Source organism: Henckelia pumila, chromosome 4 (genome assembly GCF_033568475.1).
Source record: "Henckelia pumila isolate YLH828 chromosome 4, ASM3356847v2, whole genome shotgun sequence".
NCBI classification, from domain to species: domain Eukaryota; kingdom Viridiplantae; phylum Streptophyta; class Magnoliopsida; order Lamiales; family Gesneriaceae; genus Henckelia; species Henckelia pumila.
This window is the reverse complement of record NC_133123.1, coordinates 80,538,638-80,599,585: the sequence shown is the minus strand read 5'-3', so window position 1 is coordinate 80,599,585 and position 60,948 is coordinate 80,538,638. Positions and strand designations below refer to the sequence as shown.

The 60,948-nt window shown below is 36.9% G+C and overlaps 2 protein-coding genes across 5 annotated transcripts; both read left to right on the top strand.

Moving 5' to 3' along the window:
- The first annotated feature begins 355 nt into the window (after positions 1 to 355).
- Positions 356 to 35,039, top strand: LOC140859797 (CHD3-type chromatin-remodeling factor PICKLE). 4 transcript variants are annotated; one of them, XM_073262358.1, is made up of 31 exons: positions 356 to 576; positions 735 to 890; positions 2,292 to 2,429; positions 2,515 to 2,669; positions 3,001 to 3,162; positions 4,105 to 4,352; positions 4,445 to 4,540; positions 4,636 to 4,772; positions 4,842 to 5,054; positions 5,138 to 5,245; positions 15,406 to 15,456; positions 15,561 to 15,660; positions 16,299 to 16,441; positions 16,523 to 16,620; positions 16,776 to 16,914; positions 16,999 to 17,168; positions 18,013 to 18,079; positions 18,187 to 18,309; positions 18,814 to 18,923; positions 19,005 to 19,086; positions 19,572 to 19,769; positions 22,879 to 23,029; positions 23,124 to 23,226; positions 23,377 to 23,451; positions 25,154 to 25,215; positions 25,315 to 25,391; positions 32,224 to 32,351; positions 32,740 to 33,229; positions 33,559 to 33,682; positions 34,182 to 34,255; positions 34,373 to 34,542. In XM_073262358.1, exons 2-31 carry the CDS (start codon positions 738 to 740, stop codon positions 34,388 to 34,390), a joined length of 3,993 nt encoding a protein of 1,330 aa, XP_073118459.1. In that variant the 5' UTR covers positions 356 to 576; positions 735 to 737; the 3' UTR covers positions 34,391 to 34,542. The 4 variants fall into 4 exon arrangements, with proteins under 4 accessions (XP_073118459.1, XP_073118457.1, XP_073118456.1 ...); XM_073262356.1 differs by having other exon boundaries at positions 357 to 567; positions 34,365 to 35,039; XM_073262355.1 differs by having other exon boundaries at positions 357 to 576; positions 34,365 to 35,039.
- Positions 35,040 to 38,011: 2,972 nt separating this feature from the next.
- On the top strand, positions 38,012 to 45,488 carry LOC140863198 (3-oxoacyl-[acyl-carrier-protein] reductase 4-like). Its single transcript, XM_073266444.1, has 11 exons — positions 38,012 to 38,274; positions 39,284 to 39,426; positions 39,590 to 39,643; positions 40,009 to 40,089; positions 40,176 to 40,221; positions 40,304 to 40,398; positions 40,481 to 40,513; positions 40,801 to 40,935; positions 41,042 to 41,135; positions 44,995 to 45,077; positions 45,176 to 45,488. Exons 1-11 carry the CDS (start codon positions 38,118 to 38,120, stop codon positions 45,206 to 45,208), a joined length of 954 nt encoding a protein of 317 aa, XP_073122545.1. The 5' UTR covers positions 38,012 to 38,117; the 3' UTR covers positions 45,209 to 45,488.
- The last annotated feature ends 15,460 nt before the right edge of the window (positions 45,489 to 60,948 follow it).

The window sequence follows — 60,948 nt, the reverse complement described above, 5'->3', positions numbered from 1 at the left end:
TATAATAACTAATTTTGATAGATTATGCCATACCAATTTTTATCTCCAAAATACCCTTATCCCATGACTATCATAATTATTTTTAAATTTTGAAATACAATAAAAAACATAACATTAAATATAAATTACTCAAATTTTATTATATTTCATATAAAAGTTTGTTATACACAAATATAAAACTATATTTTAGATAAAAATTTTAACGTATGTGCATCATGTGGATATGTTTAATAATACGTAAAATGTGTGCGATAGTGACTTAGTTGTCATTGTATATTGGGCTTGTGTTTGAAATTTGACTGTGGGCTTGCCTTTAAACTTCACGTTACATCTTCATTTATTTCTCCATCATGTCTACTTTGTAATGCCCTAACTTTCGAATCGAAGAAATCCAACACCAACGGACGAGGAATGGGGCATTGTCCCTTAATCTAAATTGGGCATTGTCCCGAGTCCCTACCATTTCGCCCAACGAGAATTAGCAAGTCCGTCTTTCAGAGAAACACTCCATCCCATTTTCTTTTTCTCATTGTCTGTACGCCAGCTGCAGCCGCACAGGGAATTCAGGCACATACAGTTAAATTCTGCTTTTCAGGGCATGCATAGCCATTTTTAGTTGTGATTGAAAACGCTTTTCGCCTCACTTTCATCTAACTTAGCCAGCCATTTACCCAACTTATATTCGATTGGTGAATTTCATGATGTCCGTGTTTTCCTGCTTGATGTTTGTGTAGAAAATGGCAAGTTTGGTGGAGAGGCTTCGGCTTCGATCGGAACGCCGGCCCGTTTACAACATAGATGATTCCGACGAAGAAAATGATTTCGTTAAGGGAAATTCTGGGTCGGGCTCTTCTCATGACAAAATAGAAAAAATTGAACGTCCTGATGCGGTAGATTTTGCTTTCCTACCTCTCCCATTAGTTTGTTCGCTTGATTTGTGTGACTTAGTACGTAATCTGTTCACTGTCCAGTTATCGTTGTGCGTGTTATATCTGTGTGCTGATCCACGATCTAAATAGTTGAAACGTACCTATGTTATCTTCTGTGCATGTTTTTGGGCACACATGAATTTGTGCACATATAGTTTTGCTTCTTATTGATTCTGACTCTGTGACGAGTCATTTTCTTAAATGTCATACTTACTACAATGCCACTTAATGAAGGGGACCAATGAAGCACCCGATTATGATGCCTGTATTCGGCAATAGGTTTAGCAGTAAGATGATATGTGCCATAAATCTGATTTGGAGAGTCTTACGATTGGGGATATAAACAATTAATGCTCATCGTACTCTGTGAACTTGCATTGTTGTGGCTTTGCCTGTGCCTGCTTTTAACTTCCACCCGCACCGCCCCTCCCCCATTTGCCCAAGCCGAATATTTTAGGTGTCGGAACTGATGGTTGTGGAAATTAACTTGTTTTCCTGTGTGGCTATTTTCCTTATTTGAATTGATTTTCTACACGTGCATCTAAGAAAATTGTCCTTTGGCTTTATCTCCTATTGATACTTGGTTCCAATTGATTAGGTTCGGTTGCCACATTCTTTATCGAACAATTTTCATCTCAAGAAATCTCGATGCATAAATGTGGGGGATTCAAATTAACACCACAGGACTTACATCTTTTAAAACTGTTGTTAGGGTAGGGGATGCCCCTGGAAAACCTTCATGGCTTCAGGATTGGATTGATTTCAGTAATTAAATTCAATTTTTAACAATTGAGCATTTAATTAGGTATCACGGTTTCAGCTCCTCTCTCTAGGGCCTTAGGCGGAAATCTATAACAGCAACATGCGTCAATAATGCTCATTCCCCATGCCCAGCCAGCCTCTTCTTTTTACGATGCTAGCTTCATTCTCTAGATTTTAGTAAACAACTTTTATTCTTTTCCTACTCATTAATTAGAAAGGATGGAATCTTAACTCAATTGTTCGTTAGCATCCTTGGACTTATGTTATTATATTTCAATTAAATATTAAAGCATTGACAGTTTTTATGACTGGGAAATACCAAATACCATTTTAGACAGTCACACATAAAAATGAGATCAAGGAGCCTTTAAATGAATGCATGAATGTGAGAGATACTCATTTATGACTTACAAGTTTCCTCTAATTTTATCTGGGTTATACGTTAAATTTGTACGTTTTTGCAAAAAATATGGATGTATTGCAATAAATTATGCGGGTTTCTATGCCTTTCAATTTGTGCAGATGCAAATGCATGTTTTGCTGCCTTTTTAGAGTTGCAAGTTTCTAGAATAACTTGTTTCACTGTGTATCTATTAATAGAAAGAAGGCCTGTGTCAAGCTTGTGGCAAAGATGACAATCTTTTGAGCTGTGAAACATGTACCTATGTCTACCATCCAAAGTGTTTACTACCACCACTGAAAGCTCATATTCCTAGTTACTGGAAGTGCCCTGAATGCGTATGCATCCTTTATGCTTCTGGTATAAATCTTGTCAGGGATGAGTGCAACTTTAGTTTGCTTATGTAACCATGTTTTTCAACAGATTGGCCCTCTCATTGAAATTGAGAGAATACTTGACTGTGAGGTGTGTCCCACTGCTATTGATGATAGTGATGCATCTAAGCTTGGATCGGATCAAGCTCTTACGAACCAGTATCTAGTCAAGTGGAAAGGCTTATCCTACCTCCACTGCACATGGTAGAATTTTCATATGATCTCTATTTGCCATGTAGTTATTTCAGTTATTTTTTAAGGCATGTTCCTAGGGAAAGTATATCCTCTGTTATTTGCTCAGCTTCAAATTAACAAATCGTGACCAAGCTATTACAGATTCACTCTCATATGGCACGAATTATTATACTCACCAGTTGAATATTCTTCAAGAACAGTATTACCATCTAATTGAAATTTACTTAAATACTGTTCCAAAAGAAGGTGCAGATTGAATTCCGCAGTGATATTCTCATTTTATCAAGCATGTTTTGTCTTCTTCTTAACCGTATCGTGCGTCATCTGTATGTTGTTCCAGGGTCCCCGAGATAGAATTTGTTAAGGCGCAAAGGTCAAATCCTCGTTTAAAAACCAAAATAAATAACTTCCATAAACAGGCGTCATCACCAACTAACCCTGAGGATGAATTCGGTCCTATCAAACCAGATTGGACTACCGTTGATCGGATTATTGCCTGCAGGTTTCGCTTACATCTTTTGCTGCATTGAATGAATACCTGTGATATTTTGACAAGGCATTGTGCCAAAATTTTAGTCTTGAACCTTTCATTTGTTTCTGTTCGAAAGAATTATTGGACTTTCAGATGAAGAATATATTGTCAATTGCTTTGATTGACTAGACATGTCAGTCAATTTGTCAAAACTCTTTGATTGACATGTCTAGTCACTTAAAAAGGAAAAAAAATCTCTTACTCTTGGACTATTTGTTTAATTATTTGGTTAGCTCGGAGCAATTATTTGTTTCAGGCTTTGCATTCTGAATTTAAAAGTAAATATTTTGAATCAAACTGGCATCTGTTTGTTTAATAATGTTTGATTATCCTCTGCTTTGGTGTACAAATGCGCTCAATGTGTTTGCCCCTATAAAAGTTTGAGTTTTGAATGAATGCTTACCTTCATTCAGTGCTATCCATGCTTTGAGGGAATATTTTAGCTGCCTCTACAAGGATTTAAGTTATTGAAAAGGCTGATTTAAATCAAGGTTTACGACTTCATGCAGTGTCATGCTTTGTCTGTGTATGGTTAGATCTTGAAAAAATGTTCAAAATCGTGGATGAAAACAGTTGTTGCTGGGAAGTCAAAATCATTCTGGCTTTCACCTGTGTGTTGCTTGCTCATCTTTTTAATTTTGCCATTCACATATGACAGCTACTATCATTTATCAGACTATTTGAGTTGGTTGAAGGCTTTACTTCTAACAGCAGAAGTCTTATTATGCTAAGAAAATTTTCTTGTCTTATATAGAAATAAAATGAATTGCTGAACATATGAGCCACGCCACAAAATATGATTGATTTTTGTGCTTGAGTTTAATGCCGGTGGTTTTCCATGGTATAAATGATATATTGGTATTTAATCTATCACATTAATTCCAAGTGTTGTCAAATTATGGTAAAAAACAGGACTGTAGGTGAAGAGAAAGAATACTATGTGAAATGGAAGGAGCTTCCATATGATGACTGCAGTTGGGAGTTGGAATCGGACATTGCATCTTTTCAAAAAGAAATTGAACGATTTAATAGCTTGCAGTCTCGATCTGACAAGATATCTGTTTCAAAACAGAAGAGCAGCCTTCTTGATGCCATGGAATCAAAGAAAAAACAAAAAGAGTTTCAACACTTTGAGAGTAGTCCTGGTTTTCTCTCTGGAGGTATGCCATGCTCTGCATTTTAGCATATATTTTTCATTTTGAGCATATATAATCTTCTATTTGACTCTGTTTTCATCAATTAAAAAATTAAGGTTCATTGCATCCGTATCAGCTTGAAGGGTTGAATTTCTTACGTTTTGCTTGGTCCAAACAAACACATGTGATACTCGCAGATGAGATGGGGCTTGGTATGCTGTTTTGCTTTAAATTGTCCTTTTCCTCGTTCTTTCTCTTACTTTCTCTTTGTGACAAAATTCTGTGCACTAAATTTTTGTGAGCTCAGGCAAAACAATACAGAGTATTGCATTTTTAGCATCTCTTTTTGGGGAGATTCATTACCCACATCTGGTGATTGCTCCTCTTTCGACATTGAGAAACTGGGAGCGTGAATTTGCCACCTGGGCTCCTCATATGAATGTTGTAAGTATACATAAAGTCTGAAATTATAATAAACCAGTGTTTATATTCATAGATAATCAATTGCTGCAGGTGATGTATGTCGGAGGTGCTCATGCTCGCTCTGTGATAAGAGAATATGAATTCTATTATCCCAAAAATCAGAAGAAGAACAAAAAGAAGAAATCTGGTCAAACAGTCAGTGAAAGCAAACAAGATAGAATAAAGTTTGACGTGCTTTTGACGTCATTTGAAATGATCAACATGGATATATCGTCTTTGAAACCCATAAAATGGGAGTGCATGGTGAACAGACATTTCCTAGTAGTGCAATGTTTTTTGTATCCATTTGATGCTTGCTTTTAATGTCCACTGGCATCTATTTGTAGATAGTTGATGAAGGTCATCGTCTTAAAAATAAGGATTCGAAGCTGTTTTCTTCTTTGAAACAGTTCTCTAGCAGACATCGTATTCTCCTGACCGGAACTCCACTTCAGGTTTATTTTTACTCATTTACATTATGATACATTACTGTTTATTTTAGCACTCTGCCATTATTGTGTTGTTGATGCTTATCACGATTTTTAATATTGAGCAGCTACTACTGCTTGTGCAAAGGCATATCAAGTTTTCTTTGTGTTGTTACCTTAGTGCGTACTTTTTTGGATATTGTTATTAACAACTCGCAACTAGAACCGATAATGCCACTGTGCTGGATTATTTTGCAAAATTATTGGATAATCTTGGATGAGCGGACTGAATGTGGTCTTTTCAAATTAGTAATGGATTAATGTATATAAATGTCAATTATGGAGACTTGTGTGGAGTGAGGTTATTTTCAAGTGAGTCAACAATCCTTGATGAAACCAAGTTCAGATTGATTGATGGATCATTGAAATCACTTTATGCTCTGACTTTACAAAAAATGAACTTGAAAGGTAGTCACTAGCCACAAACTTTAGAGAGAAATTTTTAAAAATGCTCAGCCCAATGTTTTCATAACCGAACCGGTGATCGAACTGTTTTACCTTAAAAAAATGGTCCAACCGGTCAGACCGTTTTAACCGGACGGTCGGACCGGAAAACCGTTTATATAATATAATATAATTAATAATATATTTTAAATTTTTAAAACCTAAAATATGTATATAAATAGAAAAATATATAGATTTATCATAGTTTGAAAACTAAATAACCATATAAATATATTCAAAATATTAATTTTAGTTATATATTTTTAAAAAATTAATTAATTAATTAAAAAAACTCTAATATTACTAAAATAATATTTTTAATGATACAAATTCCAAATAATCTTGTATATATATTAAAATATTAAATTAAGGTTTTAATTAAGGTTTTCGACCGGTTCGAAGCCGGTTCGACCGGTTCTTGACCGGTTTTGACTGTAAAAACGGTTTTTAAGAGCAATCCGGACCGGACTAGTGACCGGTTCCCGGTCGAACAGGTCGAACCGGCCGGTCCGGTCCGGTTTTGAAAACATGGGCTCAGCCTGCTCCTTGGTACCCACCGTCGCTTCTTCCCGACCTTCCCCCACTTCATCGGTCTGCGCCGACCACCGGTGCACACCGGCGACCTCTCTCCTAATTGTTTGCTGGATTTTCAACCCTTGCCTTGCCGTCACCTTTTTTTCTTGAGCTTTTCTCGTTTTGTGGCCCAGCCCTTCTTTTTTAGCTTCACTTCAAGATTGGGCAGTCGGGGGAACACAGTTTGATTTAATGAAAGAACTAGGAATGCGAGTTATTTATTGGAGATGGATTTTCGAGGAGTTAGTTGGGTGTGCTCGAAGATTTTGGAATTTATCAAAGAATCTAATTCAGGTCCAATCTTAGGTCGTTTCAGGGGCAACAACTTTGTAATTACAGTGCACAAATTTAGGAACAAGAATGGAAGCTTTCCGGAGTTAAACGAGCCACAACAAAAATGGAAGATTACGAACTTGTGTAGGGAAGGGTCTTCGGTTTCAGATCGTTGTCTTACTCGTTTGGAGGTTAAAAAAGGTACCATTGGTTATTTCATTAGGGAATAGGTCAGTGATTAACAAAAATAGGGAGTTAAATTGGTCGGTGTTTGGATTCAATTATGAGGTGCGACCCACAGGGGCTGTGGTGATGTTAGATGAAGATTATTTCTTGCAATATCAGGGTTGGGGGGTTGACTGTTGAGTAGGCGTAGAGGGGTGATTAGAACAGTCTTGAGGAAAGAAAGTCTGGACATTGTAGTGTTGCAGGAGGTGAAAAGACAGCGAATAGACAGGGTATTAATTGCAAGCTTGTGGGAAGTTCAGGGTCGTGGATTGGTTACTTTTACCAGCTATCTGCCGATTAGGGGGAATTTTGGTAATGTGGGATTCTAGGTCACAATTAAGGACATCCTTTTAGGACTGTTTTCAGTATCCGTTGAACTTGAGAAGGATTGTGAGACAAAATGGTGGTTTTTAGCAATGTAGGGTCGTGTAAACCAAGAGAAAGACAGGATTTTTTGGACGAATTGGTTGGATTGTATGTCATTTGTGGGGAGAGATGGTGTGTTGGGAGGATTTTAATGTGGTTAGATCTCCGAGTGAGAAACAAAACAGTAATTCAGTGACTAGTAGCATGATTTGTTTTGATATCCTAATCAGGGAACTTGAGTTGTGTGATCCACCTCTTTTGAATGTAAAATTTACTTGGTCCAATATGAGAGCGTCATCCATTTGTTGCAGGCTCGACAAATTCTTGTTACTAAGGGGTGGATGGATTCTTTCTTTTTTTCCGTCAAAGTGTATTGCCTAGAATTACATCGGATCATTTTCTGTTGCTTCTAGACACTTCGAAGGGAGGTTTAGGGACCAACTCCTTTTAGGTTTGAAAAGGTTTGGTTAGAACACAATAATTTAGAAATATATTTTCTCGTTGGTGGTGTACAACTGATACTCAAGGATGGGAAGGGTTCAAGTTCATGACGAAGATTAAGGTCTTAAAATCTAATCTAATCTTAAAAAGTGGAATGAAGAGGTTTTTGGGGATTTGGGCAATTGATGTAAGGATTTGGAAGAGAAAATCAAGAAATTGGATGTGGAAAATAGGGCCAGGGGTCAGGTTTTTGGCAACCGAGAAAAGGAGACGAGGTGTGCTCTAGAAGATTAAATGTGAAAAAAAAAATGTTAGGTCAAAAGGTAAGGTTAAGTGGATTAAAGAAGGGGATTGTAACTCAAAATTCATTCAGTTGTTACTCTCAGCGAAGGAGCAAGTCAACCATTGATAAGTTGGAACTGGATGATGGATGGGTTACTTCAGATGGAGAACAAATTGTTTCTCAGTTAGTAGTTTTTTTTCCAAAATTTGTACAGGAAATCTAATTGGGGTGGGGGGTGGGGAATAAGAGGGGAATGAAGTCTATTGATATGGAGGCTGGATTGGAATTTGGAGCTTGAAAGGAATTTTTCAGAGAAGGAGATCAAGAAGAGCAGTCGTTGAAAGTGATGGCACAAAAGCACCGGGGCCGGATGGGTTTTCGATTGTAGTTTTTCAGGAATGCTGTGACATACTCAAAAGGGGACTTGTTGAAGGTTTTCAATGAATTTTTTGAGGGGGTGTTATCAGTTGTATTACCAATGATCTTTTCAGTTAAATCCTTCTTCGAGTCTTTCTTTCCGAGTAGTGTGTTTCCAGCTTTTCCACTTTTCAACGTCATCTGGAAGATTCCGGTTCCAACAAAGGTTCAAATTTTTTCGTGGACCGCAGTGTTGGGCAAAGTGCCAACATCGGAGACGATGCAAAAGAGGTGGCCTACATGTGCTCTATGCCCCAATTGGTGTGTGCTGTGTAGGAAAGAGATGGAGACGCAAGACCACATGTTCATTCATTGTACCTTTACAAGGGGGCTTTGGGATAGAGCCTTGGCAGAGATGAGGCTGGTTTGGGCGGCTCCAAGATCAACTCAAGATTTATTCGCTATCGATCTCGGTCATCCGTTGGGCGAGAAAGGCAGAATCTTTTGGAGGGTGGTAGTCCGTGGAATATGTTGGTCCGTATGGTTGAAGAGGAATAGAAGCATATTTGAAGATGTTGAAAAATCCATTGACGAGTGCTGGGAAAGGATTAAAATCCGAGTTTCGACTTGGATTGGGTATCATGTAATCTTTGAAAAAATATCAATCTCCGATTTATTACGAGATTGGGCTTTTGCCTTTTGTTGATAGATGTAGGATCATGACAACCTTGTTGTCGAGGGCGGATCACTTGTCCGCATTTTGTACTACATAACTTTATCATAATTAATACAATATTGTTTCTTATAAAAAAAAAGTTGTATTACCAATGAGACACAAGCTTTTTTCTACAAAGAAACAAGAGTTGGTTAAAATGAAGGACTTTCAGTCGATTAGCTTGGTAACGAGTCTTTACAAGATTATTGCTTAAGTGTTGTCTTTGAGATTGAAGAAGGTTATGCCTATTAGAATAGCAGACTCCCATAATGCTTTTATTGAAAGAAGACAAATTCTAGCTGATTAATTGCAAATGAGTTACTGGATGAAGTCAGGTTCAAGAAGAGAAGCGGTTGGGTTTTTCAGGTAGATTTTGAGAAGGCCTACGACCATGTCGATTGGAGGTTCTTGGATATTGTGCTTTTTAAGAAAGGTTTTGGAGATCGGTGGAGAAGGTGGATCAAGTGTTGTTTGTCGAGTGTCTCTTGTTCGATACTTATTAATTGTAAGCCCATGTGTAAATTTAGAGGAGAGAGAGGTCTGAGGCAAGGAGATCCGCCATCACCTTTTCTTTTTAACCTGGTGGTAGACGTGTTGGGTAGATTGGTAGACAATGTAAAAACGATGGATATTTAGAGGTCTGACATTGGGTACAAATAGGGTCAAAGTTTGACATATTCAGTTTGCGGATGATACCTTGTTCTTCTCAAGGGATGAGAACCATCTAAGGTTTTTGGAGGAGATTGTGCAGTCCTTTAGTGACATGTCTGGGCTGAAGATCAATTTGGTGAAGAGCACCTTGCAAGAGATTAATTGTGATGAAAAGAATGGGAAGATTAGCCAGTGAGATTGGGTGTGGGGGGAATCTTGGCCCATTAAATATTTTGGAGTTCCTTAGGGTGTTTGGGGGGGGGGGGGGGGGGAGAATTCTTTAAAAGTCTCATTTGGGGAACCTTCAAGTTGACCAAGAAATTAGCAAGTTGGAAGAAATCTTTTCTATCCGGAGGAGAGAGATTGACTAGTTTTGAATGCTTTACCGTGCTACATGTCATTGTTCAAGGTCCCAAGGGGGAGGACTTTTCAGCTGCCAAACAATATTTCCCCACCTCGTCCCTGACGTTTTAGTTGTTTTTTTATTTTTCTCATAACTAAAACACGGTACCGGGTTTTAGTGATCAGGGACGAGTTGGGCATCATTGGTTGGGCAGCTGAAAATTTCTACCCAAGGGGATAGCAGACGCAATGGAGAAGATTATGAGAGATTTCTTGTGGTATGAACCCGATGGGGATCACCTGTAGCACCCTTATCCGAGCCGTTACTAAACCTACTAATAAGCATGCATGATTAAAACTTAATAAGAACATTTAAACATCGGAAACAATAACTTAAAGTATTTTTACAATTCAAACGCAAACATAACAATAATCCCAATCTTAAACGTTAATACAAACGATTTCGAAATCATAATCCTACACGAGAATATGAGAAACCAAATAAAACCTCTGCTGGAACACCACTGAAAACCCAACTGCTCTACCCTCTGCCGTAGTCCGAACCGTCCAATCTAAGACCTGCCCCGTGGAATGGGATGTCCAAGATGACACAAGGACGCGAACGACAATGTACGAGTATTCAAACCATGCTTTTTTGATCAGAAAGTATTCAAACCATATGATGCATGCAAAATGCAATATGCTCGGATATAAACTATCAAAGATCAAGTCTAGAATCTCATGCTCAGTCTAGAGGCGCCTGAGTGCGTAGTTTCTGATTTGCCATAAGCATGTTTTGGCTCCCACACTCATCATCAAGACGTGGACCTACAATATCCAAGGTCATCAGAGCCCGCGGGTCCCATCGGACACTGCAGCTCTCGATACCCAACCGTCCACAAAATAGAATAGGGTTGACCGGGCCCAACAAACGAGGTATATCTCTAAGACATCAGGCCCAACGTGGGGGGGGGGGGGGGAGAATTCTTTAAAAGTCTCATTTGGGGAACCTTCAAGTTGACCAAGAAATTAGCAAGTTGGAAGAAATCTTTTCTATCCGGAGGAGAGAGATTGACTAGTTTTGAATGCTTTACCGTGCTACATGTCATTGTTCAAGGTCCCAAGGGGGAGGACTTTTCAGCTGCCAAACAATATTTCCCCACCTCGTCCCTGACGTTTTAGTTGTTTTTTTATTTTTCTCATAACTAAAACACGGTACCGGGTTTTAGTGATCAGGGACGAGTTGGGCATCATTGGTTGGGCAGCTGAAAATTTCTACCCAAGGGGATAGCAGACGCAATGGAGAAGATTATGAGAGATTTCTTGTGGTATGAACCCGATGGGGATCACCTGTAGCACCCTTATCCGAGCCGTTACTAAACCTACTAATAAGCATGCATGATTAAAACTTAATAAGAACATTTAAACATCGGAAACAATAACTTAAAGTATTTTTACAATTCAAACGCAAACATAACAATAATCCCAATCTTAAACGTTAATACAAACGATTTCGAAATCATAATCCTACACGAGAATATGAGAAACCAAATAAAACCTCTGCTGGAACACCACTGAAAACCCAACTGCTCTACCCTCTGCCGTAGTCCGAACCGTCCAATCTAAGACCTGCCCCGTGGAATGGGATGTCCAAGATGACACAAGGACGCGAACGACAATGTACGAGTATTCAAACCATGCTTTTTTGATCAGAAAGTATTCAAACCATATGATGCATGCAAAATGCAATATGCTCGGATATAAACTATCAAAGATCAAGTCTAGAATCTCATGCTCAGTCTAGAGGCGCCTGAGTGCGTAGTTTCTGATTTGCCATAAGCATGTTTTGGCTCCCACACTCATCATCAAGACGTGGACCTACAATATCCAAGGTCATCAGAGCCCGCGGGTCCCATCGGACACTGCAGCTCTCGATACCCAACCGTCCACAAAATAGAATAGGGTTGACCGGGCCCAACAAACGAGGTATATCTCTAAGACATCAGGCCCAACGTGTGGGGGGGGGGGGGGGGGAATTCTTTAAAAGTCTCATTTGGGGAACCTTCAAGTTGACCAAGAAATTAGCAAGTTGGAAGAAATCTTTTCTATCCGGAGGAGAGAGATTGACTAGTTTTGAATGCTTTACCGTGCTACATGTCATTGTTCAAGGTCCCAAGGGGGAGGACTTTTCAGCTGCCAAACAATATTTCCCCACCTCGTCCCTGACGTTTTAGTTGTTTTTTTATTTTTCTCATAACTAAAACACGGTACCGGGTTTTAGTGATCAGGGACGAGTTGGGCATCATTGGTTGGGCAGCTGAAAATTTCTACCCAAGGGGATAGCAGACGCAATGGAGAAGATTATGAGAGATTTCTTGTGGTATGAACCCGATGGGGATCACCTGTAGCACCCTTATCCGAGCCGTTACTAAACCTACTAATAAGCATGCATGATTAAAACTTAATAAGAACATTTAAACATCGGAAACAATAACTTAAAGTATTTTTACAATTCAAACCCAAACATAACAATAATCCCAATCTTAAACGTTAATACAAACGATTTCGAAATCATAATCCTACACGAGAATATGAGAAACCAAATAAAACCTCTGCTGGAACACCACTGAAAACCCAACTGCTCTACCCTCTGCCGTAGTCCGAACCGTCCAATCTAAGACCTGCCCCGTGGAATGGGATGTCCAAGATGACACAAGGACGCGAACGACAATGTACGAGTATTCAAACCATGCTTTTTTGATCAGAAAGTATTCAAACCATATGATGCATGCAAAATGCAATATGCTCGGATATAAACTATCAAAGATCAAGTCTAGAATCTCATGCTCAGTCTAGAGGCGCCTGAGTGCGTAGTTTCTGATTTGCCATAAGCATGTTTTGGCTCCCACACTCATCATCAAGACGTGGACCTACAATATCCAAGGTCATCAGAGCCCGCGGGTCCCATCGGACACTGCAGCTCTCGATACCCAACCGTCCACAAAATAGAATAGGGTTGACCGGGCCCAACAAACGAGGTATATCTCTAAGACATCAGGCCCAACGTGATATGTCATGCATAATATGTCAAAACAGTAAAACATGTATCATGCAACAAATAATTATGCAACACTGGTCCACAATTTGTACTTTAATTATCTTAATTATTAATAATATTTATGTTTCTGATCAAAAAAAAAATTATGCAACACAAGCGTGTATACTACGTTTGGATATCTCAATCAATATATCACGTACCTCACTAAACCAATCTGGCAGAAAGTCTACTCGCCTGAATCTAGACAAACCAACATACTGAAATCACTATCATGCCAGATCCAGAATTACTGAACATGCTTCAAAGTTCTTCCTACTAATCCTTAATTCACTATTTAAGGCCTTAGAATTATACCCGCATCCGACTTCAGCTCGTTGATGATGTCTCGATCTGCGTGTCCTGGGTCACCGGCCCTTCCTCGACACTAAACTACCCTAGAAACTAGCTAGAAAACCTATGTTGTACCGTATATGGCTAGAGCTCGAGAGAGAGAAGCTGAGGGAAGCGGTGTAGGGAACAAATGAAATCAGCTTTTATTTATAGGTTGCATCTAGACTAGGTCAGAAGATCCGAACTCAATCTTATCTGCTACGCGTCATAATCTCATTCGTCTAGTTGGATTTCTTGGGATAATGTAAGCTGAAGTAGATTGGGTGGTACGATTTTTTAAAATCGGTGGGTCCAAACATGTCGATCCTCAATTATTCAATTCCTTAATAATGCTTAATTAACTCTCTTTAATCATGTCTTAATTAGTACTTTATTTAAATAAGGATTTGGGTCATCACATCAACATAATCATCTTATTGCTTGGGAGCACAAGTTTGCAGAACTCAAGATAGAAGCGGTATAGGTATTGGTAATATTTGTATGAGGAACAGGACACTGTTATGTAAGTGGTGGCAGAGATTTTCCAATGAGGGGGATTCAGTTTTAAAAAAGATAATTGTAAATAAAAACGGTTCACAGGGAGACGGATCTGCAGGGTCGGCATTGAACCTAACTTTTAGGGGCAATTGGAAATTTGTTTCTAGGATCTACCCGACTTTTATCTAGTCAGTGAAGGTGATGGTCAGGAGGGGTGATAAAATCAGATTCTGGGAGGACAGGTGGCAGGGGTAAGGTTTTTTTCAAAATCCTTTTCTGTCTTTATTTCAGCTTTCTTTGGTCCATAATCAGCCAATTTCTCATTTCGTGACCTTTGGATCTGTGCCCAATATTTCTACTCTCTCTTGGAATCTCCACTTTCGGAGGGATCTCAAGGAAGAGAAGGTGAGTGATTTGAGCTTATTGCCATTGAGAGGGTTAGGTTATGCGAGGGAGTTGCAGATGGGTGGAAATGGGTTTGGGAGTCATCTGGTGAGTTTATCGTTAAATCATTCTTCGAGTCATTATTTGATAATAGCAATCAACCATCATTTCCATTGTGTCGAACCATATGGCAAGCTTCCACTCCTTCCAAGGTTCAGGTATTCTCGTGGACAATTGCGTTTGGAAAATTACCGACGTGTGATTTGATGCAAAAGAAAAACCCTTTGCGGACAACATGTGCTGACTCAGCCACTCAGGATCACTTATTCATTGCCCATTTACATATGATATTTGGTCTAAAGCATTGGAGGAGATGGGTTTGGTTTGGGTTCTTCTGAGATCAACTTGGATTTATTTGCAATGGATTTTGGGTGTGGTCTGGGGAGGAGGGAAAGTATTTTTTGGGTTATGGTTGTTCACTGATACGTTGGTCGGTTTGGTTGGAAAGGAATAGGAGGATTTTTGACGATCTAGATACTCAATTGAAGAATGTTGGGATAAGATCAAGTTTAGAGTGGCATGTTGGAATTTGAATAATGCAGAGTTCAAATCATTTTCGATGTCAGATCAGTATATGAGTTGGAGTTTTGGATTTTGTTAGCAGCTTATGAGCCTAAGTTAGGCGTGGACCTCTAGTCCACTTTTTGTAATTAAACTATTCTATTAATATACTACTGTTTCCTATAAAAAAAAATCACTTTTTACTGTAAATGCTTTGGGTCCTTCTACCCCTCTTCCATTCAGGTTGCATGTAGTGATTGCATAAACACCTGTAGTTATGAATGAAATGCAAAAAAATGATGGGGATGCCATGTTCTTGCTTCTTTTTATGTTGTGTTAGGCATGTAAATTGGTGAGACACTTCACCTTCCATCACCATCCCTGTGTATTGAGATCCTATGCCCACTATTTTGTGATGTTTTTCTTGTGAAGTCAGTGAGTCTCTGGGGATGAACTCTTCCCATCATTCTATATTTGAACAGTGGTAGCATGGGTTCTTATGAAGTTTACAGTTGGAAAAAATACTTATTTCTGCCTTTTAATTTGTAACATGATTATATGACCATTGTCTTCATGAATTACAGAACAATTTAGATGAGCTTTTCATGCTTATGCATTTCCTTGATGCAGGGAAGGTCAGTGTATTCTAACTTGATATTGTTTTATCATTGTGAGTAAATCAACTAATATTATATGAAAATTTTCTATTATTCTTTTGTTTTGTCAAATGTATTTTCAGTTTGGAAGTTTAGAGGAGTTCCAGGAGGAGTTCAAGGATATAAATCAAGAGGAGCAAATCTCTAGGCTTCATAAGATGTTGGCACCACATCTACTGAGAAGTAATAACTGAAACTTATCTTGTAAATTGGAGCTTGTGGTTCTTTTCTCGCCTTTATGATCAGGAAACATCTTTCAATGTTAAAGCAAATTATATACAATTCTCAGGCATGGTACTAATAGCCACTACAGGACTAAAGCCAAATCTTCACTGGCTTAAAAAATTGATTGATTATTTACCATGTTGCATGCATGGAGGACAAGAACCATTTGCTCGAACCTTTATGGAAACAAGTATGCATGGGCTGACATGTCATACTCCAGCATTTGACTCACAAACTGCTCGCACCCTCAATTTTGTTCCTTGTTTTGAATCAAATTTAAAACCGCGAACTCTCTCTTCTAATCTCTTTGCCCAGAGCATCTATGATTCTCCTTTACTATTCAGCCTGCACAATCAATCTGCTTGCTTCATTGTATTTTTCTTATGGCCAGTTCATCAATAATGCTTGTTTTACTCCCATTGACTTAATTGCATATGGTTGCCGGCCTTTTTGATATATCAAGATATTTTTTTTTTTGTCTTTCCTTTTCTTGCTAAGAAATTGGACCAATGTCCATGAGGAGTTTGCAATGCAGAAGGATCTGCAATTTTGTACTTCTACAAACAAACGTCCTTGACAATAACTTTGATTTGTAGGATTGAAGAAAGATGTCATGAAAGAGCTGCCTCCTAAAAGAGAACTCATTCTTCGTGTTGAATTGAGTAGCATGCAGAAAGAATATTACAAAGCAATTTTGACTCGTAATTATAAAATATTAACTCGCAAGGGTGGTGCACAGGTGGGTTGATAAATTATTGTTTGTCTTGTTATCTTACTGGAAGGACTTTGGATCAAGCTTAATCTTGTTGTTGATTGCTAGATTTCCCTCATAAATGTGGTGATGGAACTGCGCAAACTCTGTTGTCATCCCTTTATGCTGGAAGGCGTCGAACCAGAAGATGCTAATGAGTTTAACAAGTACTACGTGCACCTACCCCCCCACCCCACACACGCAAGTGCACACACAATGATTTTCACATTTTTTTTCTTGATGGAATTAAGATGCATTTGATGCCTGCTAGGACATAATTATGATTTTTCTGCTCACAAGATTCCACGATGTTTATAAACAGGCAATTTCTGGAATCCTCGGGAAAGTTACAGCTGTTAGACAAGATGATGGTCAAGCTTAAAGAGCAAGGCCACAGAGTTCTGATATATACTCAGTTTCAGCATATGCTGGACCTGTTAGAAGATTATTGTAATTTTAGGGTATTCATATTTAGTTAAACTTGTTAATTGATATTCCAAAAATATATTTCAAAACATGAACTGACGGTCCAATGTACTCATTAGAAATGGCATTTTGAGAGGATTGATGGAAGAGTTGGCGGAGCAGAAAGACAAATCCGAATAGATAGGTTTAATGCGAAGAATTCATCCAGATTTTGCTTTCTGCTATCAACTAGAGCTGGAGGTTTGGGAATCAATCTTGCTACCGCTGATACTGTAATTATATATGACAGGTAATAAATATTCTTGGGTTCAGTAGCAGTTATTTGCTTATTTGTATCCTAGTTTTGTATTTGGGTGATGTATCGGTTCTTTATGTCTATGTTCATTTTGCTTATTTGAACTATATTACTTTCTGTGGTGAAGCAAAAATGGAAGTATTGGGGTGATGCAATAATGAGTTTATTGTTTTATGTGGCTCCTGAATTCTCTACATTATTGCTAGATCATATCATTAATTAATTTATAACGCACATTATTTCAATTGGCATGCAATTTTATCTTCCCCCTATCGCCCATTTCATAACTTGAAGTTTAAATTTTAGCTATGTGCCAGATTTGATATTTGCTACCTTTGAAACGTGGGGAGCTATATTTATCATAGAAATCACAATACTTAGAATTGGGGCACCAATCATTGTTAGACCTCTCTGCTTCTGTTCTTTAGTATTCCTTGCTTGCCATGACTTTCTGATGGTCTTGATAATTTAATATTGTAAGACGATCAAATCACAGAGAAAAAGCAAACTTTTGAAAGATTTAGTTCAAGTTGATTTACAATGCATTTGTGTATGTCATGTCATGAGGTCACAAAAGCTCTTGACCTTTTAAGTTATGATTGTGATTATGATCTTTTATTGGTAGTATTAGTTGCATTGATTCTTTGGGATCGAGATAACTAGTTAATTGTGATTGATATCATGGATTTACTTTATTTTTTATTTGTATGTCATGAATCTGCTTTAATGTTTTGAACAACTTTCGTGCCCATTATGACTGGGGAAATAATGACCTTTATTATGTCATACACAGTCTTAAAATATAATTCTACTAATTTTGAGTGCCTGAAATTTGCAGTGATTGGAATCCTCATGCTGATCTGCAGGCAATGGCAAGAGCTCATCGACTTGGTCAAACAAATAAGGTTGTACACCTTGTAGATCTTGTCGTGGCAGCCTCTTGAATCTTCAATTTGTCACTAGGCTTATCAGTGGTGTGATTTTTTATTTTCTTTTTTAATTTTTTGTGCAGGTGATGATTTACAGACTCATAACTAGGGGAACCATCGAGGAAAGAATGATGCAAATGACCAAAAAGAAAATGGTTTTGGAGCATCTTGTTGTCGGAAAGCTCAAGACACAGAATATAAATCAGGTAAAGATGTAATGTGATAGGAAGCATATTTTTTTTCCTTTTCACCATGACATTGTAAAGTGTGACTTTGCTTTTAAGAGGCACTTTTATGGAGAAGTGATAAACAAGAATCATAGAGGAGGAGATAAAAAAGGATAGAGATGGGGAAGAAGGGTGAGGAGGAAATGATGGGTATGGTGGGAAGTAGTGCCGTGCAGTGCAGAACAAAGAGATGAAGAGGAAAGGTGATTTGGTGTTGTATGGAGTGAAGGAATTGGGTAGGACAGAGATTATGATTAATTGTGGCAAAAATAATTAAATTATTTTCTGGGTATTCGTCAAATTACATAAAAAGTATTAACTACCTTTTATGAATCTACTCAGACAAACTCAGCAAAGCATATGCTTTATTGCTTTTAATATACAAAGTTCAGAGATTTTAATTGTTTGTTGTACATGAAGTAATCAGATTGTACCACATTTTAATTTATATTCTTGTGCTGATACGCTTTGATTCTGCTGCAGGAGGAACTGGATGATATCATAAGGTATGGCTCAAAAGAATTATTTGCCGATGACAACGACGAATTGGTAAAATCTCGCCAAATTCATTATGATGACACTGCAATTGATAGGTAAATCACCTTCCATTCTCATTGAATCATTGAATCCACTTTATGTTTTTCATAATAAATCTGAACCCTAATTGAATGTAGATTACTGAATCGCGAACAAATCGAAGATGAGGACTCCTCATTGTATGATGAAGAGGAGGATGGGTTTTTGAAAGCCTTTAAGGTTTGTAGCTTTCTTAAATAAATTTAGTATATTTGTTGTCACAATCTTAACAATATCATTGAATCTCTGAATGCAATATCTATTGGGGTTTTCTGCTCATTTTTGTGGTTCCGAAGGTTCATGTGCGTCTTGCCGTCAGGATTCTAATGTGTATGGATGGATATATGCTTGTCCATGTCCTTGAGTTAATTATAACAACAATTTGGAAACTCTATATCATACCCCAGCTTATGATGCAATTATGGAGCATCTTCAATTTGAAAATTTTGATGCTTATAGGTGGTTGATGTTTTATGATTTCTTTGTTTGCAAATGGAAAGCTACCTTTGATATTTCAGAGAAGCCAATGCTATCCTTTATTGTCAGCAATATGGGTTTTCCTGAATCAGAACCATTTCATTTATGGAATTTGGGAGCTTTGTTTGATAATGTAAGGATTTGCATGTCTGTTTGAATCTTTTGTAATCATTAAGTGCATGCCTCAGGTTGCAAATTTCGAGTACATTGATGAAGCAGAAATGGCGGCAGAAGAGGAAGCACCTGCAATACCAGCAGAATATAAAGCACCTTTAAACAATCCTGAACGAGCAAGCTACTGGGAAGACCTTTTGCAAGACAAATACGAAGTGCAAAAAATTGAAGAGTTTAATGCCATGGGAAAGGGCAAGAGGAGCCGCAAGCAGGTATTATATTTGAAATCTCAATTCACTTTAGTTGCTTGCTGAGTAGAGCCATCTAAACGGGTTAGGCCTGTGGGGCCTGCCCATCCCTACGAAAAATAGGCGGGTTGGGTTGCGATTTTAGTTGCTTGTTTGAAGGGGGGGTTAAAAATGGGTGGCTCGTTTGGGTTGCGGGTTGGGCCCCGCCCCACCACCTTTTTTCTTAAATTTTCTCTATTACGTTATTCTAATGGTTTATATGTGGCTGATCGGATTCATGCATGGTTGATGAGTTTTGAAAGATTTATATGATTTGTAATAGTGTTATTTCATTAAATTTGAAAGATTCATAGTGATTGATGAATTTTAGAAATTTTATATTACTTATAATGGTTTATGTATGGCTATTGGTTGATGATTTTTGAAAAATTTATATCGTTTATAAATTATTATTATTATTATATATTTTTGGCCAATTTTTTTTTTTAATTTGACGGTTGACCTGCCTAACCCGCAGCCGTGGCCAGTTGGGTTGGGTTGTGGTTTTTCCAATCCGCCTGGTTGGGCTGCCAGCCCGCCCCGTTTGATGGTGGACCAAGGCTGGGGGAAGGGTGGGGCGTGGTGTCCCATTTGACAGCTCTATTGCTTACAAATGCTAACAATATGAGAGAATTTGGACTAGTTAATTGGAAGAAAGTAAGTTCCAGCTCAGAATTAATGTGGTTTGAGTAATGGATGAAAACCTTTTCATTTGCGATTACGTAGTCATGAAAACCTTTTTCAGTTACTATCAGGTTGTCATATACTTTTGACGTAGTTTTGTGCTCTGTGCATGATATCTCAATGCTTACAGTATTCAGTTATTTAAGAGAGAGATGAACTTGATGTGCCTCTCGTAAATTCAATGTTATTTTTTGTCAAATTGTCACAAACTCAATATCTTTGTAGTATTTTACTTTTAGTCCTTGTTTACTACTGAATCATGTATCTTATGAAGGGAAATAGTCAGAAGATACCCTGAGATTTAATGAGTGAATAATCCGAGAAGGATGTAGATTTTAATGACCTAACAAGCCTGTAGTGCTCAAGTAGTATTTTGTATAAAATTAAGGATATCAAGGTCTTGTAATTGTTTTCTTACAATCCAGTCTCACTTAGTGTCCATTTAATAGCAAGAGAGATGTGGGAGAGGGAGAGGGAGAGGGAGAGGGAGAGGGAGAGGGACAAGGAAAGGGAAGGGGTTCCATCCTTTCCTTGGGAGAGGGGTTTGCTTTCATACCTGATACCACTTTTCGAAACGATGGACGGGAAGGGGAAGAAAAGAGGTTAGTCAAATCTTTCATATAAAGTTCTATATGTCCAAGCATGTCTCATTTCTTTCTTTCTTCTCCTTGTTTTTTTCCCCATATCTGTCATCCATTAGGACCATTACGCATGCAATCCACATTGCAAATAACGGATTTGTCCTTTTCGGAAGTGTCGAATTAACCCTGCCACGATTCAGTTTATACTGTGAACCGAACTCGGGACATACAGATTACAGAACTGTAGGTGGTGTTTATTTTGACTCGAAAATAAGATAGAAACCTAAAACTTACTGTTCGATATTGGTTCTTAGAAATTTAAAAGTTGAAATGAAATCAGAACCAAAAACTGAAGTCCTCAGTTCTTATGTCATTAAGGTTCTGAGGATAAGTAGATAGCTTAGCCCATTTGATTTTAGCTACTTGATTAATTCAAATAAATAGGACCTTGTTTTTTTTTTTTTCACAATTAGTGAACGATGATCCATTGTAGAAGTCGACGAGTTGAGTGTTCTCTTGGGAGCTTTAGAGAGGATCAGATTGAGTGAAGGAGTGTATGATATCAGAGTATGGAGTGGGGATTCGTCTGTCTATTCTCAGTCAAATTTTTTATGAATCTTTCTTTCCGATTAGTAGGTTTCCTTTATTTCCGCTTTTCCATTCTATTTGGAAAGTCCCGATTCCACCAAAGATTTAAGTATTCTCCTGGACTGCTGTCTTGGGTAAGTTGCCGACTTGCGATTCCATGCAAAAGAGGTGTCCCTCTTGTGCTCTCTCCCCGACTGGTGTGTCCTTTGCCAGAAAGAGATGGAAACTCAGAATCACGTGCTCTTTTTTTGCCTTGCCCTCATAGGACGTCTTTGTGGGCCAGATCTTTGGGGGAAATGGGATTACTGTGGTTAGTACCAAGATCTACGAAAGATCTTCTCTGTTTGGATCTTGGTCATCTTTTGGGAAAGAGGGGGAGAATTCTGTGGACAGTAGCAGTGCATTGTATTTGTTGGTCAGTGTGGCTGGAACGTAACAGGAGAACATCCGAAGATATTGAAGAGTCGGTCAATGAGTGTTGGGACAAGATCAAGATTTGTACTTCCTACTTGGATAGGGAAGAGCTTAGAGTTTAGAAACTTTTCGATCTTGGATATGTTGAGGGATTCGAGGTTTATTTGTTGGTGACGTGATAGGGTTTTGTTCGTCCTTTTGTCTACGACGAACTTCTTTCCCGATTTTGTAATTATTACTTTTAATAATTAATATATCACCGTTTCTTATAAAAATAAATAAATAAATAACTGAGCTTAAAAAGTTTGATGTTTTGGTGGGTTTGCGAGCCGGATTCTTATGTTTTTATTGACCATTAAAATTTAGGGAGTAAATTTCGGCTAAAATCCAATCAAACCATAGCCAGATGGTTTTGGTTCCGGCTTCACCTTCCATCGGAAGCAAAATCTATTCTTGAGGAACCATGGTCAGGTCTATGATATCGAGTGAAAGCGGTCATTTGTGTGTTTCTTTCCCCTTCTCCATTCCCAAGAAATGCTCGAGTGTTTCCTAGGAATGTGGCTTTCTATTGCCGAATCTAAAACAGACTTGTCTAAATTGCTTTGCTCTTTGCTCATTTTTTTAATTGAGTCCTACTCAGGTTATGTTTTCACTTTCTTGAATGCTGAATATCCCAATTTTCTCGAGCTGATTCCCTGTCCCCTCTTCCTTTGGGCCACGAGTTCTTGAGTTCTGATTTATAATTTACTACCCTGAGATTTAGGGTAACATCATAATATCTTGTATACCGTTGTCCTTTATTACTTATTTTGTATGCTGAAATGCAGATGGTATCTGTTGAAGAAGACGATCTCGCTGGTTTGGAAGATGTAAGTTCTGATGGAGAAGACGATAATTATGAAGCTGAGTTAACTGATAATGAAACAGCTTCAACTGGAGCTGCAACTGTTAGGAGACCTTACAGAAAAAGAGCTCGTGGTATAGGATTAAATGCTTATTATGCATCATTTGGTAGTATAAATGTAGCGATTCTATCTAACTTTTGTCCTGTTATAATTTAATTTATTGGCAGAGTCTTCAGAACCACTTCCTTTGATGGAAGGTGAAGGGAGATCTTTTCGAGTTCTTGGATTTAACCAAAATCAGAGGGCTTTATTTGTCCAAATTTTGATGAGGTTAAATATAGTGTTCCTTACATTTTTGTGTCATTAAATGCCTTTTCTCATGCTCCTTTATTGCTCGCTCCAATATTCTCCGCATGACATTTTTGTGCAATTCATTCAACATAAAAGGATAATGCAAGCAATTCTTAATATTCCTCACAGGTTTGGCGTAGGGGACTTCGATTGGGCAGAGTTTACACCACGTCTAAAGCAGAAGACTTATGAAGAGATTAGAGAGTATGTGATTTATTACTCCAGCCTACATCAAGTCCCGTATACCATAATATTAATGTTGATTGATCAGTTCCTGTGTCAGAGTGGCTACACGTGTTTAGGCTTCTCAGACTTGTCTCTTTGTTTAACTTGGATACACACTTAAGCAGCCAATATATTCATCATACAAATACAATCCTAAACTATTTGGGTTCATCTTAAGAGTCAGTCGACGTGATTTTTTTTATCATCGCAATTTTTTTTGTAGCATCATCAATATTTTTCATGGATAATTTTACTTTTGATAAGGAACAACATGTTAATGGCGGCTAGCCAATTAACTTGCGAGATTTTCTAACTTCTTTTCAAAATCCAAGTTGTAAAAAAAATTTATTGAAGCTTTTGGCTATTGCTCCAAGTGATGTTTTCGGTGGCAAGGATCTGCATGTTTAAACAATTTTTTGTAGCTTAAGCTGTTACCTCGGGAACAGTTGCGAGTGCTTTGCAGAATCTTCTTAACCAGCTAATATGTTTTTCCAACATAAGGGTGAGAGCATAAGTTGGCTTGACTATTAGTTTTGATCAGAGATAAATACACTTGTTGCCTTATCTTTTCGGAGCAGGGAAATCAGGATTTGTTGTGACTATTTTAAACGGAGAAGAATAACTCATAAAAGATGAAGTACCCGATCCGCAGGTTCATGAATTGGACATGAGACAAAAAAGGTCTATTTCAAGCGTAATTAGAAAATCAGAAACCTTTAAGAACCAGCTAAACCGTAAATCAAACATAGGTTATATAGTTAGCTGGTCTGGTTTGGTTATTACCTCTAGTTCACTTACGCTACGACTTTGTTCTACTTTCTGCTCTGGTTTTGTTCAAAATGGGCAGAGATCAGAAAATAACAAAATGTTGTCTGGTGTCTGGAAATGTCAAATGTTTAAATGAAGCTAAAGTCATGATAGATCCTATGCCTTCTTTATGCATATCCGAAGAATGTATCTAAATCTAATGGCCACGAGGCTTTCATGGATATTTCAATCTTCACTTTTGCAGTGGATGGACAGTTGCTGAAGTTATGTTAGCAATCTCTTGCACTTTGCTAAAATGACCTGATGATTTTATTAAAAAATTATCTACAGTACTTTTCTTATCCCTTTAAAAAGTTACACAATAGTCCAAGCTAGCTGTCAACTACTCTTGGTCACTAAGGCAATGTTTGGGAGAGCTTCTATGAAACACTTTTCAGTTTTCTTCACAAAATTTTGCAAAATTTCAAAATTTTGTGAAGGAAAAGTTGATAAATGCTTCCTAAAAGCTCTCCCAAACACTACCTAAATCTTCACATATCATCACTTCCTCCAAATGCATGCATAAGATCTTTCTAAAGACTGGTGGCCTTATAGAATAGGCAAATGCGAATACTGGAAACCCTAAAAACTGAATAAAACAATAGTGCTGATATTTTGTGTGTTGTTAATATGATCCGAGCTTTTGTTGTATAGTGTGCGGACTCATCCGCTTTTTGTAATTTTATAACTGTTTATAATTCAATATAACATCTTTTCCTATCAAGACAGAAAAATGAAAAATGATAGTGCTGCGCAATTTACATTTTGATTATCAAAGTTGGTGAGCTAATATTTTTTATTTGCAGTCAAATATACTCTGGATTCTTTCTATGTTTCACATTACATGTACTGAATTCAATTACCTTTTATGCAGTTATGGGAGGCTTTTCTTGTCACACATAGCTGAAGAGATAACTGACTCGCTTACATTTTCAGGTGAATAATTGTACTAATCTTTTCTGCAACATCAACAATTTATCTTTAAAACTATCTTGGTGCTGAACCTGGTTAATTATTGCATTATCTTGATTGCAGATGGTGTACCCAAAGAGGGACTAAGAATACAAGACGTGCTTGTTAGGATTGGGACATTACTTCTTATTAGGGACAAAGTAAGTTCCATGATGCGAGAAAATATTAATACCTTGTGATTGCGACTTAAGAATTGAGGTTCCGTTTGGACGTGTACTTTAGAAACGTTTTTAATATTTTATAAGTGAAAAAAAACTTGAAGTATGTGTTTGGATAAGATTTTTATAAAATGTTTTTTAAAAATATTTTTTAAAAAATGTTTTCCAAGTATAGTTTTTAAAGAATAATTGAGAGGTGTTTTTAGATGTTTTTAGAATGAAACCATGGAAGACAATGATGAACAACATTACTTTTGAAATGTTAAAATGTTTATATAGAACATTTGTCCAATGTATTCATAAAAAAACTTTTAAAATATTTTATTAAAAATTTAAAAAAAAACTTTTATAAAACCTTTTATACGTAGTTGTCCAAACGGAGCTTGAGTACTTTTGTTAATTTTCTTATTTTGAGAGAAAAATAAATATATTGTGTATTATTGAAAGAGGCCAACACCTCTATTTATACAAGAGTATACACTAATTTGTAGCTTTGACTACGGGAAAAGGAAAAAGGAACATAAATCTCCTATACAAGTGACATAGCTAATTAAAACATAATTCTATGGAACCAACAATATACATTCCTAATTCAAAATCTCAATTATTTTCCAACACACCCCTCAAGCTAGAGAATATACGGCTTTTAATCCCAAATTGGAGACAATCCCTTGAAATGATGTGCTATCGAGTGCAAATGTGTTAGCAAGTTGGTCCTTGCTCGAGATACAGGGGGTGCAACTCAGTCCGCTATGCAGCTTCTCCTTGATGAAGTATTTGTCTGACTCATTATGTTTTGTTATGTCATGTTGAACGTGATTACCAGCTATGTTAAATGCGGACTTGTTGTCACATAATAATCTCATCGGCCCTTCCCACTTGATCTTCAGGTTCTCAAGTTTATTTTAGTCGATAATAACTCGCATATTCCCAAGGCCATTGCACTAAATTTTGCCTTAACACTCGATTTTGCAACTATGTTTTGCTTCTTACTCCATGTCACGAGATTTCCTCCAAGAAAAGTAAAATAGCCAGACGATGATCTTCAATCAATAGGTGAGCTTGCATAATTAGCGTCAGCGTAAACTTCGAGCCTCAATCCCGCATTTCTCCTGAACAAGATACCCTTGCCAGGATTCCCTTTCAGATAATGTAGTATCCTGTTAATTGCTTGCAAGTGAACCTCTTTGGGATTTTGCATAAATTGACTTACCACACTGACAACGAATGCAATATCTGGTCAAGTATGAACCAAATAACTGATACATCTCTTTGTCCACAGATGGATCTTCATTTGCCTCACCAAGTTTGTGATTTGGGTCAATCTCTGTAGATGCTGGTTTACATACCAATTTTTTTGTTTCTCTAGAGAGATCGATTACATACTTTAGTTGTGAATTGAGAATTCCTTCATTGGAATGAGCTTCTCCGATTCCCAAGAAATATTTGAGTTTACCAAGTTCTTTCATCTCAAATTCCTTGGTAAGAGTCCTTTTCAAAGCATCTTTGTCCTTCTTGTCGTTACCTTTCATGATTATATCATCAAGATGCACCAAGAGAACTGTCACTAAACCTGAATTTGAATGCTTGATAAACATTGTAATCACCTTGACTCTGTTTATATCCTGAGTCTAACATCCCTTTGGAAAATATTCCAAACCAGGCTCTAGGAGATTTTTTGAGACCATATAATGCCTTCTTGAACCTACAAACCTTGTAATTATTTGTATTGCCTTTGAATCCTGGAGGATGTTCCATGTAAAATGTCTTCTACTAAGCCTCCATGAAGGAGTGCATTTTTCACATTAAAATTGTTACACTTGAAGTTGGCGACTAGTGACATCAAAATTCAATATGGGTTCATTTTTGTCACTGGGGCATGTGTCTCCTGATAGTTGATACATTAAATTTGTGTGTACCCTTTTGTTACAAGTCAAGTCTTGTATCTTTCTAGCGAGCTCGAAATTTAAAAAACACAAGAAGATTCTAGCTAATACTTTTTTCATGGGTGGTTTTAAGCAAAACCGGGATATCACATGATTAGTGCATGCAATTTCCCCAAGAATTTAATACGACAGACTTGAGGATGACCTAACCTTGGAGGTCCTGAACTCAATCTGTCATCTTCGTTCCTCCAATTCTTTGTTGCTCGGTAAGTGCTTCAGTAAATCCGCCATCAATTCAAATAATTTGGTATTCTATACATTTTAGTAAACCCCCCATTAACACCCCCAAGTCCCACCACCGAGCCTATAGATCATCTGTTATCCCGCTCCCAGATCCGAGGTCAGAAACGGGACCCTTTAGAAGTTCGAGTAACCCATTGTGTGTTTGTGTGATTAATTGGAGCTTGTGAAATTTGTAGTGTAGCGACTCGTACCAGATCACCTACTTTTTATTCTTAATGGCATGCATAAACTAATAAAATTACGGAAAATTAATAAACTGGTCAAAAACAAGTCCCAAAACAATACTAACTAAACTGTTAATAAGTACAACCATATCGAACTAAAGTTTGAAATAACACTTGAAACAAAACCAGATACCCTTCTGCTGCTGGTATTGCCACCGTGAGCTCATTGTGTGCTCCCACCAAGTTCATTCAACTTCCATCCTAAGACCTACTTCATGGAATAAGGTGTCCAAGAATAAAACTGAGGACATGAGCGATAACAAGATCAACATGCTCAGCCTAGTGGCACCATGGTGTGTAGCACGCTGCACAATTGCATTAGGATCTGGCTTCCACACCAGATCAGGATAGTGGACAACAGATGTTCCTGACTACCGTAGTCGATGAAAGTGGGTCCTGTTGTCGAATCATACAATGAATAGAGGGCTGAGCGACCCTAACTAAGGCATACGTGTTGGTTCATGTTTGAACCAATGCCACCTCTTCAAAAAGTATGGGACCTAATACCCTATACTCATTACATTAGTACCCACATTCATTTTAACATTAACAACATTATTCGTGGTAGGGATAACCCGGCCCCGTGCTAAACCCGCCCCGGACGGGGCGGGTTCAAACCAGGTCAAACGGGTTTTGGGACGGGTCCAGGTCAACGGGTCCAGGCAGGTCCCGAGTTTGGGTGGACCCAACCCGTATATATATATATATTATATTATATATATTTAATATATATATATAGTAATAATATACTATATATATAATATAGTATTTTATATATATATACACAGTATATATAGTATATATAATACACTATATATATACATTTCATCGTGGAAAAAATACTGGTCTATATCTCGGGTTTGGCAAAACCCGCCCCGTTGACATCCCTAATTCGTTGGTCTCATTGTCCACTCATTCATTTTTATTTTATATTAAATAAATACATTTTTTATTTTATATGCAATTTTAAGTATTATACTTTGAATTAAAAAACAATATTATTTTAAAATATATTTATTACTTTAAATTTTTTACGAGTATAATTTATTTTAAATTAAAATTTTACTATAATAAATTTAAAATGACGGAGTACAACATATGAAAAAAATAACACTTGCATAAAAATAAAAAAAGAGAGATTTTGGAAAAGATTATGCTATATAATTATTTATTGGGTTTAATGAAATAATATGTAGAAATTGATGAATTTTATGGATAAATTTTTATTTTTGTAGTTAAAAAGCCGTAAGTAGCAGTTGGTATTTTGGTAAATTTTTATTTTATAAATTCAGATTTATTAATATTTTTAAAATATAAATGTATATACAGACATTTTGAAAATTTTGAAGAAATATAAACTAGCCGTTTGTTTTTATTTTAAAACAATTTTTTTAATATAAAAGAGTTGATGAGAGAGTATGGGGTCTCACGCGCAACACCTTTGTTTCTGGCGGTGCATGCATGCACCAGAATGAAAATGTTTAAAAAAAACTTGAACGTGTTCAGAAGTATGAATGTTGCTCTGCTTAGTTGGCAATGAAGTTGGTGTTATAACACTCATCCATATTGGTTTTAACACCCATTGAATGTCATAACACCCAAATCAAATAACCAATGTAGGTGCCCAACAAGCTATATGAAATATATACTCTCTCAACGTGTAATGAATGCAGCATAATAGCCATGACATAATATATGCAGTAACATGTCAAGTAAAATGCACTGCATAGAAATGTACACTTAGCCATGACATAATATATGCAGTAACATGTCAAGTAAAATGCACTGCATAGAAATATACACTCAGTCTGGGTATCTCGGACCGTACTTATGTACGTCTAAACACTGGTCTAGCAACTCAAAGCTCCAATCCTAGACAACATAGCCAAAAGGCTAGCATTACTAACTAAACATTCTTCCTCTATCTCCAATAAACCCATGGCTCACGGATATACCTCTGTCCGCCTTCAGTCCATTGGAATATAAAACTACGCCAAGGCCTTCTGGCACTGCTGCCACTCTTGAAAGCACTTCCCAACTGATGTAGCCTAAATATATGACCTACAAAACACTAAAATATGGACTGGAACGAGAGGGAACTTCTGAATTTTCGTCCAAATTATGAAATACCGAGACCTATTTAGAGGCATGGGTTCGGATGGTCCGATCCCGGTTTGGATGGTCCAAACCCTGCATGATTCAACGTGTCAACAACGTTTTGACACTTAAGTGAACTTCGAAAGGTCCAAGTTGTTACGTGTCGATGCACTTTTAACACGCGAATTGTCATGCTAGCACCCTAGGTTCGGTGGGTTCGAACCCTTCGGTGCTTCCAAACTGACTTCAGTGCTCCCGAACTAATTGATGTATAATTACTCTAATTCGTTTAATTAATGACCCCTTAATTATGTTTTAGCATTTATGTAACCAAACTCGGGCCACTACATGTAGAGTATTCAATTTACCGGGAAACATTGAAATTAGTATGTCCAATTTTTTATTGGAAGATCAAGTCATCATATGACATAATTCCATAACAAAGCCAAGTATTTAAAGCCTAAGTAAGACCATCCAATTGTTAACTTTGATTCCAACAGAAAAAAATATTTAATTTTCATGGGGTGAAGTATTTATTTTCGAAATTTCACTGTGGGTTTTGGTGCAAATAATTATATTTTCCTTATGGATTAATAAAATGGCAGTATTATTTTTCAAAAATTGGTCTCATAGAGGCAGCACGAGCGCATGTTCCAACAATTGGATTAGCAAGGGTGATTCTGCAACTTCTATAAAAACACAAGGGCGAAGACGCCTATTTAATTTTCATGGGGGTGAAGTGTGCATTTTTTATATTTCATAGGGGTTTTGGTGCAAAAACCTCTTTTTTTTGGGTGATGGTTCATTGTATATGTTGGTTGGTTGGACAGAAATAGGAGGATTTTTTACAATGGAGAGACTCAATTGGTGGGACAAGATAAAATTCGCGGTTCCGTTTTAGATTTCGAGGAATGAAGAGTTCAAAATCTTATCGGTTATAGATTTGTATAGGGATTGGAGTCTTATTTTATGCTAAGTTGACTCTGGCTTATACCTCGTTTTGCGTGGACCTCTGGTCCACTTTTTCGTTTATATCTTTATTAATAATTATTAACATAATTTTGTTTCCTACCAAAAAAAAGAAGGTGTCGCTGATTTCAGGATCCATGGAATTCCATAGCCACAACATGATCATGGAATCTGCTTCATCCCGTGAACTAAAGATTGGGTATCCTTTCTTTGGTCCTGTACCAGTTATATGGCTTAATTGCCTTTCCCTTTTAAATCTGTTCGGACAAATTGAGACCATTTGAGGTAGTTCTTCCCATTCATCCTGTACGCGGCCTGTATAGACTGAAGATCCCCAGAAATTTGCTAGGTTAACATTTCTTCGGATCTTCCAGAAGTTTTGGTGGCTTTCAACATGTTTAATCGGGACTGGAAAGGAAAAAATTAGAGGATGAAAGGTAGTCAGTGGGGAGAGACCAGCAAGTTCGGTCGATGAAGATGAGAAATTACGGCTTAGGGACAAAAGCCCAAGAGAGGAGAGAAGAAATATTCCGGGTTTAGAAGAATTACTGCACAGAAGTGAACCCAGCTGAGAGAGAATGGCCCGATCAGTAAAACCTAGGGCTCTGGATACCATGTTATTTGAGAGGAAATTAAGATATATTGGGTATTATTGAATGAGGCCAACACCTCTATTTATACAAGAGTATAGTAGTATACACTATTTTCTAGCCTTGACTATGGTAAAAGGAAAATAAATCTCCTATACAAGTGATACGACTAATTACAACCTAATTATAGGAAACCAATAATATACATTCTTAAATCTCAATTATTTTCCATCGAGCTGCATTCCTATAAGTCTTATGTTCTGTACTCTCTTGTTTTCTCTAGTATCATTAGGTATGAGAATCCATGTTGACCTCAATAAAATTTTCCTTGCACGATTCTCTTCAAGGCATTAACCCTGTTTAAAAATACAACATTTGCTATTGTGAATATAATTGTGCTTAAAGGTACAAAATTATGTATGCTTCTTAAGCTTGGTGGTTATGGTTTTGATGTTAGTGAAGTGTCCTTCAATATATACCCCAAAATATGTTTTTGATGTTAGTGAAGTGTCCTTCAATATATACCCCGAAATATGTTAGTGAACTGTCCTTCAATATATACCCCAAAATGATGTGTATTATTAAAGGTGGCTTTCGCTGTTCTTGTTTATACTAAAGTTCTGCTAGTCTCTATACCGAAGTAGCTATGCAATACATGGATTGACAAGGTTTTTCCAAGACCTTTTATTAGTGCTGCTTGCTTATGATTTTCAATTAACTTGGAAAGCTCATCTTGGCTTGGCAGGTGAGAGCTTTATCAAAGGAGGGCGCTATTCTTTTCACAGATGATATTCTATTCCGCTACCCAGGATTAAAAGGAGGAAAACTTTGGAAGGAGCACCATGATCAGTTGCTATTGCGAGCATTATTGAAGTACAACCTCTTTCCCCTTTCTTCCACGCGTGCTAACATCAAGTCTCATTAACTGAAAAAAACAAAGACATTGTAGTATCCGCCTTTTGTAAGATTTTATTATCGTATATAATATATAAAAGTTTCCTATCAAAAAAAAAAAATTGTGAGACTGTTGTCTTTTATGCAATAAGTTCTGGTAAATTCATTAAGATGGCTAATTAAATATGATAGGATGATGTTTTCTTTTCCTTGCCAGTTTGGTCTCTTCTTATAATCCTTTAGTCAGTAACTTATGTTGTGATTGAAGCAGGTTATGACATTTTAATTTGATTAAAGAGGCTCTTCTTTTTAACTTTCCTCAAATTCTACGTGCATTATCTTGACTTTTGCTTGTATGGATGTTTAGACATGGTTATGGGAGATGGCAAGCAATTGTCGATGACAAGGACTTGAGATTCCAGGAAGTTATCTGTCAAGAGCTGAGCCTTACTATGATCAATTTACCCGTCTCAGGAGCTCCCCAAGTACAAAATACGGATTTAGGAACTTCTCAAGCGCAAGTTCATCCATCAGGGACTTCGCAGGCTCAAGTGTCTGCTTCTGGCATTCCTCAAGCGTATGGGCCTACTCCAGGTTTGTGTCATCCACATAACGGTGCAAATTCAGAACATGTTTATGTGACTGGTAATCAGGCCAAGGGAACTAATGCTGCCAATGATTTTGGAGCTGACGTTGCCCGTGGAACTACTGACACTCCAGCCCGAGTGCAACTTTTTCAAGATCAAACTGTGCTATATCATTTTAGAGAAATGCAGAGGAGACAAGTTGAGTTTATTAAGAAAAGGGTGCTGCTTTTAGAGAAAGGACTCAATGCAGAACAACAAAAAGAATATTTTGTAAGTTCTTTTAAGTTCTCTATTAATGTATGGCTTTGACCCAATTTAATTATAGCTGAATTTCCATGTATAATGAATAACAGAAGTAGAAAAGTGTTTACATTGTAATTCTAATGGAAGCATGTACAGTATATGAAAGGGTATTAGAGTAGTATACAAATCTCTACTTATCTTGGGGCTGTTTGCTCCACTATCATATGAGATATTAGATTGTTGTCTTCTTTTTGTTTGAAGTTTAATTAATTGATAAAATCCTCTTTACTCGATTGAAACTGAAATTTGATTTTTTGAGCGTGAATTATACTGTCTGAACAAGATTATAATCTCAGGGTGATGAGAAAACAAACATGCCAAGTAGTGTGACAGGGCAGAAAGTCGCAGATGTTAAAGTTCCAAGTTCTGATGGATTGGATTCCCAGATGACCAACCGGTTGCTTCAAGTTGAAATTATTTGTATGTGTTTTCCCTTTTTCATATTCTTTTCTTTAAGTTTCCCCAGAGCAGTGATACAATTGAACTTTTAACTTTTCCAAATTTTCCGTGTCTGGGGACTGAGCTAATCTGGTAGAACTGGTGGTTAGAGTCCACTTATTGCCTTGACATATCTCGGGCTTTGTTGTTACTTGAGGATAGCTTTATCTGTTCTCCCATGCACTGTTATACGGAGATTATTACTTGACTATGCAGTATTTTACATTATAAGGCTTTAGACTTGTCTTCTTTTTTCTTTTTCCCCCTTTTCTGATTGGCGGATTCTTGACATCTGCGGTGATGGTGAATTGAGTCTGAGTATTGTTGAAAATTATGTTGGGGAACTCTGAAACTTTTCTTTTAATTCAAGTCTTGATGAATGGTTTCTTTCTTGTGATATGCCTAGAAATTGCATTTATTATTGCAATGAGGTTTGCCAAGTGTTCTTTCTGATTAGACTATACGACTTTTATTAATTCAGCTCCCGAGGAGATGCTGAGTGCTGCTTGTGATAAAAGATCAGATCGCTTGGATATGGCCAGGCTCTACAATGAAGTAAGTTTGTTATATACATAGTTAAATTAAGTTGACAGAAGTAGTGTCTCAAGATTTTGTGAATGCTGAGACGAGCTAGTTGGATATATTATAAAGGGGCTGTTCGCAGATGTGCAGGGTTGTGTCGGACAATGACCAAGATTCAGTTGAAGCATATTTAGCTAATAAACCGGCAAGTTTGAAAGTGAGAAGAAATTTGGGTGGGTTAAAAGAATTTATTGAAGAGATGAACCACATACTTTCAGCAAAGCAACAGTGTTCTCCAGGGGTTGAAACTACTACTGCCTCTTCTATACCCGCAATCCCTGCACCGGATAGTAATATGTTTGGAGTTGTGAATATAGGTACAAAAGCAGAAGTAAAAATCAGCGGTGAAAATATTATTGCTCCTTCGAATGGGAGTGAAGGAGATACAAAAATGGTTGTGGATGAAGACGGTGCTAGCATCGTTGACTCTTTGGAAAGGAAGTCAGACATGGTTTTGGACTAGCCAGCCATATCTTCTCAACTCTATTATAAGTATATGAAGACCGTGCTAGCATCGTTGCCTCTTTGGAAATGAAGTCAGACATGGTTTTGGACCAGCCAGCCATATCTTCTCAACTCTATTATAAGTATTCTATTTCGAAAATGGTTTCATTATGATTGACTACAAGGGAAGTATTATACTTATTTCGTTTTGAGTTTAAAAAAACTTCATCAATTCATGGGGCTCTGTGTTATGTAATGTAATCTTTTCGTTACTCGAGTACTAATATCATTATACTACAGACCTGGACTCCAATATGGTGTATCTGCTTTATGATTGTGCTATGCTATAAATGATTATGTATATGCCCAACAAAAACAGTGGCTAGTGTAGATAAGCATGGGTAATGTAACAGAAGACCAAATGCGAATGCGCTTACTAATTAATTGAGAGTGGTTGGACTTTCTGATTATACACTTTCTATTTTATTTTTTGTTCTTTGTTATCCAATTTTACAGCTGAGACTTTATTTGTAAAAGTGAAATTTTTATTTCTCAAACACCACTTGTTTTTTTTTTTTTTTTTTTTTTTTATTTTCCAAATTTTTAATTTAATTGGACAACAAAATATTATGATATAAGAATTCTTAGTGAACGTAGCAACTGAATAAATCAAATTGGGTGGAAGAAATACTAGATTATGAGTATTTTGTAACTGAATAAATCAAATTGGGTGGAAGAAATACTAGATTATGAGTATTTTGTAATTAAATGCAAGGGGTAAACCTAAGTGTGCAAATATTAGATTAAGTTTTATACTAAATCCAAAAATATTCGTGTCAAAAGAAGATAAAATGTAAGTGGATCTAGCATTACTCATAAATTTGCAAAGGTAGCATTATTCCTCTAGGGGTGAACATCTACCTAATTTACGGAGATTTCGAAGTCGTTTCGAATAATCATCCTAATATGTTTATAAAATTTTCTTTCCTCGCGCTCTTCGGTTAGTGACGAGTCTCAATTCTTTTCGCCTCTTTCTCCACCCCTTTAATCCAACACACTCATATCAATGGCTGCTTCAGTCGTTGGATCGGCTCGTCTCCTTCAATTCGACCAGAAATTCTTATCGTAAAATCGCTCATTATCCTACATACATTATTCCCAACATGTATTATAGCTAGTAATCTATCAAGAGATATTTTACTTTTATATCTGACACAAGTACAGTTAAGAAAAATTATTTCTACATTTTCCTGACACTTTAGATCATACCAAACACTAGTGTGAATTAAAACTATTTGTCTTTCGTTTTCAAGATAGATGCACGTTGGATATTTTAGATGATGTCGTCCTGCATACAGATAATGTGTGAAACAGTATAAATATTGTTTTAGTCGGAAAATAAAATGATACCACATATTGGATCCGGATTAAGTATTTCTACCAAAACGCGAGCCCCTTCTCCAAACCTTTGATTATGTTCGTGAAGACACCTGCCGACATTGAAATCACATACAACTTGGCCTTTTCGTGTCCACGATGATTCATTTACACAACAGAAAGATTCTCTCAACATGGGTCAAAAAAAATACAATGGACAGTCGGTAGGAATGATCAAAATTATCAATAAAAAAGTAAAGCACTCTTTAGCAGGTCGAAATTCGATCCTTGCATGCTTGTACTGACATCTACTACAAATAACTTAATTTTCAAATACTAACTGAAATAAAATTATAAAACATGAGACCTTAAAAAAATTGGATCTTTAAAAAAGCCATACCCATAATTGACATAGAACATTTACCATGGGTTGAAATCTTCTTTGCATTTCTTAACAATCTGATTTATCTAAAATTTGAGAAGAACCATAATATTTAGGTATAGCCTAAATAATTTAGAGATTGTAATAAAATAAAAAAATTAGAGATGATTTTCTATAAGAAATTTCGATAACTAATAAAATAATTTTAATTACTTCAAATAAGAATTATTTTATTATACCATAATACCTGATTATTTCTTGTTTCTACCTGAAGATATCAAACCATTTTCATCTTGTAAACGTTAAATTTAACCAAATTTATCACAAAAAATGACCTATATATTTGCAAAAGTCATACCAACTTTTATATATACCGATTCTTTAGATCCAAGCATTGATCGTCACTTAGACAAAATTTTTCAAAAGATACATAAAGTGGGAGAAATCAAGAGATGTTTGTAGAGAAAACATGTTGTTAATATAACTTGAGAAACTTGATTTGTCCTTTCCTTTGTAAATGAAAATTGCAAACTTATTTATAGTACTACTCACTTAAGATTCTAGAGTGTTCCACATTTATAAAAGTGAAAGATTGTAATGTTACACTCTTATTTCTAAATAGAGCTACACAATTTTAGAGTGTTCTAAGTTTTACACCACTCTATATGACACTAATAGTCATGTCTATAATATCCTGAAACCTCCTATAAAATCATAAGATATTTAAGACCCCTCATGAATAACATAGACGATTCAACGCACTTCCTTTTACCAAATTCTCGAGTGTTTCAAAACCTTCTAGAATCTAGTCTAGATACAAATTCATGACTTACGCAGCTATTTGTATTTTTCGTAAAACAAAAACAAGTAATAATGCTATGTGTACATTAAGATTTACACATCATTATTGTACTTCAATTACAAAAATACTCTTAATCTAATTAGACACTTTCTATTTTATTTTTTGTTTTCTGTTATCCAATTTTACAAGATTCACATTGGTGAAATTTTATAAAGAAATTTTTATTTCTCAAACAACACGTGATGTTCTTATTTTAATGTTTTCATTTGACAACAAACTATTATGATATAAGAATTCTTATTAAGAGTATTTTTGTAATTAAATTCGAGGTGTAAACCTAAGCGTGCAAATATTAGATTATAAGTTTTATAATAATTTAAGAAAAATCCTCTAGTGTATGTTAACTTACGGTAGCTTCGATCCTATCTCTTGAGTATTAACCCATGAGGTAATTGACAATCACTGGTTGGTTTAAATTATATGAGTTCCACTAATTATATAGGGTCCACATGATTTAAACAAATAAAATACATCCACCTATAATAATACCCACGGATTAGGTTGGAATTTTCCTTTTAACTTACATTTTCTTTGCCAAATACAAAACTTTTACATTTCTCTTGCTAAATAAAAAAACGTCTAGAGGTAAACATTGTAGTCATGGCCTACCTAATTTACTGAGATTTCGAAGCCGTTGCCATCCTGGCTTGGAATAATAAGATCCTAATATATTTAACATACTCCTTCCTTCCTGCACTCTTCAATCAGTGGCGACTCTCAATTCTTCTGGCCTCCTTCTCCACTCCCCTTTATCCAACACACTCAGATCAATGGCGGCCTCGGTGGCCGGATCGGCTCTCCTCACTTTCAATTCGGCCAGAAATTCGCACAGCAGAATCGCTCATTTTCACCAGCCATCCTCCCCGATGAAACTCCCACATTCATTTCACGTGCAAAGCAGATCTCTCAGCTCGTTTTCATCCACAGGTACTTTACAGTATCCGCAATATTGTGTTAGTTATGCGTATGTCTGATTTTTTCAGGAGGATGGTTTGGGGGAAGTTTCGGAAACATAGATGCTATGGGAAACCAACTTTTAATTTTTGGGAGTGTCTTTAGGACCACGAGGACCACGATATTATTGAAATGAAGGTTGAGGTAAATAAATATTTAATTTTCGTTATACTGAATCAGAGCACAACACTAAGGTAAACTGATGTTAAATGTGCTGATGTAATATAATTGATGGTTTTCTGTTTTTGATTTGTAAGACTCATGGTTGGCAAGAATAGTGACCATGGTTGCTGCTGCGATTACGGACTCCAGTTCCATGGCCTTTTCATGGAATGGTCATGGATAATTCCTGTTGTTGTGGATGATAAAGTGATTTTTGTGAATTTTACCAGTTCCATACCAAACCTAATGTCTATTCGTCGGTTATATACCCATCCATGTTAAATAAGGGCAGTTCTGCTGTCTACCACACTCTGGTTTGTGTATAAGTCTTTATGAGCATGGACTACGGAGTTCATGGCATTTGTTGGTCCTCTGCTTGGAGCGGAACATGAAAATTCTTGACAACCTTGAAGAGTCAATTGACGAGTGTTGGGATAGGATCAAAATTCGAACATCTACTTGGATTGGGAATCATATAGAGTTTAAGAATGTCTCAATCTCAAATTTATTAAGAGATTGGACTTCTGTATGTTGTTGATATAATTAGGGTCTTTGTTAATCATTTTGTCTTGCACGGATCACTTGTCCCCATCTTGCAGTTAACTTTATGTATTTAATATAATATCATTTCTTAAAAAAAAAAAAATCATCCGCAAAGTTGTAGAGAAAAACGTGTCCTCTAATCAGTAGACTATTTTGTTATATGTGATTCATCTATGATAGTTGTACTGTTTAATTCTCTTGTCCTGATAATTACGATTCATCTTTCATCAGTGCACAGTTTTAATTCCTTTGTCCTGATCAGTCAAGATGTTTGCAGGTATAAAGGCACAGGTTGCAACTGTTGAACAAGCAAGTACCGAAGCGACACAAAGTGTCGAAGCTCCTGTTGTTGTTGTCACTGGAGCTTCTAGGGGCATTGGAAGAGCTGTTGCCTTGGCTATGGGGAAAGCTGGCTGCAAGGTAGGGTTCTCTACGTCTATATTATATACATAAAAGTTGGTGACTGGACGCAATATATCAGCTTTCAAACAACAATATCTTGTGGCTATATCATATTATGGCTTCATGCGCTGTGCTTTTGCTTCCCCTTTTCTTAAAATTGACAATGGATTATCTACTGCAGGTTCTTGTTAACTATGCGAGGTCATCAAAGGAAGCAGAAGAAGTTTGCAAAGAGGTGAAGCTGCCATTTATGTGTATGAACTGATAGGAAAATTACAAATATAAATGATGTGAGCCTGGATTACCAAATTTCCCATCACCACTGCTTAGGATGTGCTCTCACACATGGCCACTGGAGCTATTAGTCGTATCTCACCCAAATTAACCCTACTCAAATCAAATTAATAAACATGTAGTAGCATGAGTATGGATCGTTCCAATGAAGAGGTTTGAATTTTATAGAAATTCTTGTGGAACTGAATTTTAAATTGATGTCTACATTAATATTATCAGTATTCGATAATATTTTATATTTATGAATACAGTTGTCTTATGGTGCACTTTTAAAATTGAAGATGATGTTGATTGCAATTCTTGCAGATTGAGGCATTCGGTGGACAGGCGATCACATTCGGTGGAGATGTTTCAAAAGACGAAGATGTTGACTCTATGATTAAAACTGTGAGAGAAGCCTCTTATTTAGGCACACTTTATTTTATATATTGTAGAGATCATTGTTCCAATGATGTGTATGGGGACGTTTGCAGGCAATCGATGCGTGGGGAACTGTCGATGTGTTGATTAATAATGCCGGTATTCTCAAAAGTTCAGCTTCATTTTATTGCAAACCATTGTTCTGTCTTTCCTTTTTCAGAAAAGAATTCAACAATTTCAGGTATCACTAGGGATTGTTTGCTGATGAGAATGAAGAAATCTCAGTGGCAAGAGGTCATTGATCTAAATCTTACCGGGGTGTTCCTTTGTACACAGGTTAGATTCTATGCTTTGACATGTGGATAAGATGCGCCTATATTTTGTATTTGTAAATAATCTGGGATTTTAATATCTGTAGGCAGCTGCAAAAGTAATGATGAAAAAGAAAAAGGTATCTTTTAATATTCAGACCTATTTTCACTACTGCACTAGCCACTAGCTTTCTAGTTAGCCCTTTGTAAAAGAACTCATAATGTTATGTTCAAATATTCATGCTTTGTGCTTGTGCATCTGTGTGAGGGTTGTTTAGGGGGTGTAGGCCTCTAGGGGTAAGGCAGTTCTTTAATTAAGTGCTTAGGCGCAACCTTTTGCCCTTGAACCTTTATTCGCTGAGCTATGAAAACTGTTGTGTTCAGATGTTTTATATCAGGTTTCAAATATTTACTGCTGATTTTCCAGGGAAGGATCATAAATATCGCTTCAGTTGTAGGTCTTGTGGGCAATGTTGGGCAAGCCAATTATGCAGCTGCAAAAGCAGGGGTAATTGGATTTACAAAGTCAGTGGCCAAGGAGTATTCAAGTAGGAATATTACTGTGAGTTAGCTAGCTGGTGTTTATCTTCTTCAAGTGTTGCAAGCTGCAACGTGCTTTAGCTTTCGGAAATTACATTTTTATTAAATATTGAAGCTTCAATTTTCAGGTAAATGCGGTTGCTCCTGGATTCATTGCTTCGGATATGACTGCTAAGCTTGGTGCGGACATTGAGAAAAAGATTTTGGAAAGCATCCCATTGGGTTAGTTTTGTATTTCTTCCTTTTTGTCATGAAAATTTTGTACTAGGCTTGGGAACACACTTTGTTTTTTTTTTCCTTTTCGTAATGATAATAATAATAATAATAAAATTTAAAACGTACAAATGAAGGATGTGACATCTCTTAATCCATCTGACACGAACCCCTTAAACATGTTGCGCGACCCACTGACAAACATGACAAACTAATTCATAAAAAGCTAAATCAAAAAAGACTTACACCACGATAGAAACTTGAACCAAGTGCTTATATATGAAGCACGAACCAAAGCCATGTTTTTAAGACGAACCTTGTCCCAATGCCTATAAAGAGGTAAAAAGCTTGGCATGATTTTGTAGACGCCGGGTCCCTAGGGGTGTAGCAGACACAATGGAGAAGACTATGAGAGATTTCTTGTGGGATGGACCCGATAGGGATCACCATAATCATCTGGTTGCTTGGGAAGAGGTTTGAAAACCTAAGGATAGAGGGGGTTTAGGTATTGGTAATATTTGTATGAGGAACGGGGCTCTGTCAGGGAAGTGGTAGTGGAGATTTTCAATGAGGGGAATTCAGTTTGGATGAAGATAATTGTAAGTAAAATACGGTAACGGTTTACAGGGTAACGGATGGGACGCAGAGTTGGGATTGAACGTAACTTTTAGGAGCCCTTGACAAATTTGTTTCTAGGATCTACTGGTTTTTATCCATCAGTGAAGGTGGTGGTTAGGGGGTGATAAAATCAGATTCTGGGAGGACAGGTGATGGGAGAAAGCTCTTTTCAAAATATTTTTCCGTCTCTTTTTTAGCATTCTTTTGCCCATAACCAGCCAATTTCTCATTTCGTGACCTCTGGATCCATGTCGCAATATTTCTACTCTTTCTTGGAATTTTCACTGTATGAGAGATCTCAGGGATGAGTAGGTGAGTGATTTGAGTTTATTGCTTTGCTTACTTTAGGGGGTTAGGTTATGCGAGGGAGTTGCAGAAGGGAGGAAGTGGGTCTGTGAGTCTTCTGGTCAGTTTATCGTTAAATCTTTCTTCAAGTCATTCTTTGATAATCGCAATTATCCATCATTTCCACTGTGTCGTACCATATGGAAAGCTTCCACCCCGTGAAAGGTTCAGGTGTTCTCGTGGTCGTTGGTGTTTGGAAAATTACCAACGTGTGATTTGATGCTGACGACAGATGGAGACTCAGGATCACTTATCATTGCCCACTTATGTACGATCTTTGTTCTAACGCTTTGGAGGAGATGGGTTTGGTCTGGGTACTTCCAAGATCAACTTGGGATTTATGTGCAACAGATCTTGGGTGGTGTCTGGGAATGAGGGTTAGAATTTTTTGGGATATGGTTGTTCACTGTTTATGCTGGTCGGTTTGGTTGGAAAGGAATAGGAGGATTTTTACCGATCTAGAAGACTCGCTTGAAGATTGTTGGGATGAGATCAAGTTTAGAGTTGCGTGTTGGAGTTTGAAGAATGTTGAGTTTATATCATTTTCGATGTTAGATATTTTGTTAGCTGCTTTTGAGCCATAGTCAGGTGTGGATCTCTGGTCCGCTTTTTGTGACTAATCTATTCTATTAATATATTATAGTTTCCTATCAATTTTTTTTTTTGTAGATGCCACACCCCATGCACACGAATGCATGAGAATGATAAGTCAAATATCAAGTACTACTAGGACCGCACGGTGATAAGTTCTTTTGTTTGGAGAAGAACATAGATAACTCTAAAATTCAGTATTCGAACTCAAAATATGAATTTCATTCATATAATCTCACCTAAAAGCCCTATACGTACATACAAGCAAACGCGTTTCTAGTTACAACATAGGCCTAAAGCGACCTTAATTGAGCACGTAAAATATATTAACTAAATAAGTACGAAAATAAAAAGAAATAAACAATAATTAGACCAAAAACTAACAAAGATGGCCTTTAATTACATTAAATCATTTAAACTTCCAAGCGTAGTCTTTTAACTTTCGAGCTCGCTTAAACTCTGTAACGACTTGGTCCAATTGACAAGTATCAACACCTTCAATAGTTGTATTTTATTTTGTGCATGGTTCATGAGGAAGATTATATCATTTTCCTTTCTTCAAATGTCCTCAAATCTTAACACGAACCTAGATTAAATTTGGTGATTATAAACCCATCAATGCAAAATTGCAAACCTTCCATGAACAAGTAGATATAACTCTCTCAAGTTGGTTTTATCGCTTTGTTAGGTACCTCCACTTCAACTTGTTGCTCATCCTTCTTTTCTTCGTCATTAATCCCCTTTTCAAATGTGCTTTTTTCCTTTCTTCTCCCTCATCTTTCCAGTCCTTTTCTACTAACTCATGCTCATGAACTTTTCTGACTTTCAAAATATCGTTATTTTCTCCTATGTTCTTCAATACCATCACACACTTCCTCTATTTTTATCTCCCCATCTATTTTTCCCCAAGACACTTCTCTTTCTTTTAAATCACTTGCTCGCTCTTTTTATTTCCCTTTTCTCATGCTTCTCTTTCTATCTTTCTGAACTTTCTCATCAACACTTTTTTTTCTCTATTTTGATTCGAATTCATCATTCTTACCTATACGCAATCAAAATCTTGATTAGGAATTATAAATTCAATTTGAACCATTAAAATTCACCTAATCTGAACAGTTTAGCTCAAATAATTGTATGAAAATATGAACACATCAGTCACAGTTAAGCTGGCTAAGGGTGACTATATAGTTGGACCAGAGCTGCCGAGGGAATGGAGATCGAGCTTGCTAAGACTCGTACTCCCCGCGGGGTCTTGGCTGCAAGGATGCTACAGAAAAGGTGATGAATTGATCCATCAGGGAATGATCCAGTGGAATAACAAACCTAAGGATGAAGCTACGTGGGACGAGGTGACAGATCCAACAGCAATTTCCGAACTTCAGCCTTGAGGACAAGCTGATACTGAGGGTGGGAGTATTGTTAGGGGACAAACACTTATAGACCCAAGTACTGACGTGGGAAGGCCAGCAATACAAGCCCAAACAAGATAGACCAAGAGTTTGCAAAAAATATTAAAGAAGGCCCAAATAACATGTGGTTATGCATGTGCAGGGGGGAATAAAAGAGGAGAGGAGAGGTGTAGTTAGATAGGTTGTGTTTTGACGCATGAGTCTAGCACTGCTAAGGCAAGGGAGATCTTCCCTTCTTGCGTGGAGTAGTGGGAGAGTTTCTCTACTGTGTTTATTTTCTTATTCTGCAAGTGTATAGAATATAGTATTGTTTATGCTCTTTCAATTGCTGAGATTCATCTCTTTCCTTCATTATATTGTGTGTTGTTGAGGTAGAACTCTGGGAGTTCTATCGGAGACCTAGTGACAAACATGGTAAACAAATTCACAAGAAAGCTAAATCAAAGAAAACTTAATATAGGTTGACACTATCCAACGAATAAAGGACTGTATTTTTTTTTTTGAGATCTTATCTAGTTGAGTTGTCTTGGATTTTCTCCCTTTCCCTCATATAATTGGTTTACCACAAGGTGTAACTAATGTTTTAACATTTGCATCTTCTGTGTTTTCCTATTCCAGTGACAGTAGTTAAATGGAAAATCACGATGTCTCTATTATAAGTATAATAATTTGAGGATTGAGGTTGACTTTGAAAAATAATATATCGTAATATTATTTTAAGGGAACATTGTTGCATTTCAGATGCTATCATTGTAATATTTGCGCTTGAGCACTAATACGTAGATGAGTTATTCATGCTTCTTGCTATACCTTGTGTAGTACAGTTTAGCAGCATTACCTCATATCTGCATAGAAAGATTATGAAAATTTGACTGATGCTAACCATTGGGCCATATCAAATCCAGGAAGGTATGGCAAGACAGAAGAAGTTGCTGGACTTGTGCAATTCTTGGCCCTCAATCCCGCTGCAAATTACATCACTGGACAGGTTTACCAAGCATTTGCCTTTTGGGTTTGTAATGCCATATATCTCACAAGTTGTATGACTTGGTAATCCATAGACTCTACTATTTGTTACATTTGCAGGTGTTAACCATTGATGGAGGTATGGTGATGTAATGAAAGTATCTTCCAGCGGATTAACTTCTGATCTTGGTTTGCTTGTCCAAATTAATTAAAGTGCTCGCTCTTCTTATGTGTTATGGCTTTGACGTAGTCTCAAAATAAGGTGGTGCAAGTTTTGGTTGTAGCTTGTTCTAATAGACTTTTGAGGATAATTTATTTGGGATAAGAAATGAACTAAATCATGCATGCAGTAGCAAGATTGAAGGCAATATTAGTCTATTGGCTCGCACTGATCATTATAACTATGTTGAAAATGTACGGCAATTTCCAGAAAGTACCTAAACCAATGTCTCAATGGTGGTTCTGTGCCCACGTCAGATTTTAGTTCTATTCAGTCCCCACCCATTTCCTTAGTTTTAGCTCCCCTCTTGGACACAAGAATACCATATTCTATTCTATTATCTATTTCTATTTACATTACATTACACATATATAAATATGTGAGTTTATTTTTGAATTTACATGTCTATCATTTTGCATTACTACATAATTAATTTGTTTTTTTAATTATTTATTTATGTGACTCTTCAATTAACTAATTTGTTTAAAAAAGTATATCATTCACTCTTTCAAATAAAAAAAAATTAAAATTTTGTGCATCTACTATTTATTATTTCGTCAATCCAAATGCACTCTTATTTCATTTATTTAATTTTTTTGTAAATAAAATAAATCATTTTGATTAATTTTGACTATAAAAGATATTTCTGTGATTTATATTACAAATGTTTGAAATATAAGTTATTAGGAGAGATAGGAAAACCAAGCTTATTCTCAAAAAAACTATTTTTTATAAACTACAAATTAGAAATTGCATTCTGTATATATTTTTATACAAGATTCAAAAAAACGTAAAACGTGACAAAGCTCTTGATTAAATGTCGAAACTTTACAAGATTAAGCAGTTTAATCTAAACGTGAAAAATGTTTTTATGTTTTATATAATTTTATTTTAATTATATCAAATCAATCAATATGTTAATTAACACATAAATATACAAAATTTAAGAATAAAAGCATAAATTTTATAAATTCTTGATTATGTGATGTTTTGTTTAAGTGCTTTTAGAGTTTTTTTAAACATTTTGGGAAAAATATTTTTTTGGTAAATTTTAGCCTTGACCTGCTGTCTTTGTGTTTTTCAAAATTTTATTCATTTTTTTGATGTGACACCAATGTGTTCTTGAAATGTGTGATGCCACATTAGCACTTGCAATAAAAATTATTAAATTATCAAAAATAGAAGATTGAGATCAGCTAACACTGGTAACATAGATCAAAATCGTTAAGAATCACATACACGGGACCAACAATGTCTTTTCTTAAAATTTTATACTGTAAATACTTATTATTTAAAATTTAAATTAAAAGTTAACTGCTATAAAAATAATATTAATTTAACTTAAAACTAAATAAAAATTGAAATTGAAATTTTATCATAAACTCGCAACTTTTCATATTTTTTGTGCTTCTTTCCAAAATGAAAACAAAAAAAAAAAAACCGCAAATTTCTTAAACATTACATGTGGCAATATATATGAGAAATTTTCAACTGCCCAACCATATTTTTCCATTTGATTCGCGACCACTAAAATCCGGTAGTGAGTTTTAGTGGTTTTTGTTTTTTTTTTTTCGCATCACTAAAACCCACTACCGGGTTTTAGTGATCGAGGACCAAGTGGGGAAACATGGTTGGGTAGCTGAAAATTTCTCTATATATATATAACAAATATTACAAAAAAGAAAACAATATTTTGCAATAATGAAATTCACGTTACCAAATAGAAAAAGAATTAACTAAATCACCAAATGATCAAGAAAATACAATTATTGAGATTGAATATGATAACTCAAAACAACATATATAACAAAAAATAAATAAGTTAAATCTAATCTAAAGAGAACAAAGAATGGAAAAGAATGAATTTTTTCCAAAGTTAGTGACGTAAGACTGATTAACATGAATTATAAAAATATAAAATTGTTATTTTTCTTTTATCCGAAATGTCTAATTTTGTTTCAAATATAACTATGTCCACGTGTAACACACATGTTTTCTTCTAGGATCGAGTAATTAATTTCACTGAAATTGTATTTTATTCTGCGCGACTTCTTGTCAAACTCATCGAAGTTCACATTTATTATATTATCAAACTAACAAACATGTTACTAATCGAATAACCACATATTCTTGAATTTCCTTATTAGTTTTTATTTCGATAATTTGTTTAATTTGGTATTTAACTCACAAGATACTGTTATTAGAATTAAGGTAGGAAAAAACATACTCATAATGACTCAATCACTAACTCATACGGAAAAACAATTATCAACATGCTATAGTAACATTTTTTTAATTGATTAAACACATATATTAAAAAATTTCTAATTAATTAGGCAAAAGTTATTCACAATTACCATACTTAGTCTTTTGGGCTTACATAATTTGTTTCTTAAAATTTTCTTCACAATTATATATCAGTATCTTAATCTTTATATTTTAATTATGAGTATATTTTAGTGTCTACATAGTTTTTAAATAATGATTCAATACATTTATTTTGACACTTAAATATTAATATTATAAAATATATTAATTTTAGATCTATATTATATGCTTGCAACACATATAATCGTGATTATAAAGTTCAAGAAAAACTTAGATGCAATAAAGAACTATTCTTTATAAACTATCAAGGAACTACGCAAGTTTCTATTCAATTTTTTTTTAAAAAAGGTCGTAGAAAAAATAATATGTTGTTAATGATGACGAAAAGTGTGGAAGGACCAAATGACTTTTAAAATAAGGAGGAAATAAAAAAAGAGAAAGACATGACGCTTGAACAATGATCATATAAACAAAAGAAGAAGAAAATGTGGGAAAAACAAACTAAAATAAAGTTAATTAATAATCAACATTAAATTCAACGATGACAAAAAAACCACGATATATATGATGAAAACATTGTTGAATTTGATCAAAAGAAGCCGAAAAAAAACTGATGAAAAAAAATGAATCCGGTGAAAATCAAGCATGAAAACATTGAAAATCATGGTTATTTGTATTCATAGATAAATTATGGAACAATATATGCATGTATATATTCATTTGAAAAATAACAATAATTATTTTTTCCAAAAAAAATTACGATTAATTATTCTTATTCTATCACGTTCGTTATCCACGTGCAACATACGTACTTGCTACTAGTACCCCTATCCTTATTTATTATATTATTGAGATAAAAAAAACATTCTTTTCCCCCTTCCAAACGGCCACAACAAAATAATGCAATAGTTTTCTGCAATTTGTTGATCATGTTGACAGATTTGGGAGTTTAAATTTTAGTATTAGATTTAAGGGTGATCAAATATTTTTAAAAAATGTCATGATCGAATTAAAACGTATCGATATTCATAATTTATTTAAGAAGTGGGATTAGAAAATAAATCATAAACCATATTACATTATATGGTGCGATAGCATTTTTTTTTTATAAAACCACATTAACCACATCATTTATTCAATTGTGAAGGGATTGTTTATTCCCTTGTAAAGATCCTTTACGTTTTCAAATAAAATATTTATATCTTTTGTCTTTTTTGAGCTCAAAGTTTCAATAGAATTGTTTTTATAATTGATAAGATATGAGATAGTATATACTTATGATATTATCTTGTATCTCTCATATTTTAACCTTTTGTTACTTATCTCTGCAGATTGAATCTTGAATCAAGGAAACTAGATCAAACTAATTTTGGAGATAAAAGTCCACGCCTACAAAAAAAATGAATTATGAAGGATTTTATAAAAGGCGTGGAGGCTTGCATAGAAAAAGGGACGAACAAGAGAAGAGCCGGGATTGAGAGTTTGAGCTTACACTTTGAAGATTTCTAAAGCTCGGATTTTAGACCTTGTTCGTGCTACTTTACTTGATCGACTTTGAAGGTTTTGAGAGCATAGAAGATTGGATCATCGTTGTGTTGCTCTTGTGTTTAGTCGTCAAGAATCAACTCCGATTACTTATTTTCTTGTTCTACTTTATGTAGATTTTTAGGAGTTGTTTTTATTCTTTATTTTCTCACATGTTTTGAGAAAATTGAGTTTGACAATAATTCACTAGTTTTAGGGTTTTGTAAAACTCTTTGATTTGTTTCTCTAGTGAAAGTTTTGCCCCGAGGCACTGCAAGAGTATTTTGTACTCTTGCTTAAATATTTGAGTCTATTTATTTGGTTGTTTTTTTATTTTATTCACGCTTTCATAAATTCCGCTGCATGTTATGAAAGATGTTGTCAATATCTAGTGACAATATCTGAATATGATTCTATGTGCAACTATTTATCCTTACAAGTGGCATCAGAGACAAATTCTTGATACACTAAGAACTGATCCTGGTTGATATTTATTTCAGGAAATAATATGGACTCATCTACTACAGTCAATTCGTTTTTGAAACCTCGAGTTCTTGATGACACAAATTTTTCTTTGTGGAAGACAAGGATGCACTTCACTATCAAAGCTATGGATGAACGTGCATGGCAGAGTATACTTACCGGTTGGAATGCACCAAAGGTCGTGGACAAAGATGGTGACTACATCATAAAACCAGATGCCACATGGACAACCGAGGAGACACAAATTTAATGCCAAAGCTATCAACGCTATATTCTCAAGTGTGGATATGAGGATGTTTGGGCTTATTGCTGAATATGTCACTGCCAAGGATGCATGTGATACTCTACAAGAGCATTGTGAAGGGTCTGATAGTGTCAAAATAACAAGGATGAGACTACTAAATTCCAAATTCGAGAACCTCAAAATGAACGAAGATGAAACTATTTCAGATTATGATCAGCGTCTTCGAGAGTTAGTCACTGAAGCATTCACTCTTGGAGAACCGATTGCTAATGAAAGACTTGTGAATAAGGTTCTTCGCTCATTGCCAGAAAGATTTAATGGAAAAATTTGGGCGCTTGAAGAAGTGAAAGACACTTCAAAGATGAATTTGACAGAACTGATAAGCATTCTTCAAGTGTTTGAAATGAATACTACTGCACAGAAGAAGGACAAAGGAAAGTCTATAACTTTTCAAGTGTCAAATGACTGTGAGTATCGATCCATCAATATATATATTTTTTCAATTTTATTGAGAAGTTGAGGTTGCAAATCCCGAAACCTTAATTAATGTTTATTTTGTTTTATCATGGACCGGGGATGTGAACCTGGGTCCTTTGATTTTTATTTTTATTTTTAAATAAAAAGAGTTGGGATTGTGAGCCTCGATCTCTAAATAATATTTTGTCAATTTGATTGAGGAGCTTGTTGGGTCGATCAGAGGATATCTGATGCAAAGATCATAAAATGGGTTCCCGGGTACTTCGCGGATGAGAGCCCGAGTGATCTAGATGAAGGAATTCCTCGCCTCTGCAAGTGATGTTGATGGGTTATTACCCAATTTGACTTTATCCCGGGCCCAAGCCCAGTGACTCAATCTATTTGAGTCCCATATTATTTAGTTATTTATTTGGACACTTTATCAAGGCCCATAAATTCCTAAAAGCCTATAAGAGGCTCAAGCCCATGAAACTCTCCGATTATTTATAAATAGCTCAAGTTCTCTCATTCTTAAGGTACGCTCTCTGTAGTCACATGATCTAGTTCTCTAAAAATTTTATTGGGCAAATACTGACTTGAGCGTCGGAGTGTCTTCGCCGGACAACCTCCGACGCCACTCACTTTGCTTTGTGATGCAGGTAACAACCCACAAAGTTTTTTTTCCGAAACAGTTCGAGTATTAATTCGTTCATCCGGATCTCCACAAATTACCCAGATTTTTTTCAATCGGGTAATATCAATTTTTTTCTACATCAGCTTGACACCGTCTGTGAGAAACTGTTAACTGCATCATTGAGAATGCATACTTCATCACAAATATCTCAAGAAAATAATCGCAATGGATACCCACCTCCCATCTCCGAACCATCGCCTGAGTTTAATTTCACCCAAGAAACGTTGACAGCCTTAATGGAAGGAACAGCTGCACGCGTAGCAACTGAAGCAGTCGCTCAGTTCGTGGCATCCCATCAACGCCGAAGCACCGACAAAAGAGCTCATAAAATAGGGTCATAATCTCGTGACCCTGATAAAGAAGACCAAATAAAACTAAGTCTAAAATTAATGACAAAGATCCTGAGGGGAACAAGAAAAATACTACTCATAAAGAGGGTGAAACAAGTGCTCACACAGTTCACGACGTCTCTGACGAAAACAAAACCACTAATCCAACTCATGGAGATGGATCTCACACATATATAACTGGAGAGAATTCGTCAGCAATCTTTCTTGTACGTCGGAGCCCGTTCATTAACATCATCTTATCTGAAGCATTACCATAGGGGGTCAAAATCACCAGCTTACCCGAGTTCGATGGAACAAGTGATCCCCAAGCCCATATTGATAAGTTCTATGCAAAAGCAGATTTTTATGACATCACAAATGCTACTTACTGCAAGATATTCATAGCAATGTTATTAGGGTGAGCACTCACATGGTTCAATAAGCTACCGTCCGGATCCATCGCCAACCTGGAGCAGCTCATCCAGTGCTTCATACAACAATTCTCTATTAACAAAAAATACCCGAAACAAACAGCATACCTATTCACAATCATTCAAAAAGAAGGAGAAAGCTTGAGAGAATATGTTCGACAATTTACTCACGCAGTTCATGAAGTCCTACACGTAAACCACGATTTGATGTCAGCAAAACTTGCGCCCTGAAAGGTTCAAGGAATCTATAGCAGAAAAATCCCCGAATACCTTGGAGGAGCTGTTGTCTAGAGACGAAAAATACATATGCATCGAGGAAACTGATGAGTTGCACTCCTCGGGAAAAATAAAACAAGAAGAAAAGTACGACGAAATATAACGCAAGACAGAGAGTAGTGTCAATCTAAAGAAACGTTAAACTCATAGAGCAAACACCTACAAGCTAGAATAAATTTCTTGATGCTACTTTATTTGCTCTGCAGATCAAAACTTTTTTATTTAATTCTCTTTTATTTTAAGTTTAATAATAAACTTACATTTATTTCTTTAATTTTCTATTTAATTATATATGAAAAAACCCAGCTCCGTCAACGAATTCTTAATTCATACGCCACAACTCATGCAATCATTCAGGCTACCCATCCATCAAAGGCTTGGCCAGCCCTGTAGGACTACCTAAGCCACGGTTCTATAAGAGGTCAGGACGACAAAAATAAAGTCTCGGGATACCTCACCACCTAATAGATTGGGTTTAGGACTTTCCCATGAGACAAAATCTTGAGAACTTGATCCATTCCTAAGTACTCCATCTTAAGCACTACATTATTTCTCCTAGAGCGCAACAAAAAGTCATAGCGGCTATAAACAATTCAAAAAAGTCATAGCGACTATAAATGAAAAATTCAAAAATTCACAGAGACTATAAATAATTCATCAAGTCATAATGACTATAAAAAATTTATGAAGTCATAGCGACTATAAAATTTTTTTCAGAAGAAATCATAGCGACTATAATTTTTTTTTTTCAGAATAAGTCATAACGATTATAAAATATTTTTCAGCAGAAGTCATATCGACTATAAAAAATTTATCAAGTCATAATGACTATAACAAAATTCATCAAGTCATGATAGCCATAAAATATTCACCAAGTTCTAAAGACTATACAAAATCATATTCCCAATGGGTTACATCCAATGCACCAACCTAAGATACTACATGAAATACACTAACTTAAGGGTTTTCATCGAAGATACTACTCCAAGGGATTTCAGAAGATGCATTTCTTAAAGAGATTGCATGAAAACAAAAATCTCCAGGGCGTTAGAAAAAATCTCCATCGAAAATATTATAAGTGGCGGTCCTAACACATCTTACCTCTTACAATTGTTAGTACAAATAATCGTTCGGAAGTATTGTCGTGGTCTAAAACCGACAAGAGGGGTTAGGATCCTCCGCCCCCTAAGCAACCCATCGTGCGGTCGGTCCTATCACATGACCTCCGAATCAACACACACAATACTACAGGAACATCATCCAGCTATGCCTTCTTCGTTCGCAACTCCAGAGAGTACCATCAGGAACTCATCTTTGTCGTGGGATTTAAACAAGCTATCACCGACTTTTGTCAGTGGCCGTGAAAAAGCCATCACTACAAGAAAAAAACACCATCGGAATAGCAGTTGCGGTCCAACTCCCGTATGTGGGCAAAAGCGATAACCACCGTTATACCTTGCGGTCCAATTTTTGGAAATAGTGAAAATTCACTAATTATATTCATTATAATTTCTAGGTTTCGCTAGATCAACAAACAAGTTGGTATTTCGGTTCACCCTCAACAAGGACAATACCTTATCCCGAAATGGACACCCCACCAAATATATATATTTTAAAAATATATATCTAGTACACCATTTCCACTACCACTCAATGCAACTAACTAAGTCATAATATTTTTAAAATATTAGGCAAAAGTTGTAAAAGTGAGAAAATCAAAATTCTCACGATTTTATGATGAAGCATACCATGCACTTAAACACAAATAAAATAATTATTATCAAACACATACAACAACAAACAACATGTGTGTATATGCATATGCGTGTATATACATGCATCTATCCATCTCTCTCACTGCCCAAAGAATTCATCGTTGTCGTCGTGTCGTCGGAACTCCAGACCTCCCTCTCATGGCCGCCACTGTTTCTCCCGATTCCAGCCACTTCCGCTGCTCTCCTCTCTCCGATCTACTACCGACGTGAGAATCTCGTCTCCAAGATTTGATGTCGCACCTCTCTTCACTTACAGATCAGGAGGCTTTAGAGAAAGAAACTCCAAGGCTGTAAATCGAAAAATCACCCAAGCATTGCCTCCTCCGCTCACAACAACCACCACCCTCATCCCGTCGAGTGCAGATCTGGAGGCTTAGAAGCTCATCCATGGCTGTAACTCGACGGGAGAGACAACCAAAATCACCATCCTCTTCACGTGACCACGCTCCTCGCATAGAAATAACATAGCGACGCCGCCTCCATCGAGCCAGATCAGGAAAGCTTGGAAGCTAATACATGGCTGGAAATTGACATGAGCCATCGACCTCGCCTGCCATCGACGAACCACCGCCGCCTTGGTCGCCGGCCGATGATAGATGGAGATAGTGGAGAGATTGGTAGATGGAGATACACACATATTTGCATAGATACATACATATACATACACAATATATTTCACATATTCTCACCTTCGGAAAAGAGAGGGAGAGAATAAAGTTATTTTTACCTGCCATGTGGATTACTCCAATTATCTTCGATCTATTAATTTTTCAACACACGAATACTACAATAAAAAAAAATGAGCACCAATTTTGAGTTAGTATGTTGTGATAGAAATACTACGAATTGCGATGCTGAATTTATAATAATTGTTTCAGTCAAAGTTCTACTGAGTTTTTACAATTATTATTCTGACAGGACTTTGATTCCTATCCTATTACACCACAATCCTACTACAATTCTACGATCATTATTCAGACAGGACCGTGAATCCAACAATTTTCAATTCAACTAGGACTTTGCTTCCTACTATCTGCAATACAATTGCAACACATTCTTACTACAATTACTCCATAACGGTATCTCCAAATTTTCTACTCTCGGTCATCCCGAAGCATGCGACATGCCCGAGAGTGGGGGGCTTATGATGGGTTATTACCCAATTTGACTTTTTCCCGGGCCCAAGCCCAGTGACTCAATATATTTGGGTCCCATATTATTTAGTTATTTATTTGGACACTTTATCAAGACCCATAAATTCCTAAAATCCCATAAGAGGCTCAAGCCCATGAAACTCTCCGACTATCTATAAATAGCTCAAGTTCTCTCATTCTTAAGGTACGCTCTCTATAGTCACATGCTCTAGTTCTCTAGAACTTTTATTGGGCAAATACTGACTTTAGTGTCGGAGTATCTTCGCCGTGCAACCTCCAACGCCACTCACTTTTCTCTATGATGCAGGTAACAACCCACAAAGTTCTTTCTCCGAAACAGTTCGAGTATTAATCCGGTCATCCGGATCTCCAGAAATTACCCAGATTTTTTCCAATCGGGTAATATTAATTTTTTGCTACATCAGATATCTACACACAAGAAACAAGAAACTCGTAAGTGGAGAGCCGGAGTGTGAGACCTCGATTCTAAACCACTAATCTCGGATTAAACAACAATTAAGCGAACAAGAATCCAAGAGTAAAACAATTCAAAGTTTTTTTTTTTTTTTAAACGCCGCGCGCCCGCGCGAGGAACCAAGCTCGCGCGTGCGCGGGCTTCAACAACCGAGACCAACCAAAGGCTCGCACGCGCGCGAGGTACCAAGCTCGCGCGCGCGCGGGCAAACAATTCAGAGGCCCAACGAAGGCCTCGCGCGCGCGCGAGGAACGCCCCGCCCGTGCGCGGAAGGCGTGGGAAGAAAATGCTCAGGCTGCAGAAAATAAGGAAAGGATTCCGCGCTTGGTCCGACATGCCTTCAAATACATAAGCAATAACAGGGTGTAGGGAAACATGCCATAACAAGTCATGCTTTCAGAAGGCCTAAAAAAAACAACCAGAAGTCTAAATCGATACAACAACAACATACTTCGATTTTAGATTACAATCCGAATACAAACTAATTCGAATAACAAAACCTATCAAGTTCGAGTTCTAACATGCTTCAATCTTAAACTAGATAAACATGCTAATTCGACTTCTAAACCGAGTCTCACTTCTACTACTTGCCCTCGAAGCTAACCATGCCTCTTCTGACTTGTTCCTGCCCCACTTGTTGCCAAGTACACATACAAAACAAAGCAACAGCCGGATAACCGGTGAGAACGACATTCCCAGTAAAAGCACATAACAAGTAATACAAGTAACAAACATGCTTTCAATACAATAACGAAATCAATAACATCGTAATGAAATGCATGTCTTTAAACAGGGATATCAAATCTGATAACGAGGGATTGCTGCTGTGCCTTTGGGATCCCGAGGATAAGATCACGTAACAACTCACCGACTCTCCCAATCGAGGTGGTGCCACGTATCTCACTCCTCTAGACTTTGAGCAACTATAATGAGTATGCTAGCACCAGACGAAACGACTACGACCTGGGCCACTCAATCATAGTTTCCAAACGTCTAAACAAAAAGGGCGGTTCTGCCCGCTGAAACAAGATATGCTCAAGATGAATGCATAACAGAAACATAAAACATAATCCTTTTAACAAAAACCAATACAATCAAACAATACACAAGTTCCTCATGCTAGAACAAGTGTAGATGCAAGTATGAGATTTCAAAAGGGAAAACTCGAGAACCATAGTCCCGAGTATGCTATCCCGCTACGATGACTGCTTTTACCTTTCAATGCAGTAGCTCCAACTCTGGATAAGCTACAAAAGAGATTGTATAAACAACTACACAATCTAACAACAACAAGGCAACGGTTCAAGGAAAACTCTTTATACCGTTCTTCGTCCAATTCTCTGAAACGATCAAACAGCTGCTAACTCTGGGCTTGACAACTCCAAACGAATCTGTTCAGATACAAGAGATGATTGATCAATAACCACGATCAACTTACAAGCCAAGTTCAAACTCAAAAACGGTTCAAAATCTCCAAAAACTCAAACCGACGGCATAACGGCTATAACTGAACAAACCGGCAACGCAGACAACAGTTCAATACTGATAACAACTCAATTCAATGCTAATACAACAACAACAAGACAAACCCAACAAATCTCAAAACCATGATTTTCGAAAATGGCTTCCAAAAATCATAACAAATCCGAACGTCGCTCTATTTCAAAACTGACAGATAATAAACGATCAGAACTCTGTAGAGAACAACATACTCGAATCTAAATCGATTCTAACAACATCCAAAAACTAGAATGTATCTGATCGTTGAAAAACTTACGGTATAACGGAGCTCTCGCTGCAGTGATCGCTAAACTGCCTTCAGAAATAATTTCTAACGGCCGGATCGAGCTCGGACTGAAATCCAAAAGCTTGAAAAGGAGATGGGGCGTTTCAATGGAGGAGGAGCCGGCTAAGGAAGGAGAAGGATGAATGAGAAAAGTCAAAAGTTGAGTAGATAATATAACAAATCCATTATTGCGTTTTAGTCCCTGAAATTTCCAAAATTTGCAAAAAAGACCCTGATCAAAATCAAGTCGGCTCGTGAACTCTGCAATCTCCGATTAACTCAAATAAACTCATTTAAGATAAAAACGGGGCGTCACAATTCTCCCCCACTAAGAAGAGATTTCGTCCTCGAAATCAACGAGAACCACAACTCAAAGATAGAATAAAGAACTAAAGACAGTAAGAAGAACTCACATCATCCGAATAGCTCTGGAAAACGCTGTCTCATGTCAGACTCTGTCTCCCAAGTCGCTTCCTCAACACCGTGACGGCTCCACTGCACCTTCACTAACGGAATCAACTTGGTCCTGAGTTGCTTTTCTTTCCGATCAAGGATCTGAATCGGTCGCTCAAAATAGCTCAGAGTCTCGTCTAACTCGGCTTCGTCAGGCTGAAGGATATGAGAAGGATCTGGATGATACTTTCGCAGCATAGAGACGTGAAAAACGTCGTGAATACCAGATAAAGACGGAGGAAGTGCAAGTCTGTAGGCAAGATCGCCTATCTTCTCGAGAATCTCGTACGGACCGATGAATCTCGGAGATAACTTTCCTCTCTTACCGAATCTGACGGTGCCTCTGAACGAAGAAATCTTAAGGAATACACGGTCTCCCTGCTCAAAACTCAGAGGTCGACGTCTGACATTCGCATACTTTGCTTGTCTATCTTGAGCTGTCTTCATTCTGGTCTGAATGACCTTAACCTGTTCTGCCATAACTCGAAGCATATCCGGCCCCAAATCTGGTGACTCAGATAAATCATCCCAAAACAATGGAGATCGGCATTTCTTACCATACAATGCCTCAAAAGGCGCCATACCGATACTCGCTTGGAAGCTGTTGTTGTAAGAAAACTCGACAAGAGGCAAAGAATCCTGCCAACTAGTGCCAAAGTCTAGCACTACCGCTCGCAGCATATCCTCCAACGTCTGGATAGTCCGCTCTGACTGTCCATCTGTCTGAGGATGATAAGCTGTACTCAGATGCAATCGAGTACCAAGCGCCTCTTGCAAACTATGCCAGAAGTGCGAAGTGAATCTCGGGTCTCTGTCTGAAACGATCGACTTCGGCACCCCATGCAATCTCACAACATTGCTAACATAAAGCTCAGCCATCTGATCATGACGATACGTCATCCTGTAAGGAATAAAGCAATCTAACTTCGTCAATCGGTCGATTACTACCCAAATGGCATCGCATCCTCGAACGGATCGTGGTAGCTTTGTGACGAAATCCATAGAAATGTGATCCCATTTCCAATCAGGAACAGATAAGCTGTGCAATAGACCACCTGGTCGCTTCCGCTCTGCTTTCACTTGCTGACAGTTCAAACACCGTGACACAAACCTCGCGATGTCGCTCTTCATTCTCTTCCACCAGAACTGACTCTTTAGATCATTGTACATCTTACGACCTCCAGGATGAATGCTAAACCGACTGCAATGAGCCTCTCGGAGAATACACTGTCTCAACTCCGAAATATCAGGCACAAAAATACGGTTATTCACAAACAAAACGTCATCTCTAACCTGGAATTCTGACTGATGCCTTGTTCTGACTTTCTCTACTGAAACCTGAATGCTCGGCTCAGACTTCTGTGCTTCTCTGATTGCAACAAACAACTCCGGCTCGGCTTGAATAGAAAACACTCTGATAGTCTCCCTATCTGTTTCAAACTCTAAACCAGAAGTGCAACAATCATCGACCAACTGAGAAACACCGATAGTTGAAAGAGATAAAGAACAAAGCTTTCGGCTCAAGGCATCTGCAACTGCATTCGACTTCCCTGGATAATACTTGATCTCACAGTCGAAATCCTTCAACAGATCTAACCATCTTCTCTGTCTCATATTCAGCTCTGCCTATGAAAACAAGTACTTAAGACTCTTATGATCAGAAAAGATCTCGAAAGACTCACCATAAAGATAGTGACGCCAGATCTTCAAAGCAAATACAATCGCTGCAAGTTCAAGATCATGAACAGGATAACGAGTCTCGTGCGGTTTCAGCTGCCTCGATGCATACGCTATCACATGCTTATGCTGCATAAGAACACAACCCAAACCTCGGTCAGAAGCATCACAATACACTGTGAAACCTCCAGTACCCTTCGGAATAGAAAGAATTGGAGCACTGATCAGTCTCCTCTTCAGATCAACAAAGCTAGCCTCACAATCTGTAGTCCAGACAAAAGGCGCATTCTTCTGAGTCAGCTGGGTAATAGGCTTGGCAATAGACGAGAAACCCTCGATAAAACAACGGTAATAACCAGCTAAACCCATGAAGCTTCGGATCTCAGGTACTGATGTCGGTCTAGGCCAATTCATAACCGCTTCGATTTTGCTGGGATCGACAGAGATCCCATCTTCAGAAATAATATGACCGAGAAAGACAACTCGATCTAACCAGAATTCGCATTTCGATAGCTTGGCAAACAACTGCTCAACTCGCAAAATCTGCAAGATGATTCTCAAGTGCTCTGCATGGTCAGTACGGTTCTTCGAGTAGATAAGAATATCATCGATGAAAATAATGACGAACTCATCTAAATAACGCTGAAAGATACGGTTCATCAAACCCATAAAAACAGCTGGAGCGTTAGTCAAACCGAATGGCATGACTATAAACTCAAAGTGACCATACCTCGTTCTGAATGCGGTCTTAGGAACATCTTCCTATCGCACTCTCAGCTGATGGTAGCCTGACCTCAGATCAATCTTAGAGTAGACAGAAGAACCCTGCAGTTGATCGAACAAGTCATCTATTCGGGGTAAAGGATACCCGTTCTTAACTGTAGCCTGATTCAATTGACGGTAGTCGATACAGAGCCGCATAGAACCATCCTTCTTCCGAACGAATAGAATAGGAGCACCCCAAGGCGATACACTAGGTCTGATGTATCCCTTGGCAATCAAATCCTCAAGCTGCTCCTTCAACTCTCTCAATTCAACAAGTGCCATACGATAAAGAGCTTTTGAAATAGGTTGAGTACCTGGCACTAAGTCAATGCTGAATTCAACCTCTCGAATGGGTGGCAATCCAGGAACATCTTCCGGAAACACATCAGCAAAATCTCTAACCACTGGTAAGTCAACCAAAGCTGGGCTAGATTTCAGTACATCAACCGCATAAACCAAAAATCCTTCTGCACCTCTTGTAACAAACGAGTCATAGATAACACTGAAATCAAAGGAATTCTAGATCGAGAACCCTTACCAAAGAATTTCCACTCGTCTGCCATTTCAGGTCTGAACCTGACAACTTTCAGAAAACAATCAACTGTTGCCCTGTACTTGGTCAAAGCATCTATACCGACAATACAATCAAAATCTGACAACCCAAGCACAATACAGTCGAATTCTAACAAATTCCCCTCGAAACAAAATTCACAGTTCCTGACTAGTCGGACAGAAACAATTCCTCCACCCAAAGGTGAAGTAACAGTTACTACTGTAGGCAACAATTCAGTTGGCAAAGCATGCAATAACACATATTTCTCAG

Excerpts from the sequence above, each read along its gene's own strand:
- LOC140859797 (XM_073262356.1), top strand. The coding sequence starts at position 738 with ATGGCAAGTTTGGTGGAGAGGCTTCGGCTTCGATCGGAACGCCGGCCC. Across the intron at positions 4,541-4,635 it reads CGCAGATGAGATGGGGCTTG|GCAAAACAATACAGAGTATT; the intron begins GTATGCTGTTTT and ends TTGTGAGCTCAG. Across the intron at positions 4,773-4,841 it reads GGGCTCCTCATATGAATGTT|GTGATGTATGTCGGAGGTGC; the intron begins GTAAGTATACAT and ends CAATTGCTGCAG.
- LOC140863198 (XM_073266444.1), top strand. The coding sequence starts at position 38,118 with ATGGCGGCCTCGGTGGCCGGATCGGCTCTCCTCACTTTCAATTCGGCC. Across the intron at positions 40,222-40,303 it reads TGTGTTGATTAATAATGCCG|GTATCACTAGGGATTGTTTG; the intron begins GTATTCTCAAAA and ends CAACAATTTCAG. Across the intron at positions 41,136-44,994 it reads TTTGGAAAGCATCCCATTGG|GAAGGTATGGCAAGACAGAA; the intron begins GTTAGTTTTGTA and ends TATCAAATCCAG.